At 41.4% G+C, this 70742-nt stretch overlaps 7 protein-coding genes across 8 annotated transcripts; 4 read left to right on the plus strand and 3 right to left on the minus strand.

Moving 5' to 3' along the window:
- Window positions 1-251: 251 nt before the first annotated feature.
- tuba5 (tubulin alpha 5) lies at window positions 252-4237 on the minus strand. Its single transcript, XM_084553850.1, has 5 exons — window positions 4081-4237; window positions 3155-3380; window positions 2323-2471; window positions 818-1498; window positions 252-741 (listed from the first exon to the last, which is right to left on the minus strand). Exons 1-5 carry the CDS (start codon window positions 4081-4083, stop codon window positions 448-450), a joined length of 1353 nt encoding a protein of 450 aa, XP_084409976.1. The 5' UTR covers window positions 4084-4237; the 3' UTR covers window positions 252-447.
- A 94-nt stretch (window positions 4238-4331) lies between these two features.
- klhl12 (kelch-like family member 12) lies at window positions 4332-15102 on the minus strand. The gene is made up of 12 exons (XM_084553849.1): window positions 14578-15102; window positions 13502-13728; window positions 13205-13358; window positions 12475-12692; window positions 11553-11702; window positions 11322-11436; window positions 11132-11238; window positions 10849-11044; window positions 10564-10722; window positions 9978-10076; window positions 9709-9895; window positions 4332-7202 (listed from the first exon to the last, which is right to left on the minus strand). Exons 1-12 carry the CDS (start codon window positions 14633-14635, stop codon window positions 7076-7078), a joined length of 1797 nt encoding a protein of 598 aa, XP_084409975.1. The 5' UTR covers window positions 14636-15102; the 3' UTR covers window positions 4332-7075.
- Window positions 15103-15189: 87 nt separating this feature from the next.
- ptpn1 (protein tyrosine phosphatase non-receptor type 1) lies at window positions 15190-23366 on the plus strand. 2 transcript variants are annotated; one of them, XM_084553851.1, is made up of 10 exons: window positions 15190-15410; window positions 15509-15626; window positions 16213-16303; window positions 17285-17385; window positions 18555-18653; window positions 18739-18876; window positions 18995-19204; window positions 19437-19598; window positions 19708-19868; window positions 21421-23366. In XM_084553851.1, the coding sequence occupies exons 2-10, from the start codon at window positions 15570-15572 to the stop codon at window positions 21716-21718; spliced, it is 1317 nt and encodes a 438-aa protein (XP_084409977.1). In that variant the 5' UTR covers window positions 15190-15410; window positions 15509-15569; the 3' UTR covers window positions 21719-23366. The 2 variants fall into 2 exon arrangements, with proteins under 2 accessions (XP_084409977.1, XP_084409978.1); XM_084553852.1 differs by having other exon boundaries at window positions 15533-15626.
- Window positions 23367-33829: 10463 nt separating this feature from the next.
- On the minus strand, window positions 33830-35613 carry cebpb (CCAAT enhancer binding protein beta). Its single transcript, XM_084552783.1, has one exon. The coding sequence runs from the start codon at window positions 35324-35326 to the stop codon at window positions 34301-34303; it is 1026 nt and encodes a 341-aa protein (XP_084408909.1). The 5' UTR covers window positions 35327-35613; the 3' UTR covers window positions 33830-34300.
- A 2845-nt stretch (window positions 35614-38458) lies between these two features.
- peds1 (plasmanylethanolamine desaturase 1) lies at window positions 38459-43673 on the plus strand. Its single transcript, XM_084553059.1, has 6 exons — window positions 38459-38638; window positions 39424-39543; window positions 39636-39727; window positions 39808-39952; window positions 40068-40280; window positions 40375-43673. Exons 1-6 carry the CDS (start codon window positions 38503-38505, stop codon window positions 40494-40496), a joined length of 828 nt encoding a protein of 275 aa, XP_084409185.1. The 5' UTR covers window positions 38459-38502; the 3' UTR covers window positions 40497-43673.
- A 605-nt stretch (window positions 43674-44278) lies between these two features.
- On the plus strand, window positions 44279-48118 carry LOC311494151 (ubiquitin-conjugating enzyme E2 variant 1-like). The gene is made up of 4 exons (XM_084553060.1): window positions 44279-44324; window positions 45339-45487; window positions 46226-46351; window positions 47091-48118. The coding sequence occupies exons 1-4, from the start codon at window positions 44303-44305 to the stop codon at window positions 47235-47237; spliced, it is 444 nt and encodes a 147-aa protein (XP_084409186.1). The 5' UTR covers window positions 44279-44302; the 3' UTR covers window positions 47238-48118.
- Window positions 48119-55183: 7065 nt separating this feature from the next.
- slc52a3-1 (solute carrier family 52 member 3-1) lies at window positions 55184-58441 on the plus strand (the record flags this gene model as incomplete). Its single annotated transcript, XM_084552770.1, has 3 exons — window positions 55184-56184; window positions 56521-56644; window positions 56917-58441. 3 exons carry the CDS (start codon window positions 55184-55186, stop codon window positions 57127-57129), a joined length of 1338 nt encoding a protein of 445 aa, XP_084408896.1. The 3' UTR covers window positions 57130-58441.
- Between the last annotated feature and the right edge of the window lie 12301 nt (window positions 58442-70742).

Below are 70742 nucleotides of genomic sequence, written 5' to 3' on the forward strand. Positions count from 1 at the left end.
ACTTCTTCTCTTGCTTCCTTTTTTCACCTAAATCAAATACGAAAGACCAGTTTAAAGGGAAGTGTTGCATACTGTAAGTGCTTTTGGGATTTTAATAAGGTCAGCGGAAAAGCTATACTGAACTTCTTATTTCACCAGTAGGCAGTTTGTTTGCATGTTCATATTTAGGTTATGTGGAACACGTAGAGCAGAGAAGTGGTGGTGCAACTACAGTACGTTCGATGGCTGCGCCAGAAAACTGTGACTCTAACAAGTTTCTAATACAAATTTTATTTAAGAGCACAATTCAAATGCAACTCTGATCTCTGCTTCCTTAATCTAAAACTTAGATTATAAAAACATGGCAGAGACAAAGGTAATGACTTTTACTAACTGTAGCTTAGAAGATAAAGATAAAATCAGAGTACAATAACCGTTTTGCTACCACAGCTTAAGCTCTCACAAGATTTAGTACTCTTCGTCATAATTTTCATCATCGGCGCTCATGTGGCCCAGCTCTTCGTAATCTTTTTCCAGACAGGCCAGGTCCTCTCTGGCCTCAGCAAATTCCCCCTCCTCCATACCTTCGCCCACATACCAGTGGACGAACGCCCGCTTAGCGTACATGAGGTCGAACTTGTGGTCGAGACGAGACCAGGCTTCGGCAATGGCAGTCGTGTTGCTCAGCATGCACACAGCCCTCTGGACCTTGGCCAGGTCTCCACCGGGAACCGCGGTTGGAGGTTGGTAATTAATGCCGACCTGATGAGACAGAGAGAGTGATCAGAAAGATGAAATGTCTCAAGCTGTACCCCTCTGCCTTCATATCTTTTCTCACCTTGAAGCCGGTGGGGCACCAGTCAACAAACTGGATGGAACGTCGAGTCTTGATACTTGCAATGGCGGCATTTACATCCTTTGGGACGACATCTCCTCGGTACAGCATGCAGCATGCCATATATTTGCCGTGACGAGGATCACACTTGACCATTTGATTGGTTGGTTCAAAGCAGGCGGTGGTGATCTCAGACACAGTCAGCTGCTCGTGGTAAGCCTTCTCAGCAGAGATGATGGGCGAATAGGTGACCAGAGGGAAGTGGATACGAGGAAAGGGGACCAGGTTGGTCTGGAACTCCATCAGATCCACGTTGAGGGCACCATCGAAACGAAGGGAGGCGGTGATTGAGGAAACGATCTGACCAATCAATCTGTTGAGGTTGATGTAACCAGGACTCTCGATGTCCATGTTGCGATGGCATATGTCGTAGATGGCCTCGTTGTCGACCATGAAGGCGCAGTCGGAGTGCTCTAGGGTGGTGTGGGTGGTCAGGATGGCGTTGTAGGGCTCCACCACAGCGGTGGACACCTGAGGAGCTGGGTAGACGGCAAACTCCAGCTTGGACTTCTTGCCGTAGTCTACAGAGAGACGCTCCATCAGCAGAGAGGTGAAGCCAGAGCCAGTCCCCCCTCCAAAGCTGTGGAAGACGAGGAACCCCTGCAGGCCCGTGCACTGGTCCGTCTGATGAGATGAACACAACGGTCTCCATTGACTCAAAGTAGCTACATATTTCTAAAGTAACAGCCATCCGATGACAATGTGACGACATGTAACTAAGAGGTCATTTCTACCAATGAATCATCACCTGAATCTGTAAATTGAATCAATGAAACCATTCTGGGTCACTCTTACTGTCCTCATAGCACAATTTTAGTCATAGCAGGAGCAGACAGTATTTATTAGGTTTATTTAAACACCACTCAAAGCTAAAAAAACCAAGCTGATAACAAGTTTGCCATATTAAATGGATGACTTCACCAGCAACATCAACAAGCACTTGAGCAAAGCTTCAACTGTGACTTGCTGACGGGCTTGTTGGCCACACTTGGCCATTTTGTAACTTTTGTCGGTCGTAGTGTAAGCACAGTGTTAGTGTAAACACTCCAATCTATACACTGAGACTGGAGACTGGTAGCATTGTTATAAATTGCGTCTTTTCAAGAAAGAAGTCCCCAAATGTCAAACTATTCCTTTAAATGTCTAATCTCCCGCTCCCTGAAATCAAATGCAGTCAGCATGAACACACTTGGGTGTTCCCTGCCAAGACAAGTCAAAATGTCTGCTCTGAAAACAGGCTCTTGTGAAATGAAGACTCAGCATACAAGACTGATCTCTAAACCCAGAACGGAAAGTTAACAGAAAGTTCTCAGCAGTTTTGATCAGTTGTGCATCACTATTCAACCAAATAACTAAAGATTTAGGAAAATTTGCAATTGCAATGTGTTGTATGAAAACCTTTGTTGAACGGGGAAACCTCAAGGTTGTTGTGTTTCATTACTACTGACCATTTTTCGAACCCGCTCCATTACTCCATCAATGATTTCTTTCCCGACAGTGTAATGGCCGCGGGCGTAGTTGTTGGCGGCGTCCTCCTTTCCAGAGATCAGTTGCTCTGGGTGGAAGAGATCTCTGTACTTTCCGACCCTCACTTCATCTGGAAAGAAAGACTTAATTCAGACCTGAAGCTATCACATGTAGACGTACAGGTCATCGTCCAAACCGTTCTAGGCTGTGGTCGTATCTTTAATCTTCTACTCCAACTCACTGTTCTGGTATAATCGTGTTCAATTTTACTATTTTTTTCACAGCTCATTTAAAGGGAATTTAATGTAAAATGATTTTTAATTTAGTGGTGAAGGTGTTAAAATGGGGACTCAAATGTGATACAGGACAGAGGTTATCTGAAAGTCAAAAATATAACTAATACAGGCAATATACATATACACGGTTCCTCTGATTTAATTCTAAAATATGAACTTTATTCATTTTAAACGTGAAGTGGCAGCGAAGATTGAGTTGTGAAAAATGATTTGTCTTCCAGGTTTAAAGCAGCTTCAGTGTAAATTCAAAGGACATATTGGAACAAACTATTCCTCTCTGACTGTTATCCACTGAAGGCTGCAGTCTTCATTTTATTATGTACACACTAAATAAAAGCCGAAGGTGTCACCACTGCACTTGTTGCTTGGATACCAGTGCTCCTATCAGCGGTTACCTGCATGGCGCGGATGGGGATGCGTCACCAGATGAATATAAGCGCACATAATTGGAGGCTGGGTGTAGTAATAGAAACGAGATAAGGAGCGGGGGGACAAACAGTTATACATGACTGCTCACCAACCACTGTAGGCTCCAGGTCTACATATATCGCCCGGGGAACATGGCGCCCAGAGCTCCCTGTATTGAAGAAAGTGTTGAATGGATCTTCACGGCAGTTCCCTTCTGCAGGAACATCCAGGAAGACACCGTCAGGGCCGACGCCGTGCTCGAGGCAGAAGAGCTCCCAGCAGGCGTTCCCTGTCTGGACACCTGCCTGGCCTACATGGATGGAGATACACTCTCTCTGCGAAGGACAAAAAAGTTCAAAACTTAATGATCCAAAAAGAAGTCAAATACAATAGCATATCTCAGTTCTCAAATAAGAAAAATAAACCCATTGTACAACTAGAAATTAAACTGCGCATTTCTAAAGAGCGGATGTTTCTCATTTATCATTATTTTAAGTTCAACACTGATTCAATGTCATAATTAAAGTATAAAAAGAAAATCAAAGTATGTCCTGCCATAGAAGTCTAATGAATAATCCTAGCTCCTTATTGTATTTGAGTTTCACTCCTCCAATTGTTAGGCGTGAACAATGTCTAAACAGGAGAAGCTTATTCCAACACTTGATTATTGCATATTCCAGAGCGCGTGTTTCAACATGCTGAGAATTTCAGCTTGTTTTCCCTGGAGGGGGAACATCCCCTTAGATGATTTTTTGTTGTTGAGTGACATTTGTAAGGCATGTTGGACTAAGGCAAACATGAAAGCTGATGAAAGATGAAATATTCACAGTTAACAAGGCTTCAAGGTAACGATGAAACTATCAGTAGCGAAGAGACTGGAAATCAGTATGGTTAAACTCCTACAACTATTAGATCAAAATACACATAAATACATTTACTGCAGAAAGCTGGGGACATTTGCAGAGAAAGCAACATCCTAGGTATAGATACAATATATGGAAACAAAACTAAATCTTCCCCAATACATCTACTCACCATGTTTCTGCAGTTCTTACAAGTTTCAGGATATTTGAAGTTTATCGTCTGTCCAAAAGGCTCCAGACAGACAGTGTAATTGCTCTGCAGCGTCCCGGGACGAGTAACGAGTCTCCGCCAGCACAGCTCCGTTCTGTCCCGCCCGCTGCCTGCTGCCCTTTATATGTGTCTGACGGTGCTGATTCAGGACTTCGGGAGGAGGGAGTGAGGGAGGGAGGAATGATAACTTTCCTGCATTAAGCCAGTTCCCCCTCAAAATGTTGTTTTAGTCCCTTTTCTGGCTTGTTGTTACCTGCATGTTACAGAAGAAAGAAAAGCAGGTGGATTTATCATCTTGTTCTCATATTTCCCTGACTTGACAGCCCCCCTTGTTATTTCACAACCCTCCCTTAACTACAAGAATATAAAGTACATGAATGATGTGACACGTTATTGTGAATATGTTTATGAGATTATTATACTGGTGCAATAAGCAGCATGTATTCTGCAGCTGTACATAAACAGACTGGATGTTAAGGTCCAAACTTAAAGGTTTGGCCCCTCTGAAGTAGGGGTTGAAAGACTTCAGATTTTTTAAAGTCGGCTAATATGTGGTGAAAGTCGAGTCCACGTCGACTAGTCGATGACGTCACACATAAAAACACGGTAGAAAGCAATGCTTTGCACACAATGAAATCTGTATTTTTCACCTGAATACATACTGCAGCATCTCTCACAAATTAAGCTTCGAAAGTTTATTGAAGCTTGAACACAAACTATACTGTCGGCCGTAGACCAAGTCAACACCATAAACACCATCAGTCTGGTATGTGGCACTCGCTCGGCGTTAGTGTATGCCTTTTCAGATTATGTGCATTACAGTAGTACATTTGTTGTATTTCAGTACTCAGTTACATATTCTGCATGTCACGGTAGTATGGGCGTCATCTTTAGTGAAGTATTTCCACACACTTGATGAACCGCTGCTAGTTCGCCGCAATGACCCACTGGGCTCCTCACCTGTCTTCTCTGAGGCGTCTGTGTTGTTATTGTCACGTGATCGGCGACTAGTCGTCTTCCTGCACAGCAGCAAAGTCGACCAGTCGACTGATCGGTACGACCCCTGCTCTGAAGGGTCACAAAATGAAGTTTGGAGGTCATGATTCGAGTTGAAGATAAAAGTATCAAACACATTTCCTTACCTGAGCCTAAAACAATTATCTTTTATTAAACAGTCAGATAGCCTGAGAGGGAAAATCATTTTCGGTGGAAGTCTCAACTAGTTTAACCAGTTTAATCCTCAGTGAGGTGTTTCTTTGCGTAGAAACTACGGTAGCAGCTGTCAACAAGCATGCTGCGATCAATCTGGACCTCTCCATCGTTTCTGCTGGAGTGTTTTCTGACTGTAACTAAACTAAGCTGGATATTTGTCTTTATTTAGTCATATTTAAATCATGTCTTTATGATAGTACAACGAGTAGAAAGACAGCCTTTCAGCAGAGTTAGGTTGCAAACCAGAGTTTCATCTTGATAGGTGACAAACCTTGCCGCGAGGTGATGTGTTTTGGCAGCATTAATTATTAGTCTGTTGAACGGGAGGTTGCTCTTTTTCTGAAAGCAGCAGGAATGCAGCCGAGTGAATGGTTCAGACAGAATTTCCTCCAACAGAAATGAACTCACTCAATAGCAGGAACAGCTTCTACTGGTTGACACGTGAGCAGTGTTAAATCTGATGTACATGAGTTTGAAAGAACAGAGAAGCAAACAAGACTGAGACGAGATGTGTGAAGCTGCACTGCTTTGGGATTAACTGTTCACTAGCATGCTAACATGCTAGTGAACAGTTAATGGTTAACAATGGTTAGCAGCGGGTTAGCATGTATGTATGTAGTACTTGCTAACTGACAGTGCAGGAAAACAATTTACTCAACTACTGAGTACTAAGGCCGCTTTTTGATTTCCCACATTTAAGGTTTACTATATACACTGTGCAGCCACAACATTAAAACCACTGACTGTTGCCAGACGCCACAGGACAGCCTGGACAACTGTTTTGGAGGCACAAGGAGACCTACACAATATTAGGAAGGTGGTCATAATGTTATGCCTGATTGGTGTATGTCTCTCGGAAGGTGTTAGTATGAACCACAGATCAAATGAGTCCGTTCTCATTGTGTTTATTTACTTTTTCCAGGCAACAGTGATGTTGGGACTTCGTATCCAACATGTACATGTTCATTACGCTGAGGAAGAAAAAAACAAATCACATGCACCTGATACTTTGATGTTTCACTTTTGTCACATTGAGGGACAAAATGATCGACTGGTACATTTCAGTCATTTTCTAAAACAATATTCATCTCTAAATATATCTTCTGAGAGAAACACTTAAGTATTAAACCATCTGTATTAAAGTTATTTCAATCTAAAAGCACTGTTTACAGGAAGATTTACAAAAAGGGGGTGAAATGTTGACCCATCCACGAACTGGCGAATGCCACATGAGTTCACTTGATAACAAGCTAATGTAGTGTAACTACCATCAAAGTCGAATGCGAGGCAACGTGGATGTTCAGTTTGATGTAGGCCAAAGTCATATAAGGCATATAGCAGCAAGTGGAGCCTAAACGTGCTCCATCGTTTTACGCTTTCATATGATGAGTAGAAATATATTGCACTTTGAAGACTGACTGAAAAAATAATCTCACAGGTAACGACAGACACAAGTACCACCGAAGAGTCATGCAAGTGGCGATGGGCTCCTTGGAGGCCTCTTTTGAGGTGAAGTATACCACGGCGAAGCTGAATCTGCACAGTCCAAGTGGCGAAGGCGCAGCACAAACTGCTGCTGTCCTTCTTTTTGTTTTTTTTTGTTGTTGTTTTTTTTTCTGGAGAGTATATATTTGCATACTGGCGAACAAACATCTCCCTTTGTGGTTCAGTTTTAGTGGCATTTTATTAAAGTCTAGCTGCCTGTCCTCCTGCCTGCTCTTCCTCTTGTGGTTCTTGGCAAACATCACTTCTCTCGAAGCACACAGACGCCGGCGTCGCACCGCTGCGTTGCCATTGAAGTAACAACCTCCCAGGAGTCGATAACCGGGTCGTAACATTCGATACTGCTGAGGAGAGAGTTTCCGTCATATCTGGAGAAATGGAGAGGAACTGAGAGTTTGTATCACAACAATAAACAAAGCTCTGTGATACAGAGCTGAATAAAGGCATTGAGCAGAATTACAATACCACACAATGACTACCTCTTACACCACTTCAGCATACTGCAGGTTAAGTCAAAGTGAATTCACATAAATCGGAACTAGTTGTGTCTCACACTAGATCTGTCTTTGTTTATTTGCACTTGAAGACATAAGGTCCAATTTAACAACAACTGTGAGAAAATAAACACTGAAGTGACTCATCTTCAGCTGCCAGTGTCAACTTATCTGAGAATGAAATAAAAGACAAAATATAAATTGCTTCTTAAACATCATAAAATGATGTATTACCTGCGTCAGAGCGTCAGTAATCACCTGTAGGTCCTAAGCCAGTGTCTGGAAGCTAGACTTTATGTTGGCTTTGTCAGTCAGTTAAGTAAGACGACATGAAATGCATTTTGTCTAATACTGTCCTTCAAACGATTTTCACTAATGATTATACTGGAATGGAGGATTAAGGAGGACGCAACAAAGCCAGCGGTGTTAAACAGATGTGGAGGTGTGCGCTGGTGAAGACATGTTGCTTCACGTCCTGGAGAGAAATACAACCCAAGAAGTCTCATTTCAGTAACTAATCTGTGAGTTTGGCTCGTCAGATGCCAAAATACTGCACAGCAGATTATGATACCAAGAAACATGATCCAACACCGCAGCAAAATCGGAACAAATTTGCATCTTGGCTGGACCCTCCTGTGTTTGCACCCCCACTGCTGTAGGCCAATAGATGGGTTATGCGATCTAGCACGGTATGTGTCGACACAGTCTCATTGGTGCAGCTGTTAAAATACTCATGACTGTGTGCCGACTTTTTCCAAATCTAAATTCAACCTCATTGAAAGGGCAGATTTTTAAATGTCATTACAATACTACATCTACATATCACATCAGTGTTATTGATTGTTGAGGAGACAGTCAGGAAAATCCATATTTTATGTAAAAAAAACAAAAACAAATTATCTGTTAGTCAAAGCTCGTGTGAATCTTCATCATGAGACAAAGTCTAAAGTTGCTTCTAAAGTTTATCATTTTTTTCAAACATATGCTGTACTGGTCTGTACTTCTCCAACAGCTCTACGCAGAGCCTGGGGCCTGTTCAGACCTTGTATTAAGAACCGATCCGGGCAATCCGATCGCATGTTCAGACCTTGCATTAACATGCGTCTCCAAATGCATCTCCAGATCCCATCTCAGTTTTGCGCTCTGTATGCAAATAAACCCTAACCTCATCTGGGGAGCAGCAGAATATTTCAACAGCTGCTGTCTCTAATGGAGCTCCACTGCTGCTCCAGAAGTGAGAACGGCGCTGTTTAATGTGCGGCGCAAATGTTAAATTTTATTATTTAACTGACGGTAGTTAGACCTGCACCAAACTCAGATTATAACTCCAACCCTAAAAGCTTCCATATGCCCTGTAATCTCCAGTAACAAAGGTAAATAAAGTCATCAGTGATTCTTAACTTAACCACACACAGCTTCTCATACCTCAACATAACCACATCAATAATTAATCACCTGCTGATACGTTATTTGATGACAGATGTGGACTCATATTAAATACTTTAGTTTATAAATTCTTACTTAGATTTATTTATATTTTAATGAACACCTACTGTACAAGGACAGAGTACTTTAAAAGTCTCTCATTACTAATGACCAAACATCACTTACGGTGCTTTTTCCTTTCCAGCCGATCATTTATAATAACGGTCATGTGTTTTTTTTCCTGAATGAATGAGGCAAAACTCCACTGACCCAGGAGCACCCCTTTTGAGTATAGGCGGTCTTTAACGTGACTCAGGACGCACGGCGTTCACACTACCAAAGGAATGTGGACAAATGCGGACAAATGTGGACACACACGATCCAGAACAAATCCAAATTTGGTCAGAGATCTCTCAAATGCGTTCTCAATGCATCCTGGGGGTGTTCACGCCTGTCTTTCATGTGATCGGATCGCCCAGATCGGATCTTAATGCAAGTTCTGGACAGGCCCTTTTTCAGCGTAAGCATTTATATTTGTGCTGGTGTGTCAGCATCGTTCTGTAATTACGCCAACAAAACTCTGGCTGGCTAGTCAGCTGTGTTGAGTTTCTCTGGACACTTGACACCATGGCGGCTGGAGTTAAAGTTAAGTTATAGTTAAAGTTAATAAATGATAAACAACCAACCCTAGCAGATGGTTTGTATGAGGCAGAAGGAGGGAGAATTTTACGTCTGTGTCCGGTCGCTGAGAGAAGTGAATGAGGGAATGAACTTTCTAACAATCACTGTTCTTCTGGTCTGCGTTGCCACAACCTGTAGTTACATTTCTGACAGAGTGCTAAACTGCAGAGTAGTGGGCTCAGACTCTGCTTTTTTTTTGGCACACAACAAGGAGTGTGATTTTTATAGAGTAGTATTTCTACAAGAGTATGACAGATAGGAAACTCTTTCTCACCCAGCGATGGCGTAGAGTCGTCCTCTGAGGACCGTCGCTCCTACGTAACATCTAGGAGTCGTCATACTGGCTACAGTCGTCCAGTAGTCCGTTCTGATGTTGTAGACCTCAACAGAGTCGAGGTGTGAAACGCCATCGAAACCTCCCACCACATAAATGTGGTCGTTGAGTAAAGCCACACCCGCCCCTGGAAACAGCGTGAAGGAGTCAGACTAACAGTGACGACACAGTCAGCGGCGACATTCCACTGCATGCGTTTTCTTACCTACCTGACCGCTTGGTGGCCATCGGCGTGACGCTGGTCCAGTGGCCTGTGTGTGGGTCATACCGCTCCACCGAGTTCAGGATATTTAGCCCGTCGTATCCACCTGTGAGGGAAGTTTAGAATTGCAATGGTTGGTCGGCTAATAGATCAGTCGAAGCTTAAATATTCTGAGTTCTTACAAATGGAGCTAATCTTGTATTTGATGATGTGAAGATATTCCTTTTTAAACTGAGAGAAGGCTCCTATAGAGAGGGTTTTACTAAGGCCTGTTCATAGTTTCTAATGTTTGTATCTTCAAGTCTGTTTATCTTTTAGAGTTTGTTATCCCCCAAAGAATTTAGTTTTGTCCTGCAGGGGTTCTCTGATGGCAATGTGTACAAAATCATGACAACTGGAAAGGAGTCCAAAGTGTCTTCACTGCAGAACTGGACGATGGTCTGACTCATTTGCCAGACAGCCAAGAATTATTACCGCCTGACAACGAGCTCTTAAAGATAAAGTCTGAAACTTGTTAACAGCTGGAGGACATCATTTAGACTGTTGATAAAGTGACCAGATTGTGAGACAGACTGAAGACTATTTCTCCATACCCAGACAGTATATGAGGCCACTGGCCACCACGAGACCAGCTCCTTCTCTAGCTGTCTGCATATCCCCCAGCATGCTCCACTGGTCGATGTTTGGATCATATCTCTCCATGCTGGTATGACGTCGGCTGCCATCGAAGCCACCGGCAACGTAGATCATGTCTGTCAAGAGTCAAATAACACCACAAGTGTTATGTATAATTTTCTGAGAGAGCAGGAAACTTCACTAGGGATTTCACAGAAAGGGAAAGCTAATAAAGATGTCATCCGGCACAGATGCTCCCTCACCTCCGAGCGTCGTAGCTCCGGCAAGGCCTCGACGAACATTCATGGTGGCGACAGTGTACCAAACGCCGTCCTCGTCTGCTGTGTAGTCCAGGCACTCCACAGAGCTGAGCCTGGACCGGCCGTCGTAACCTCCGATCACATAAACTCGATCGTGGAGAGACACCGTGGCCACGTAACGCCTTTTCCTTGCAATATTCTGTATAAGACATAACTCTCTGCATCAGCAAATCACTGAGAAGAAAAAAAAGGACACAAGGCAACGTTTGTAATATTCAAGACTCACAGGTAAAAAGCTCCATTCTTGAGTTTTGGGATCGTATTTCTCAACGATGTCTATCGGTGACTGCTGGCTGCCAAAGCCACCTATAACCAGCAGCACTTCTTTGGCACCTGACAAGAAAATAGTGGATTACAAAGCTGCGACACAAAAGACATGCATTTAGCCAAATTACAGTTGAGAGCAGGATACCTACCTAATCTGGCTTGTGTGCGTGGGCCCTGCATCTCACTCCTCAGCTCCGGTCTTAAGTGGAATTTCTTGGCCTCATCAACGAGATCTCGACATGGCAGGCTACACCGAATGAGAGGCTGGAACGTGTAAAAACACGCTTAATTACGGTGCGATAAATACTTCAACGGGCGATATTTCATTTGAAGCTCGGCGTATGATTACACAACAACCTGCTGTGTGTCGCCTGGCTCACCTCAGCATCAATGACATCTGTAATGTAGCGAGGGGTAAGCAGCGGCATTCGAACAAACTCCAGCATGTCTGGCAGATATGGCTCTCGCTCTTTTCGGTTGTGTTTGACCCAGTTTAACACCGCTTCAAACACAGGCTCCTCTGAGTCGACCTGCATACAGACGACATACAGAGCGACAAGAATCACAGCGATGAGAGAGAATGCACAAGTTAATTAAAAAAATAGCAATCACTGCAGCTCTGCTAATTCTCCATAAAGGTTTTCCGTCTTTCTTGAAGTGCAAAGACATCACGTGCAACAGTAAAACAACGCAGCCTCCTAAAACTAATGCAAGCCGTCAACTCTCACCTTGGAGATGACGGAGAAAACTTTAAGTGAAGTCAAATTATGCGTGACTGTGACTCACATGTATAGTCTGGTTTTATTTTAAAAATAACAGAAATGACAGGAGGAACAATTTGACAGAATTGATGATCTATAAATCATCATGTGATAATAACTGTGTTTTCACAACGCAAGGCATGTGGTTGGGAAACAGGAATTTCCTGAGCACAAAGGCAAACTTAAATCAGGTCTACTTCTCTGCAATTTCATTGTCAGGCCAATCCGCAAACTAGAGAGAAACTGGGGGGCCACTGCCTGAGATTACAGCAGGTTAGTACTTGCTTCTCTCTTTTCACGCTCAGGTGTTTGAAAGACAACATGTAAGTTGTGAAAGGCAATTCACACGTCAAACCATTTTTCATCCATGGCAACTTGAGACTGAACTCTTTCTTGTAGTGCATGCATTAATACTAATATTAAGAGCAAATATCTCATTACTATATGCAACTTTAAAATCATCATTTAGTTAGTAGTTTAGTTAAAATTCAGTAGCAACCACATACAACATCAGAGGATATAAACCCTCCAGTTTACCTACCTGGATTTCATCGCATTTTATGAGCTTTTCAACTTCAGTCTGGCTGAGCAGCATGAACTCCTCGTGCTGGACCACCTCAGAGAAATGCTTCTGGGAAAAGAGCTCGGCAGCCTGCATCAGGTCAAGGCAATTGTGAGTCTCGGCAAAGTCACGGATACCCAGACAGTTGGAGGGATCGAGCTGACTTTCCAAAAAATCACAGCACGCTCTTTTCACTCCTGAGGAAAACAAAGATATGTTTGTATACAAACCCACATAGATCACTCAAATTTGTCCAAACCCTGATAAGCAGAACAACAATTTTTTTTTCTGTACAAACCTGCAGTCTATAATAATAGTAATACTTGATGATATGCTTAATTACATTAACACAACCAAAACTTGATTAAAAGCTAACAATACAAAGGTGGATTTTTACACACTGTAGGTAGCTGAGCTTCTTAGCAGCTCACCGTAGTGACAGTGTTTGCCACAGGTCTGATAGTCCCCAATTCACTGTCACACCGGTAATTTTAACATGTCCCAAAAGTCAATATTTGGACACAAAACCTTTACTATCTGCAGCAGGCAAGAGACCATATTTAAGCATTTTAAAATAAATTTTAAAAAACTTTCTACAGAAACTAAAGGCTTTCACAGGCCCGTGGACACATTGTCCCTGCAATGACAATGAGACAATGAGACTCAAGCACTTCTCAAACCAATGTACATCAGGCACCCCTAAACTCACCTTTGAGCTGCAACAAACACGCTGCAGGAAGCAGTTCTTGTACGTTTTCCACTGTTACCAGCACAGTCTCTGTGTAGACAAAGTCCAACAAGATCTCCATAGTTGATGCAGTGAGCCCCTGAATGTCCACAAAAGATTTTCCCTTTTCTGCAAGCTGCAGAGTCACAACAACACAAACGTATAATTGAGAGATTATTTATGCACTTGAAGTATTACCCTGCAGTTTAGTAAAGTATAACATGGCCTCAAGACTGGGGGAAAAAACTATTTTGCACGATAAATTGTTGATGTTTGTACCTCACTGGTGAACATGGCACAAAAGTAGTCACTGCAGGCAGCCAAGACAATCCGGTGAGCTGGAAAATCTGTGTTCTCCACCCTCAGAGTGATGTCGCAGAGTGTGTTGCTCTTGCGAAGCGAGTTCATTGCGTTGAGGATGGATTTGGCGTGGGAATTGGTCATGATGTCTTTGGGAGCCATGCTGCCTTGAGAATCTCTCAAGGATCTCAAACTAGTCAAGGAATCTAAAATAAACAGACAGCCTTTGTTAAGATCGACCTTAGGGAATAAAGGCCGCACGCAGTGAGGATAACAACCCTTAACACCATAAAAACTTTCCATTACTGACAAACAGGCATTAGAAGAGTGAGTGTTTGTGTATGTACTGTATTAGACATGCAACAAAAAGTCAATTATATGATTAGTAAGACAGACAGTTAATCAGCATCTGCGCTAACAATCTAAAATAGTTATTTTAACGCATGATTATGAAATACTTTCAGTCAAAACATTTGAAAATGGACACATGGATCTATAGGAGTATATAAAACTGATATTTTCCTTATTTTCTAAACAAGATAAGCAATTAACAGATTAAATCTCCCATCTTGACTGTTATAATATTCAGTTTTTGTTTAAACAGCGTAATAATTCATATTTCAACTGTATGATCGTTTTGGAGGATGTAGTTTGTGGTGCTGTTGAATTGTATTGAGTTAAACACAAAGGTGTTTCTGTTATTTAGCTTAGCCCACTGACTACAAAATGTCAAAACAACAGAAACATGTGTTAGCATTCAATAGTACTAAAATCACTGCCTCCAAAAGGAAAACACAACTGAATCAACAGCTCGTAGTTATTTCACTATAGTACCTAATGATGTGCCAAGTTACTGTATGAATAATACATATTATGATCCACGTGTGATCATTTAAAAAGTCAGAGAAACAAACATCCCACTTTACAGAAGCATTATAATAACTTACAAAAACAAAATACTTCTTGCATGCAGGTTTAATTTTTTTTGTGTAGTAATATTTATTTCCTTTTAATGGCGTATTTCTGCACTGTGGCACATTGCTAATGCAACTTACCGTTAAAAGATCTGATTACTTTTTCCACCACTGGGAGGCAATAACTATAGCTACACATTAGCTAGCAGCAGCAGCAGCAGCAGCCAACGACAGCTGACGGCTAACACCAACGCTACACAACAACAACTAAAGAAAACACAGCTATACAAAGTGAGCTGGTGGCCAGGGGAAGACAACACACGAAGCGACACACACAGAAGAACTTGTCAAGAATTTGTATAATACCTGTCGCAGCAGTAAAGCTGATTCAACACGTCTAGCTAAGTTGCCTTGCTAGCTAACGTTAGTAGCACCAAAGTCCCTTGTCCCAGTTGCTGTCAGTCACACTGTCTGAGGAAAAAACACTCAGCTACAGCTAATCCATGATGACCTCTGCTAGGTCACTCTCTGCGCGGCCTCCGTGAGGACATACACGCCTGAAATGTCAAACTAACGTCATATTATCTCCCGAAGGGGGGCTTTTATCCGGCTACTGTATATCGTTGACTAAGCTGCAGCAGGTCACAGCAGCAGCGACTCCACAGATAGGACGTAAACAGACCATTACGTGAGTTTACGTGCGCGCTCCAGAAACAAGATGCCTTCCGCGCGTCCTCGCTGCTCGGTCTTAACTGCTGCCGTAAGGGATGGTAAAGTGACGATTTTATACCAACAGAGTTATAGTTACGGACGTAGCGGGGGCTTGTAAATTAGATTTTATACTCAGAAGATCTATAGCGGAAAAGTTTCTCTTTATAAAAACACATTTTGCTGTTTTTGAGCCACCCAAGGACGGCAGCGACACCGTGTAGGAGGAGCTAGCAGCGTGTTTCCGCTCTGAGCGGGCCGAGACGGTAATCTATGCAGCCGTACTGAGAATTACTGAACAGCAGAGAACTGTTGGCAGCTACTGAGGGGAAACTGTTTGCCTACGATTTGTTTAACCTACAAGGGGATCTGCGGTTGTCCATATCAGGAGGAGAGAAGAGAGAGCGGCAGCTGGACTGTCAGCAATGGAAGCCGAGTTTCGGGAAATCGATGAAAACGGGAGTTGGAGCGCCATTTATCAGGTAGGACCTCTCGGCAAAACCAAGGTGGAAACGGACCTGTCACGTTTAGGCCAGAAAGTAGCTAATACACAGCGGCTACTAGCAGCAGCAGCATAGATATCATTCCTCCAGATATCGGGTATTGTTCGTGTTTAGTTGAGCCCGAGCTCTTCCTGCTCGGACCTATCCGATGATTGATGCGTCTGCCCGGGGTCTGAAGCCAGCAGCTCATCCCATCCAGGAGCTTTTCAAATGTAATCTGAAAAAAAAATCAAAAACAAAATATATTTTTTTAAAGATTTATTCTCAGTTTATTGCACAAATGTGTTAATTAAACCTCAGTGTTAATCAGCTGATTGTAAAAACATGTGTTTTTGTGTGCTGACATGTGTAACAGCCTCACACACACACACACTCTTTGTGGGCTCTACATTAAGTTCACTGTGTGAGTTTTTCTGCAGAAATAAAAAATAGGAAGGAACAACCCTCCCTTTGATGATTCTTTGAATTCACTTTTAAAGCTTACAGCGGCTACAGATGGACTTCCTTTAATGTGGTGTGAATGTAACACTAATATACGGCTATATTTCTCTTTATTCTGCCACAGGAGATTCGTCACCAGTCCTGTGAACTACCATGCAAGGTTGCCAAACTGCCCGAAAACAAGACCCGGAACCGATACAGAGATGTCAGCCCGTGTAAGTTGGTTTGTGCCAGGATATTAATCTAAACTCGTGAAAGTGTTGGAGTCTTTCCCACAGAGCTGATGGGGTCGGTAATCTATTTCTGCTCAAACATCACACATCTTCAGGCAGCAGCATCAACTCTGCTGAGCCTTTCACAGTTCGTTGAGGATACAAGTGGTTCGTCTTACTGCTGTTTCTCCTCAGGTCCAAGCACTGTAATGATCTGTAGTTATGACATGAAGTTAGTGTTTTACAAGAGGCACAGCACTGCACACTGACATATTAATGCCTCCTAATTTATTACTGTGTACTTACTGATTATGTCGGTGTGATGTGAATGCTGCCTTCTGTGTGACTTGTTAGTGTTGTTTATAAATTTACATTTTTGTGCTTATGATTTATTTACAGGAGTAGCTCAACAGATCATTTTCACCCGTAGTAAATACGGTAAATACCGTACACCAGTTTTAAACCGGCAACACATTCAGACTTAATACCACACTGTCTAAGAAAGGCAGAATCTAGACCTATTGAATTGTTATTATATATCTTTTATGTGATTACTGATCAGCCATACTTGAGGACACTTGGAAAAACTATAAGGCGTACATGTCAGTGTTCAAGATGAATTATTATTTAATAAACGCTATTTTTACCAAACGTCACGATCCACCAGCTGAACTGTGTGGTTTCCTCTTTTTTCACACTGTATAAGCTATGCAAATCATGAAGACCGGGTTGCAAATACTTACCGGTATATACCACCCAGGGTGTTTCTTATTGTGTTTAAACAAGATATGAAATTCAGGAACCTGCAACTGGTTCATGTTGTTCACGTTTAAGCTAGAAGTTTCAAGAAAAGTTGACCTTTTGGTATTAAAGTCAAACGTTGTTTTGTTCACTTGTCTCAGCAGCTGTGTCCGTCTGAGAGTTGCGTTTCTCGTCCCTTGGGCGTTGTGGCATATTTAAAAAAACTCTTTTCTCTCTCCTCAGTTGATCACAGCAGAATATGTCTGCAGCTGGGGACGAACGACTACATTAATGCTAGCCTGATAACAGTAGAAGAGACACAGAGGAACTATATCCTTACTCAGGTGAGTATGGCATTAATTCAGTATGCTATTACACAAATATTTTGTCAACAAAGTCCCACGTGAATTAAACTTTAGGGTCCATAATGGAGACCTTATTCTTTATATTAGACAGCGTGGCAGCACCTTATTTTAAGTTCCTGCCTGCAGCATTTATAATTCAAGAGCTCCACCTTAAACCCTTATAATACTTTTTGTTTATGTGGAGGTGTAGATTTAACTTTATGAACATTGTGGAGCATTCGGTTTGTTGTGCTGTTACAAATGGGGTAGAAGTAATGTACAGGTCAACAATTATAACTGATAAGAAGAGGCTGAAGATACTGAATGACAACGTAGTAAAACATAGTTGTAGTAGTGTGAAATGTCACTTCCCGGAAGAAGTTACAATTGATGACAGGGGTTACAGGCTGTACATTAATAAGCACTAAAAATATTTTAAAATGTCCTCATACACCAATCAGGAACAACATTAAAACCACTGACACAAGAAGTAAATAACATTGACCATCTTGTTCTGCTGGGAAACTTTTGGACCTGGCATTCATGTGGATGTTACTTAGACATGTAGCACCCACCTAGACCAGACCAGGCCCCCCACCCCATAGCAAAAACTGTTTAGGAACAACTGAAAAAACTTGAAAAACAGCACAAGGTGTTGACATAGCCTCTAAATTCAGTAGATCCCAGACTGATCAAGTATCTGTGGGATGCACTGGAACAAGCCTGATCCACAACCCCTCAACCCATAGGACCCAAAGAGCCCCAGTAACAACATTCTGTTATCAGACACCACAGGACACCCTCAGAAGGACCATGTCCATTCTCTGATGAGTCACAACTGTTTTGGAGGCACAAGGGAGAACTACACAATATTACTAAGGTGGTCATGATGTTATGCCTGATCAGTCTATGTCAACACAATGTTATACAGTGAGTTAACATGACCATAATAGATGGTAAGCTAACAGTCGATACTTGTGGTTAACATGTTGGATGAGGGAGATGTAAATATCTGAGTGATGTAAAGTAGTCTTCCACCGCAACGACTGCCATTAATGCTGTTGTCTCTTTTTTTTTTCTTCTTAATCAAAAGTCTTTAAATAGATGCACTCTTCCTAAGATCTTGTGTTATCCCAAGAATATAACCAGCGGTAAACATTCCTCTTTAGGGACCCCTTCCAACAACATGTGGCCATTTCTGGGAGATGGTATGGGAGCAGAGGACCCGTGGCGTCGTGATGCTGAATCGAGTCATAGAGAAGGGATCTGTAAGTGGGGGTAATGTGTGACTGTGTCATCAAGCCTCATTTCATCTTAAATCTGTGTGTAATGTCCACCTTCGTTTGGTTTTAGATTAAATGCGCCCAATACTGGCCACACAGAGAGGAGAGAGATGCCATCTTTTCAGATACCAGTTTCAAGCTTACTCTTGTCTCAGAAGACATTAAATCCTACTACACAGTCCGTCAGCTGGAGTTGGAAAATTTGTCTGTAAGTTGTCTATCTCTTGAGTTTGTTTGTAAAAGTAGACATGTCAATTCTGTCTTCTTTTTTTTTTAAATCATCTTTATGAGGCTATTTTTGTTTTCTTTCTGATCTTCTGCTGCAGACTCAAGAGACACGTGAGATTTTACAGTTTCACTACACCACCTGGCCTGACTTTGGAGTACCAGAGTCTCCTGCCTCCTTCCTTAACTTCCTGTTCAAGGTGCGAGAGTCAGGTTGTCTGAATTCAGACCAGGGACCAGTGGTGGTGCACTGCAGCGCTGGCATCGGACGCTCTGGGACCTTTTGTCTCGTAGACACCTGCCTCTTGTTGGTTTGTACTGAACTCTGCTATTAAGAAATCGTGACATTGACAGAATTTATCTCTCGTAACATTAACAGTGCACAGGAAATTTGCACTTATCTCCAGAAACAAACAGCAGAATAACACTAAATTCATTGATAATCTGTACAAGCAACCAGTAATAAATGGCGTCCCCAGTCTGACTTGTGTTGGTTAAGACACGTAAACCTTACATACTGAATGTTTTTGCTGCTAAATGTAGATGTCCCTCCGTAAGGACCCGTCATCAGTGCGCATTCGGGATGTGCTGCTGGAGATGCGGCGCTATCGAATGGGCTTGATTCAGACTGCCGATCAACTCCGTTTTTCCTACCTGGCTGTCATCGAAGGTGCCAAGTACATCAAGGGGGACACCTCTCTGCAGGTAAGTTCATTTGTTCTTAAGGTGCTTATGTATGCTTTAAGAAAAAACAAAGCATGTGCGGCACAAGATAAGTTGTTTTTGCTGATGGAACTTTGTTTTCTTCCTCAAGGAGTCTTGGAAAGAGCTTTCGAACGAGGAAGATGATCCTCCTGAATTCACCCCTCCTCCTCCTATTCCTCCTCCCAGAGACCCTCACAATGGCAAATTTGAGTCTTCATTTTTCCCTGGAAATGAGGAACTCATTCGACATGTGGCAACCTACAGTCTGGGGTAACGATCTAAACATGTTTGAGTTTAAACGTCACTGTTACGTCACTGTTAAAAATGAGAGGTGATCTGGAAGTGAAGAGTGAAATTTACTGAAGTAACAAGAACTTTAAGATGAGATATTTTGTTGGTTGGACGCTGATGAAAAGAAACCCATCATAGAGCTGAGTCCCAGGTGAAGGTGGCTGATTGAGACAGGACCGCCCCAGACTCTAGACGGAGGTGGTGGTGGGACAGTTAAGCTGACAGAGATTTTAGTTGAGACGCCCTCAACGACCAGAGAAAGGGGAGACGGGAAGGGTGTAACGGCTGACTGAAAGAATGATGGAATTGCAGTGAATTTAAAGAAAAGGTGACTTGGGTCAGAGAATGCAGGCAGACAGATCACTGGACCAGAGTAATTGTGCTGAGAGCTGAGAGCTGAGAATGATGTGATTTTACAGCACGGGATATTGAAAGTGACAAAGAGAATGGAGCAGTGGAAATCTTCCAAATTGACCGTGGAGAGACAGAGCATTTGAACAGATGTTACTGAACTTCAGTCAAACCTTCATTTCAAAATATATTTTCAAAGGATAGGATTAGGTTGCAGTGACTATTTGTACAGCATACTTAACCTTTGATGCGTAAAGCCCTACCTTATTGTTCTTGCGTTGTACCACTTCAGTGCAGGTGACACATGAGGTGTGGAATCTCAATTGGCAGCTGTTCTCTCTCTGGGTTTTCAGTTTCCCCCCATGCCGGTTAGATGAGTTGTCTGTAGTTTTAAATGGTGTTTGTCTTCTTATCAGTCTTGTAAAAGACAGGTGACCTGTTTGAGTTGTACCCAGCCTCCGGGGTTGGCTCTGTCGCCCATCTGCACCAACAAGGATAAGGGGGTTAAACCAGTGGATGGAGGACTTATGGGCTCAAAACTAAGTACACTTCAGACCTGCATAGTTGGTCGTTTGAACCTGACAAGTTCGACTCTTAAATACAGACTTAGTATATGTGTAGTTCATAACATTTTATAATAGTTTATCCTCCTTTACACCTCCTATTTCAAGTTACTGAGTTTGTCTGCTGGCCTCTCCTAGCCTCACTTGACAGTGACAAGATGTAAACATTTAATAAAGAGCTGCAGCAATGAACAAAAATAACACACAAAAAAAAATAATAAGCCACTGTTTTTCAAATGAATCTCTGAACTTGTTCTCAATCTGAACATCCTGTTCAGATTATCCAATTAACAAGAAAATGATCATCAGATTTTCAGGAATTAAAATGACTTCAGGCAGCCCTGTAATCTTTTTTTAGTCTCATGCATTTTAATCAGATGAATTTTGGTGCTCATTTTATCTCTGTTGCTTATTTTTGATTGGTTTGGAAATTTGCTGTGTATGCTATACTTACATACTTACTAGTCAAAGGACTGTGAAGACTTTGTGCCCCTAGCTACTTGTCAAGAGAAATACTTTCATCTTCCAACTGCTTTATCCAGCAGATAAAAGCAACCTGCAACGGTGAGACTTTAAGGCTTTACTCTGATCTACTTACACATTATTTTCTCTTTCAGGTCCTCGCCAGAGACAGAGGTGCGAAGGAGGAACATACCTGCCCCCCCACCACCTTCCGACGATGCTGATGAGCTCGATGGCCAAGTAGGAATCGAAGATCTTGCCTCCAAATCTCCGAACAAATCCCAGCAGCAGCAGCAGCATGAGTCGGAAGAGCCGGAGTTGCCTGAGGCAGCTAAGCAGCCGAAGGAAAAACCTCCTGTGCCGGGGACGTGGTCCCCTCTACTTGCCAACGTGTGCCTGTGCACTGCGCTGGCTCTCAGTGCTTATGCCTGTTATCGAGCCTATTTCCACTGATGTCCGTCTCCTCAGTCCTCCGTTCTTTGCTCCTGTCTCTGTTTCCACTGATGTTTCAAAGTGGACGTGGCTGGCCAATCAGCCTGCTTAGACTCTGCGAGTGAGTGGATTGTGTGGTGTTCAGCAGATTCACTCGTTTTTAATTTTACAAATGCAGTGGGAGCAGTCGGCTGGCTCCTCCTTATCACCCACCTTCTTTCTTTACGTCATCTTGGATGCTCAGGGCCTCAGTTCTTCAGGTGTCACATCATAAACGCGTGTGCCGACATAACTGCAGATTCAACATAGAACACTCATCGCAGTCTGTAGAGGAAAAGCCCCTTTTTTACACGTGTCTCCTCTCTTATTTACCAAATGAAACTTGAATGTGTTCTTCCATTTCATCCCTAATCCCTCATGTGCCAGTTAGATTTTCACCATTTGTTTTGTTTGCTTAAAAACCAACAGACCAGAAATCACAGAACCAGATTTTTGATCAGCCTGACTGAAAATATGCCAGTAGGAGGGAAACTTTCTTTCCATTGTTATTAAAACTCAACAATAAGGTTAAGTACGTGAAAGTAAAAAGGGACGCAAACCTGTGCCCATTAGATAAGATAATGCACGGCACTGAATTGTTATCCAACCTCACTAGTGGCCTGTGTTTGGCTGCTGGTTGAGTGCATACGGTTTGCGTTTTTGTGTGTCTTGTGTATGTGCATTCGAGAGAGTGGTAGTTATTGAAACTTTCTACTCCTGTGCGAGATAAATCTGCTCTGCGAGAATTATTAATGTAACATTTACAGTATGTCAAATGTGAGATGTAGACCAGGTTTCTCTCCTGGTATTTGATTCCCTCTGCGTTTTCTCTCCCTGGTAGCTCAACCGTGACACGGGGGGAAAAAAAACTAAATGGTGCAAAATGAATAGGATATGGTGACATGCCTAGCCTCCATTCAAATAGCAGATTAATATAATATCGTAATCTTTACACTTTGAGATATTTGATGAGGTTATAACGTAACCTGTCTTAAGTTACTGTTTTCAGTCACACTGGACGATAACCTGTTGTAAAGTAACTCACATGCGTGCCAGCTTTAACGAACTGAGACAAAAAGTAGCTAATGCCCAACTCTCTTTGCCAGCAATACTCAATAATGTGTCACCTTTTACTTTGAACAGGGAACCAGGGATTTTAAGTAAACCAAAAAAAAAAACAACACCAGCGCAGGGATGAAAACAATACACTGTAGTGATTATTATCTGTTGTATCATGGCATGGCCCTGAGCTGGCAATATTGTTTTGTATAATTGTTTATTTTTTAGCATGCTGCATTCATGAATCAACAGGTTTGTCCCAAAAAGAGATTAGTTAAGCTGCTAGCATTCGTTTACCTTTGGGACTCGACAAAGTTCAGCACTTTGTCCAACAGCTGTACTTTTCTTCTTTAGAATGTATAAATGTCCTCTCCAAGGACACACTATATATAAAATCAGGAGGATTCAGTGTGCTGAGTTTTTTTGTTCTGCTTTAGCATGGGATTAAATCTCAGCACCTGTGCATTGCACCAGGTTTTCCTGTTTTTCTATACTTAACGCTGAGCTCAAAAACATGTATTTTTTTATTTACATTTGTTGTTTTCTTTTTTTAAATAAAGAAGAAACTGTCTACTGTTGATTTGTTCTGGTTTTTAAGAATAGATTTACATACACGTACAGTTCTATAGTCACATTCGTCCCTACATGAGTTATGTAGTTTAATCAGCTTTATGAAAGATGGCAGCTTCTATCTTTGTGTTTCCATGTGTCTGACTTTCATTTTTCTGAATGAGCCTAAGTTAACATTTGAGCATTTTTCACAGTGAAAGTATATTTTATTTAAAAAACAGCAAGTTAAGTCTACTCCCACATTACAGTTAAAGAGTTAAAAACTTCTCTCTGCAGTTAAAAACTGCTTCACTGTGTTTTAACATGTAACTTAAAGGCAGGTTGCTTCATTCACGTCTAGAAAACCTGCAGGGTTTCTAATCCTAGACGTATTTGGCTGTTTGGTGCAATCTATTACCAATGATAGTTCCTCTTGCCTCTGTGACTGACCTGGTATTAACATCTGTCATACGAGAGAACGGATCTTAAGCAGCTAGCTTAAAATACAAGTGTGAACACAAACGAGACACACTTCAGACCTGAACCCTTAGAGCATATTCAGAAGTGGTCTGGGTCATTGTGGTCATCACACTTTTAGTATCATGTCACTCCTTCGCTGATGTGTTGTTTAGTTGAGAGCAGATGTTTGCACAATATTCAGCCGCGTCACATATGGTGTTGGTGGTGTTTGCATTAAACAGAAGTGGTCATTCGAGACAGTTGTGGAGACACAATTTAATGTCAGGCGTGAAGAGACGTACTTTGACCCTCCACATCTGATCGCCCAGGACGTACGTTAATACTGAGTGTGAACTAATTTAACTTTTAAGAACAGGAGAAATGAGCCTGGACTGATTCTTTGTAAATGCTATTTTATTTATAGTGAGATTTTTAACTCATCAAACAAATGCTCCATTGCCTGAAACCTTAATGGTAGTTTTTAAAACCAAACATTTGTTCTTACAGATGGTTTATGGCCAATATGAAAAAAAAATATATGATAGCTAGGAGTTAATCAACACATTTCTTCTTTTGTATTCTTAATGTTTGCTTTAGATTTCTACTTCATTGCAGAAAATGTGTTTACCATTGGCGTCTACTTCCAGAGTGAAGTGATTTAAAAAGTCCACAGGGTGGCTCTGTGGGACTGTGGTGCTCTCCTGCCTCTGTCATTGAATATGAAGCTCTGGCTTTTTGTTACAACCCACTCTTTCCTGTTTTCTCTATTGTACCCACATTTGCTCATCAATTATGTTGTATTTACACTGGATGGGAGCCAAGAGTATTACTCTTTTGGCAGGACATGCGCTGCCTTCAGATTATAAGGCGATAGTGGGGCAGCATGGCACAAATATTTCTCCCTGTCAGATTCTGTTTGCTTCCATTTGTACGAAAAGTATTTTTCATGAAAATGTGCTCTGCCTTCAAAAAACTGGACTTTAAGTACCAATATTTATTCTGGCCACTCTTAAAGCAGGCAAACACTTTTTTGGACACACACACACGGTTTTAAGGTTGACGTCCCAGTTGTTTTAGCACACATGGCTGAAAAATGAGTGGTGTAGTGTAAAGTCAGTGAACTCTAAAGGAAGGGTGAAGATGTCAGAAACGCATGCATTGATTTAGTAAGCTCCACCACATGGGTGTAGTGCAGATGATTTGGCAACAGTCTTGGCTAGAACTTCCTGTTTGGGAAATTCGAGGCAGGCACTGGTACGTGCTGTACAGGAATGTAACTTAAACAGTGAGTAATAGCACTCCCAACCACCGCTCTCTGACGTCAAGCGAGGCAACAAGATAGGACACGTTGTTGAAGGAAAACTACAATCAAGGTACAACCAGGGGCCGGAAGTCCTCTTAAAGCCACAGTTGTTTCTATTGAACTTATACACCCCGTCTCATCTGACAGAGCTGTCACAAACCACGTCATGATTAATATGTTAAGTACCATTTTAAGCATTTCATATCTATGTATGCCATCTACCAGGCCCACACAGTTCAATGTCTGTAACTTTGGAGAGAAACTGTCAGAGTAGAAAACAAGAGGTTGAAATGTTAAAGGTGCAGTGTGTGTTAACCTATAGTAGCTTCTTACTCAGCCTAACCGTGCACAATGCTGACTCCACAGACACAGTCGACCGAAAAGGATATCAGGCCTGCCCTGCTGACTCCTCCAGCGTGTGTCCTGCGTTTAGTTATTAACCTGGAACTTCCCAATAGCTGGCCAGCTGTGAGGGTGGGTGGGACGCTCGCTGACTGTAAGTCTCTCCCATTGCCTGCAGATCATTTTCACAGGGAGCTGAGCTGGGTTCAGGAAATTCCTGAATGCGAGGAGAGTCAGATCTTTCCAAGTGTGACTCTGCAATGTCTGAGTCACCAAATACAGAAACGTTGTACAATGAATGCTTGATACCACAAGGTGTGAGTGCACCGTCAGGTGCGCCATGTCTCTTCATGCCCTTATCATTTCAAAACTCAAAACTATCCAGGGGGAGTGAATGAAACTTAGCATTCAGTATCGACCAGTGAAGAAAAACAACTCTTACTGTTTTTTTTGTTTTGGTTTGGTTTTTTGTTGCAAAATTTCACAGGGAAATACAGACATTTATTATGATTATCTGACTGCTGTACTTGGTGATAACTTTGCAGAATAGGTTTGAAAAATACACCTACCATATCTGTACTGAAACTAGTCTAATGTCTGGACAGTAAATACAAGCCATAAACAGCAGCTAGTTAACTTAGCTTAGTATAAAGCCTTGAAACTTTGTCCCAGTCTTAAGTAATAAATCTGTCTACCCACAGGTCTGAAGCTCACAGACTGACACGTCATATCTGTGCAATTACACATTGTTACGAGTTAGATTGAAGATTGACAGCACTCTAATGTCTGTACTGTTTGATTTTATAGACATAATGCGTTAATTAGTGATCTATCGAGGCCCCGGAAGAGCCAGGCTAACTCTTCCCCCTTGTTTCATGTTTCCTTTGAAGATTAAACCGGTGATTCACAACTTTTAGAGTTTGTGACCTCTCACTTTCAGAGCTTGGTATTGCTGAGGCCTCTTACAAGCAGTTGTTCTTGGTTTCATTTAAATAGTGGCCCAAGGTGGCGTACAATAGTAAACAACATTTTAAAACAGCACAGATTTGAAATAGTGGAAAAATATTTATCTTGCTTTTTTTCTTCTTTGCGTTTCTTTTAATCATGTCACAACTGCTCCGATTTATCTTGTGACCCTTTGACCGACTGGACTAAACAGCTGTAGTAGTAGTTAAGCTGTAAACTGTGAACTACTACGAACACTTTGAATGCTGACACCACCCACATATAGTCTGAAATAAAAACCTAAACGGCTCCAAGAAAACTCAAACAAATCCAGTGGCCTTTGTTTCAGCTTTGGTTTTTGGACTTTATTCAGATTAAATTCAGTTTATATGGATTTATCTCCTCCCTTCCCTTCTGTCCCAACTACCTCTTTTGTGTCTCTAACTGGCTGGCCTCAAGCAGCTTAAGGTTTCTTCCTGTTAAAAGGGAGATTTTTCTTGCCAACATCTCTTTATTTCTTGTTCTGGATGTTTCAGGCTCCAGATACTGTAAAGTGTCTTGAGACTATTTGGATTATTTACACTATATCTGGATTATTTACACTATATAAACTATTCTTCAATTCAGAAGAAAGTAGCTAAAAGCAGCTGCCTATAGGCATTAATGCATCAGTGTGAATCTAATTGTGTGATGATGTGTGATGATGTAATGGGGGCCACATCTTTGCAAAATAAACAGCATGACTGTTTTCACCTCGAATGGAAAGGCACTGTGTTGTTGTTTTCTTTAAGCTGCAGTGTCTCTGTCAGAGGCTGATGTCTTGGTTATGTCTGTTGAGACATTCACCCGTGAGCAGTTCCTGTTCCTGTTCCTCTCCCCCTGCCTGTTGCTGCTGAGGACCAACCGTCAGATGCACGCATCAATATGACATATAGCTATCGTCTGTAACAGGCTAAGTCCATGCATGTAGGTCATAGCGTAAATACTAAGAGGTTGGAGCTGGTGCTTCCCCCTGGTGCGCTTCAAAGCTCCCGCATCCTTCCTCTTGCTTAACGCAGTGAGGAGTGATGACGCTGAAGACATATGGTCCACATGTAAACAAAGCTGGCTGACCCGCCTGCTTCACCACAATGTCATCACTGTGTTTTTTTGGTTCGTTGCTGATCTTGTCCTCACAACAACAAGGGAAAAAGACAACTTGTTGCAGCCGGTGTGATGATTTTGATTAACTGATGCGCCACTGAATCTGGGGCAGAGGAGCACAAACCTGTCAGTGATTCTGTGATTGCAACAGCAACGTTTAGGAATGAGGCGGTAAGACACGGTGAACGTGAAGGTGGCCACATAGCTCAGCTAGTGTGGGTGGTGATGTTTTCATGGCTGCCACCAGCGTCAATACACACCCTACTTCCTGTTGAGTAATCTGTACATGTTAAAGCCTACACATCACTACTACTATTATATGAAGATGCTGTCTGTGATTTCACTGAGCACTGTAGCTCACACACACAAAAAGTGATGTTTCATTTTTAAAATATTTTCCCTCCAGGCTGTTCCATGCAGTCACAAGATGAGAGATCTTCCCACAGCTTTATCTCCCCATTAAATGCACAACTGTGTTTTCATAATACAAATTAAATGTAATCTAACTTTAACCTTTTTAACAGCAGCATTTTTTATTTTTTTTTTTTGCTCCTATAGATGGAAAATGTTCACATTTACTTTCTTTACTGAATAAAAGCAGAAGTAGCGTTATACCATTAGAATACAGTTAGAATGAGTGTTTCTTAAATGTGTACATTACAGCAAAGACGGTGACAAACTTTCACTTCCATAATATGGGCAATATTCGACGCCTGGCTGTCAGAATAAAACGGGATGTTTTATTTTCTATTGACCAGCGTGTCGAGTCTAGTAATCTAGGAAAGTTTTGGAGGAGAGCTTTGAGGAACAGTGCAATGGGCTGAACTTTCAATATTGATAGAAACTTCTGCACCTCGAAAGACGAGCCGGATATCTTTCCCTTTATTTTACTTTTTAATTCCTGCTTAGTGAACCACACGCAGAGTTACAAGCATAAACTTGTCTATTAGTGTATCACAGTTAAACAACCGTTTAACAAGACGCTTATTCATTAAAAGAGCTTATTCATAATTCTGGTGAATACTGATTGGCAGATGACGCTTCCTTCAAGTGCCATCTTTTGTTCAGTGGTGGAAAGTAAATGAATAAATCTATAGCTGAATGTTTGTACTATTTTAGGTTAGTAAGAGTATTTATTTATTTTTTTAGCATTTACCCTTAAAAGTTAGCCCTACTCTGCTATATTTCAGAGGGAAATATAAGATTTACTCAGTTACAGTCATTTAACAGAAGTACTTTTACTCCTGAAAACAGGATTAAACCACCTAAGAGTTACGTCATGCTAGATGCGTTCTTATTATTCGTGAAATACATGTAACACTGTTAAAGTGGATATTTCTTAGCTACATTTTCCAGATATATTTCATTATTCATGTATTTTTCTGTGTTAATGCAGAATTATTTACTGTAAGTGGGTGTTTGTGTCTGCTCTCTAGTATTGCTTCGTTTAACTAAACTACATGAGTGTGCCTTGCCTTGCTAAAGATCATCCTCAGCGGCCTTGTTTTTTTTTGTTTTTTTTGATTAATCTCATTGAATCTTTTTTCTTTCTTTTTTTTTCTTTTTTCTTTTTTTAATTCTTATAAATTAGAGGCACCTGAACAAGTTTGAAACCTGCACCAACATTTGATACAGCTTTAACTAACAACCCCCCCGTCAGGCTTAATATTTATATTGTTAATATGTATAATGTTTACATTGGTTCTTTAATGATACATCATTACATTCCTGCTAATCACTCTGCAATACTGCAATATTATATTGAAATAAGCTCTCCTCAGACACAAACGTTGCTCTAATACTTAAGGCAACGTCCGTTTTGCAAGGATACCCTGTTGTTACACAAGATCTGGGCAATGATACTTGCTGTGTAGTGACCGCAAGTCACTTCTGCACGTCAATTTTGCGTTTTCACAGTCATCTACAGCAAAATAGCAGAAGTGAACAAAATGTTGAAATCTTGGTTCACTTCAAGACAGATCATGTTCTGGTTCGTTTACCGTAGCTCAGGCCGCCTGGCTTCCCGTTACAAGCCATGGTCCGGATATCCGGTGTCCCTTTCACTTGGGGGAGGAACTGCAATTAATAAAGCAAAATCACTGTGTTAAAGTCACCCAAACTTACAAATCATCTATAATTACCAGTTCTTATTGTGGCTAACAAGATCACACATGTTTGACTACTTTTGATTGATTATATCAGTATTTACGGAGCACCTTTTGCCTTTGGTTTTATGTTGGTCACTCATCGTTTGTCCAAAAAGTCTTTAAACTAAGTATCTGAGTCTATAATAAGGATAAATTAATGTCTCAAACTACAACCACAAATATAAATACTCTTTCAAAGATGTACTGCTAAATGATGCTAAAATTATTTTAGCATTATTTAAGATCATGACATATGTGATCAACATTTACAAAATCAAAGATTACAGCTCCTGTAAAATGCAAGAAAGAAAATCACAACTGGCCACCAGTTTATACAAATTGAAACCAGTAAGTTGACTCCCAGTGTGCTATTAATCACTAAAGAGTGGTTAGAGTGCAACGCGGTTCATAGGTAACCAACAATGTTTTATAAGTCTTAGCTGATCTGAGATATTTAACAGGGAAATAAAAGCATAAAAAGGTATCAAAATAAAAAACAAAAAGGGACTCAGAGGAGAGCTCTGGGGTACTCCATAGCTCATAAAATAATCTGTTTAAACTTTATGAGGTAAAGTGTAAACATACCGAAAGGAGGTGTCTGAAATATGTTATGACTTAAAGGATGACTATTGATATTCTGCAGTTATAAATTAATCACACTCACTATGTGATATGTTAATATTTATCTGTGCTATACAGCTTTGTTGTTAAATTAAAGCATCAATGAGCCACACGTGTACCATTCTGCTGTTACTGATCTACATTCATTCATTCATTCATTCATTCATTCATCTTCTGTAACCGCGTGTCCTCTCGAGGGTCGCGGGGGGAATGGAGCCTATCCCAGCTGTCATTGGTCGAGAGGTGGGGTATACCCTGGACAGGTCGCCAGTCTATTGCAGGACTAACACAGTGAGACAGACAACCACACTCACACCTACGGCCATTTTAGAATCACCAGTTAACCTAATGAGCATGTCTTTGGACATGCAAACACAGGGAGAACACGCCAACTCCACACAGAAAGGCCCCAGTCGGCCGATGGATTTGAACCCAGAACCTTCTTGCTGTGAGGCGTCGGTGCTAACCACCTGCCCTACTGATCTACAGCTGAAAACAGTTCTTCAGTTTACTATTCACAACTAGTTGAGTGAGTTTTTTCTAGACACTACAGTGCCCAACTTCTTTTTTAGGAAAATTAGTTTTTTTTTTCAATGTAAAAAAGAAAAGAAAAAAAAAAGACATATTTGTGACCAGTTTTTATAGATTTATGACTTTAAAACCAACAAACCTGGATTTGACTCTAGTTACTTTTAACATTTTGTGCCTTTATGTGATAATTCACTCGTGGAGAGACAGAAGGGAAGCAAGAATGCAACAAAGACTACAGGATAGAACTGAACCTGAGCTGCTAAAGCTTCGGTTTATGTGACAGATAAAAGTCAGAAATGTATAAAGAGACAGACAAACATAACACCATTTGGCAAAATAGAACAATTTCAAAACAAATTCAAATTTTATCTAAATTTTTAGAAAGTAGTCATTACCTTGTCATCACTGCTGCAGTGTGTACACATTATGCATTTCATAACCGGATGATCATGATGGTGATATAAATCAACTACCATAGCCAGTTGTGTCTGTTAAACCAACAACTGCTCAATCTTGTTCTGCGACAATAAGGTCTGCAAATAAAAAACATCCATTATTGATAAATCCGCAGATTCTTTTTTTTTCTCTTCATTTTAATAAAACGCCAGAAAACCGTAAAGAAAATACCCATTATAACTTCTGACAGGCCAAGATAAATATTGAAATGTCTTGTTTTGTCTGAGAAAACCCCAAACATATTCAGTTCACTGTAACGTGCGAGTGAGACGTGCACCAAATGTTCATCTGAGAGCCAAGATGGAGACAATATTTAAAAATGTTAGCTTAAAATGAATTCAAATGCTTATTTAATTATAAGAATAGCTTAAATGATTGCATAATTGTTACAGATCTATTTTACTTATCTATGAATTATTAGTTTGTCTGTGAAGATGAAACAAAACCCATCAAACTTTTGAACTACACCGCCAATATACCATCTGAAGGTGGTGGTATTTAATGTAATGTATCAAATGTAAATCATTAACAAATGTCAGCTGAGACACTGTCAAGGTAAAACTGAGCTTCAAAACTGAGCATAATTAAATGATCATTATTATTAAAAGTGTTAATAAAACCAGGGTGTGACTCCAGCATCCGTCCTTTTTGATTCGTGTGGGAAACACAGTGTTTTACAACAGTGTAAGAAAAGTCTTTTGAGGAACAAATAACTGCTAACATATTAGCATGACTCACAGGAAGGAAAAAAATTCTTTCATTTCACAACAACTGTTACAGAGTGGACAATGGGATGACAGGTGTGTGTGTGCGAGAGTGTTTGTATTGCTTTGGAGGGGTTGTGATGCAACAAGGAGTTTACGGACTGACACTGCCCATTGACGGTAAAATGAGGAAAGGGGGCCGGGCTAAACTCTGAAGAAAGGAGGTCATCCTGTGTGGGAATTTCCCTCTCTCCTGTCAGCATGTGAGCCAGGAGCAGGAAAAGGCTGCGTGGGGCTCCAATAGGAAACGAGGGGTCATCGAAGAAAGAATGCTTAGAATGTTTAAATGAATATGGGCCAACGCTGGCAGCGATGGCGAGCTCGGCGAGAGCAGGAGCTGTGCCGAAGAAGTCAAAACAATGGAGGGCTCTTCTTTTAACTTATTTATTAAATCTACTTACAAAATCTTCCACAGAGAACAAATGTTTGTGCCTAGTAAGGCATCAAGCCAAGCCACAAATACTTTACAGCTATTGTACTGTACATGGAGGATAACAATGTCTTATTTAAATGTGGGTGTAGCATTCTTCAAGTGGGGATGTGTTGGAAAGGGAGGATATTGCACAACTTTTAAAAGCTAAACTGTTCATCATGAGTGTGTTGAAATATCTAAAATGTCATCCCTCGCTGAACAAAACAACATCTCACAATTCTCCTGCTTCTTTCAGAGAGTGAAACGTGACTTTTCACTGCTAATATAGCGAAATGTGTACATTTTTTGAGTCAATATTTTCTAAGACGTGAGCGCTGGAAAGCATTTTACTCTCTGAATTGTCACGGATCCCCAACAGTTCCCTCCCTGGTTCTTTTCCGTTATCTCCTCCGTCTGGGGTTTGCTTTTCTTGTGACAGATACGTTTCATTCTGTGCACACAGTGAAATGGCGTCTGAGGGCTTGGTAAATTCCACCACAAACCATTTGTCAGCTTATCATGTCTGGTGTACACTCCCATTTCTAACTTCTACATTTTCTGCAGAGAGCCGTTTGCACAAAACAAGGTTTGCTAAGGGTTTAAGGGTTACACATAGCTTGTCTACATTCGCTCTCGGACATGTCTCGGCTGTTTGGGAGCATGACCTGAGGTAGTGTGAGGAGGTTAGTTGCTGATTAATCTCCATGCAACCTTGAACCCCTCTCTGGGCCAGTGGACCCAGCAGACTATTGACAGAGCCGTGTGCTAAAGATAAAGCTAACATCTCTATGCTGCGTGCAAGTCTCTTTTTTTTTGCTGCTCTCAGCAGTATCATTTCAGCATAAAGTGGTTGGATTTATTTCAGGATTCGAGGACTTTGAGTCGAATCATTAAGTAAACAGACAAAAATGGCTCTGCTGCTAGGTGGAGTCTGTGCAGACTCATGGAAAACAGTATCTCACACATTAATCGTGTAATATTCTTTATGTGTGGAGGTTTGATGCTATTTCTGCTTTGTATATGAACAGATGATTAAAGTAAACTGTAATAACAGAGATTAGAGAAAATGTTCAAATGTTTGTCCCATTCCTGGTGACATCTAGATGTATAAAATTTACCCCATCTTCAAAAAGAAGCTACAGTGTGTTTGTGTCTTTTTAAATTTTACCACACTGGCCTGAATATAAAGACTCCAAATTTGCCTTACTGTCGAGCGGATTTCTTATCTGCAGCATGCTGTAACCTAAAAACATGGCATTACAAGGTCTATCATGAGTGTGTATTAGGCATAACGCCCATGTCTGTCTGTCTGAGTCTTCGCCTGCTTCAAAAAGGACAGAAAAGAAGATATTACAAATGAAATTGTTTAAACAAAGTATAAATCTTTTTAATTCAATAAAATATCAAGTACAATTAAAGCATTTCACCTTTTAATATTAAATAATTAGACTTATTTCATTCATTGCCAATACTATTACAAAGAGTTGCATCATTTCACTGCAGCACAACTCTTCCCTTGACAACCACTGCTCCAGATACACAAAAATGTAGAAATTCACTCGCATGTATGTAAAACCTGCACAGAAATACTGCATAACACCAAAAAATTACATCTGAGAATAAAGCTACGGTGGCATGTGAAGAGTCGTGAATGATTGCGCAATCCATGCAACCCACTTCTCCAGTCCCATTCAAAGTGTCCTTGTAAACTGGTGGTCGCTGTCTTCAGCTGTTAAGCGTACCGTGTTTCAGCACAGTGGATCAGGCTCTAAAGTCCATCAATGATTAGACGAGCAGCCCAGAGAAAGGTGCGGGGTCCCCGGGTGGAGATTTCTAACACTGCCCGGTGGCGGAGAGCAGGTTGCGCAGGGTGGCCAGCTCTCTGGACAGCTGCTCCACACGCTTTTGTAAACGATCGTTCTCTGCGGCCAGTTCCAGCACTTTATGTTGAGTCTCCAAGTTGCGCATTTTGGCTTTGTCCCTGCTCTTCCTCACGGCGAGGTTGTTCCTCTCCCGCCGCTGCCTGTACTCTTCACTGTCCTTGTCCAGGCGCTTCTTTGACTTCCCGCTTGACATTTTGCCACCGTGAGACGGTGACCTGCTTTTACCTGACGGAGCAGGTGTGCCGGGCGGGCTGGAGCAAGTTGAAGACGCAGTGGAGATGTTGCCAAGACTGCCGCTGGTGGACTGGTAATGAAGGTAGGACCTCATGTCAAAGCCATTCGACCCGTTCTCCATCTTTGCGTCTTCTTGACTGTCGTCTCTCTCAGCAGCAGCAGCAGCAGCAACAGCAGCTCTGTAGCGGTTCCCGACGAGTTCAGGGCTGAGCACACTATCCACTCGGGTCTCCTGCAGCTCAGTGTAACCCAGCGCGTAGGACTCCCTGGGGTCCCTCAAGTTGTCGCACTGACTCGCCTCCAGCTCGTTCAGCAACGAGTAGTTCTTGTAGTTCTGTAAAGATGTAACTCTTTTGATCTTGTTCTCTGCGAGGAAATCTGAGAAAACGTCCCCCTGCTGCTGCTGCTGCGTCTGCGCCACCAGCTGCGGGCAGTGCAAAGCTGAATCCAGGTAAACGCTGAAGTCTATCGCTCTCTCCCGCTCTTCAATGCCCAGCTCCGTCATCGAGTCGCCGAGCCTCCAGTATGAGCCGCCGCCGATGGGACTGATAATGCTGTCTCTGTTGTGGATAGCAAAGCTGCCCTCGTCGTAGAAGCCGGCCACTTCCATGGATCTTAACACCCGCCGGATTGCAGGAGCATGGAGGGCTGAGAGGAGCCGCCCTGAGTGGTTTGGGTTCAGTTGCCTCTGTTGTGAAATGTGTCGAGTTGAAACCTCCTGAGTCACTGTCCGTGACAACATGCAGTTGAACTACTTTGAAGAGGCTGTGCTCATAGTTGGGGAGGAATTGACAGATCTTCCTGTCTCGGGGGGGTTTTATTTAGTTGGAGGGGCGGGGTTTAGCAGGGCAGGTGTGACGCGCGGAGTTGCGCGGAGCTACGCGGAGCCAACAGGACAACCTGCCCTGCTTTGAGAGGACCTGAGAATAAAAAAATACCAACTTCATCTTTTTTCTTTTTTTTTTTTCTTCCTGTGTGTGTCTCATTGTCACAGATGATGCAAAGTTTGAGCAGCGTCTTAAATAAGTTTGGGTGTGATCACAGTGGTTTTCATTTATTTATCATAAAATGAAACTAAAACGCAAATAAAAAGCGAAAATACACACCATCCTCAACAGTGCCATAACAAAACTGAAGTCACCACAGTGCGGTGTACGCATTCATTCACGCACCCCACAGTCACGTAGCTATTGACAGCTCGAAAATAACGGAAAAATCCCACTCAGTGGCAACGTGTTTTTTATTTCTTTTCATGCGTAATCGTCTCATAACAACGATGCTCCTGAAAGCAGCTGTGGATACATCTCCACTCAGCTGTTCCCGCCACAGACTAGTTAAAACCGGTCTGTGTGTGCAAGATGATGCATTTACTCCAATTGTGTATAAGGGTCAGGGTGGGTGATGTGTGAAGTGTAAACGTGCGTCCTCGATTAAATGAATTCCTATAAACGTGTATGCATGTTTGTTTTCTCGGAAGTCTACATTTAAAATAAATAGTCACTAAATAAACGCTCAGGTGCCAATACTCAGTGTCGGTGACACATATAAACCCACAATTGTTCTCATGAGCCATAGAGGCTCCTTATAACTCTCTCGTTACATAATTTATGATCTCAACTGAATCATTTGATCTGATTTATTGTGAGGTCAATGTAACTTCAGTCACAGCTCACACATTTGCCTTTACAAGCTATCTTTCTCGATACTGATAAGGAAACCTGAGATGCTCAGTGTACGGACAAGCTGAATAAAAGTTTACAATACAGATGACAAACATTTTCCATTACGTCGTGCTGCCGCCTTGTGGTGAGATGCAAGATTACTCGAAGAGTCAATAAATGTTTAGGGCTGGTGTATTTCTCCATAAACTGTGTCACTGGTGTGCAGCCAAAAGCACTGTCTGGTATTTAAAACATCTCTTACATTTCCCAGAAAGATACGCCCACACACAAACATTTGTATCCCCTCTGTGATCCATTAGACTCTGTGACTGGGAAATACTGCGTGTTTCTTTATTGTTAACTGCTTTTTACCAAAAAATGCTGACTTCCTAGATAAGACACACACAAAGCCAGACTTACATGTTCCGAGGTCAGTGGGAAGTCAGTGGTGCACGTCATCAGTTGCCTCCAGCTTTTTAATCAAATGACACACATCAGCTTCATTATATACACATACAACTCCTGAAATAACATCATCTGATCCTGGTTTGCGCGTGACGTGCTACAGTTGATTCCGTGACGTATTGGTGCAAATTCCCAAACACATTTGCAATCAATTAGAAAAAATGTCTGTGAAGATTTTCTGCTTTTTAAAAATGTAAAAAAGTGTCTGTGAGAAACCTTGAACAAGTCCATCTGCCTTTGTCCCAGCTTTGATGCCTTAATACTAAATAAAAACTACTTTGCGAGTGAATTCATTTCTAATGCTGTTTCACTATAAACTGAACATTATAAGTCATGAAGTTAAGATTTAGTTCAGGACTGAGAATGGACATGGGCCTTCTGAGGGTGTCCTGTGGGGTCTGGCAACAGACAGTTGTTAGTGGGGGCCTTTGGGTCCTTTGGGTTGAGGGGAGGGGCCTCTGTAGATCATCCCACAGATACTCGATCAGTTTGGGATCTAGTGAATTTAGAGTCCAGGTCAACACCCTGTGCTGTTCTTGTTTTTTTTTTTGGAGTTTTTGTTCCTAAACCTTTTTATGCGTGTGTCTGTGTCAGGCTGCATCCTGCTGGGGATGGCTGCTGTCGTCAAGTAGTGTCATTGCTATGGGTGATTTAGCACAATGCTGCTTGAATAATAAACTTTTTAAGTGGCTCCCATTCCAAAACAGCCAGACTAAAAAATATCAACATTCAGCGATGAGTCTTGTTACAAACTGTTTAGACCCAAAGGAGTTGACCTCATCGTCATAGAGTCATTCTAGGTTTAGAGGAAGGGAAAACTTAAATACACAGTGTAGTTCTAGTATCTTGGAAACAAACTGTCTTGTGAAACAACTTTAGTATACTGAGAATCAGTAGCGTTGTAAAGGGAAAAGGTTCACACATTAAATTCTGGTGTTTTTTTTCTTTTGTTTACTCCACTTTTTTTCAAAAAAACATTCTCACTTTATTTTTATTGCAAATAATGCTTGCATGAATATATTCGAGCACTGTAATAACTTGAAATGCTCACATTTTACTTGAACATGTTATTTTTTGCTGCTTTATACTCAGTGACTTATGATAGAACACTGTGCTTAATATGTAGGCGGTGCCTTAATTTATTTTATTCGCATTTTACTGCTAATACTATAGGTTCAGCCTAGTTGCAAATTAGTATTTTAATATTGACAGTTTTAATATAAAAAAGTTATTAAAATGTGGTGGAGCAGAGGTTTGTGTTTATGTAAAGTTTGCTAACACTAGCTAACAGTATTTAGCCATTATTAGCCACTACTCACACCACACTGAAATAAGTTTGCAGCAGAAAAACAGTAACTGTGTGTTTTGTTTGGGCTGAGACTGTGTTTTTAAGTTATGAAAGTGTCTCTGTGCTAATGTTACTACGCCTCACCTGGCCAACTGTCTTTCGAAGCTGTCGGGTGACAGAACCTCACGGCTGACAGATGTCGCCTTAACACCTGTTCCGGTTTTTTAAGTGTACCTCCTCCAGCAGAGGGCTAAGAGCAGAGCGGGCACCAGACTGCACGGGTGGGGTCAGGAAATACGTTCTTCCCCCCACACAACCTCGCTCCCCATTGGCCACTAGGCCGCCTGTGGAACATTGTCTCGTACGCTGATTGGCTGCTGCGCTCAACGGCTTGCGCCCGATTGGTCGAAGCCGTTACGCTGTCTGTGGGCTGAGAAGTTGATGATTCCGTTGGTTCCTGGCTACGAGTCGCGATATTGAAGGGGCCGGGCCCACAGCGGAGAAATGGCGAGTATGGTGACCGAGGACGGGTGCGGAGTGGAAACACGGACCCCGGAGCAGCAGGGACCGGGCCGGGGCGCGGTCAGATGGGGCCCACAACACGCCGGTGCCCGAGAACTCGCTAATTTGTACTCGCCAGGTGAGTGGATTCTCTCAGCAGCTCCGTTTTATAACCCCCACCCCCCGCTTCAAGAATCCATAAGTGGCGTGACATAACGACAGTCGTTATGTAGTTAGCAGAAAACTGAAACAAAACTACTCAATAAACAAACAAAGAGCAGCGGATCGTGTGCTGTGGTTAAATGGCAGCGAACAATGAGCGATAGTTAGTGGGGTTTGTTACAGCCACAATGCTGTTGTTACACAATAGGAATCATGTGAGATTGGTTGGTTTTGAGTCTCTGTGTTGCTCTGACATTTCCAGCACCAGGCAGAGGTTAGAAGAACCCCCTCTTCCTGCTTGAGGCTCCGGAGCCTCATGTGGCCGAGGAGCCGCTGTTGACCTTTCATAACAGTGTCTCTGTGTCAGGCAGCTCTGAGACATTAAAGTGCTCTTAATTGTTCTGATATCTCAAACATTCATACTAAGTTGAAAGTGAGTGGCATTCACGCCCATTGTACAAATACTCGATGCCTTTTAAACAGCTCCTCATATCATCCCAGAACTTCATATAACTTTGTGATCAGACCTTTGCCAGGTTGGAGTGTGCTGAGTCTGAAGAATGTGACACGTATTTCAGGCCCGGCTCCTCATTTAACAAGCCAAGAGCAGAGGAATGCTGCTTGATGAATAACCCTGACTAGTTTACTAACCTTTGGACCTTTTTATTTTGGATCATAGGATGTCATATCAAGTTCACACGCAGAGGACTGGACTGATGATCTAATCATCTACATCTATCCTTATGCTTTTCTTTCCTTAAGGCAAACGATGTCAAGAATGGATAAGTGTCCTCCTCTGCTTCTCTCTCATGGCCTTCAATTTCTTTCACCTTCTTGCCAATTTCCACCTGGGACATTTGTGGTTCATCCTGATAGGCATTGGTAAGTACGAAATCAGAAATAATATAAGGTCCTGATGCGGTGTTATCGGTGTTTGTCTCTCTTAACGATTGTCTCCACAAACTCATGTGCAGCGGCAGGAATACTCACTGCAGACTTTGCGTCAGGATTTGTTCACTGGGGGGCTGACACGTGGGGATCTGTGGATGTACCCATCTTTGGAAAGGTACCAGAGACAAAATAATAATTTGCCATTTGAAAGGGAATATTTGACCCAATTTACCATTTTCTTGATCCGTCCCGCAGGCCTTTATACGTCCATTCAGAGAGCACCACATCGACCCTACAGCCATCACCCGTCATGACTTCATAGAGACCAACGGGGACAACTGCATGCTGACCATAATCCCGCTTGCAAACATGGCCTTCAACTTTCTCACCCTCTCCCCCGGTGAGTTTTGTATCAACAATAATAATCTGATCCGACCTGTTCCTTCCAAAATATTCCTGCACACAGGAAGCAACCACAAACAATCAGCTATCCCTCTGTTTTCTTGTAATTTTAGCGGAGATCTACCATAACTACCCGTGGTACTGCTACTTGTTTGCACTGGCCATCTTTGTGACGCTCACCAACCAGATTCACAAGTGGTCGCACACTTACTTCGGCCTGCCTCGCTGGGTTGTGCTCCTGCAGGACTGCCACATCATCCTCCCCCGCAAGCACCACCGCGTCCACCACGTCTCCCCTCATGAGACGTACTTCTGCATCACAACGGGTATGTTTTAAAGTCCTGAAATGAAATCATGAAGTCTTAAATTTTTCAGGGTTTCAAGTAAAGTTTTTTTTTTTTTGCTTGTTTGTTTTTGCAGGCTGGCTGAATTACCCTCTGGAGAAGCTTGGTTTCTGGAGATACCTGGAGGATCTCATCCAGGGTGTGACGGGAGAAAAGCCCAGGTCAGACGACCTGAAATGGGCTCAAAAAGTGAAGTAACACTGCAGGCTAATTTCACCCTACCTCAGAAGACGCTGGCTCCGTCCAGGCTTCTCATCCCCTTTTCTTGATGCCATAGCTTTAAGTCTTGCACATTTTTTGTTTTTGGAAAAACGGAGGGCTTTGTTGGTGGAAGTTTTCATTACTCACTCGTGGAGATAATCTTTTCAACCTGCAATACATCTTTGTATCTCTATAACACAACCCATCACTTTTTTAAGGCTTTTGCTAAAGAAAGTGCAGTCGCTTACATTTGAAAGCACTTCCTGAGGAGATTAAACGATTCCTCTCTCATCAGAATATTCTATACTTGAAGGAATAAACACTCACTTTTTTTCTCTCCTTCAGAGCCACAACTTTGTCCCCTGGGAAAATTGATTAATCATGTTATATTTAGCACTGCTTTATTTTCGTGGATCAGTCTTTGCACCTCCACCTTATCAAGCATCTATTCAATGTGCAAGTGATAAAATTAGATTTAGGATTTCTGGATATTTTACCAATGTTGATAGCTAAAGAACAAACTGATTGATTACTGTTACATTTGCTGTCTACCTGCACATTTGGGTTCAGCTCTGCACAGTTGCGATACATTTTATTTTAGAGAGAGCCGATGACGAGATGTGCTCAAAAATTAGCGTCATAGACTGCAGCCATATTTAATATTTAAACATGGCTTTGACATTGACTCCATTAAAAAGAAAACAGTCGCCAAGATGCTAAAGACAACAATTATTATTAATAATCTTTGTTTATTTTGGACGTGATCAGGGCATTGAAACACTTATTTTCAAGCGGATTAATTTGATTAATGTGTAACTTGTCAGCATTGATTGTAGGCCAGTAGAAAATCTGTGCAAACATGCCGAACATTGGTCTTGTTGGATTATGGTGTGGCTCTTGTCTTTTTGACGACCACGTGTCCTCTAAGAAAAGCACTTTTAGTTTTCACTGCCGGTAGACGAGCAGTTTTGCAGGAAAGCGACACATACAGTTTTATCGAGCTGCCTTACAACACACACCGCAGATGCAGTACTTTACTGTTTTATTTCTTTTGCCTCAGTTGCAGCGCTTTGTGGTGTTGCCGTGGTAATTCTGTCATTCTCTGGTTTGTCTCTCAGTTAATTTATGTGCCAGCTGTGTGCAACCTTGTTTTCACTCCTTGCATCTTGACGGCCTTTTTTTATTATGAGAAGGAGCTGTAACATGAGCGTAACATTCCCGACGAGTAACGCTGCGACTGCCCACCTTATTGGTAGCAGTGACGAGCCGACTTGGTGATGTTTCAAGGGCTTCAGTGAAGGCTGGCGGTCCAGGAATTTCTCCTACAGCTGAGATTGATTGGTTGAAAGTTTTTTTTTAACGCTTTAGCCAGTAATTTGTAAATGTGTTGTACAGCAAATAACTATGCAGTGTAATAAGAGGCCCTTAACTATATGTCTTATCTAATTAGGTGAAAATGCCTTTCTTTTTCTAATAGTTTACACATATTTGAGTAGGAAAACTGGAGTTGAAAAATTGAGCTACTTAATAAACTGCATGACGAAATTACATTAACCCGTTAAGATCGTCACTTAATGCAGGCGTAAGAATGCGTGCATGCGTAGAGCATGACGGCTTGTACAAGCAATACACTGGGTCACCAGCTTTTCCTTTGAGTTTGTGTAAAGCAGACACTGAGCAGGGAGGTCTGTGCTTGCTCCAAATTAACTCTACTGCTTTCTAAAGATGACCCCAAACTTTGACCAAATGGTCCCAGGTTTGAACCACCAAAATATTACCTTCATTCCAAGGCAATCCCGGCAAGGGTTTTCAGGTTTTAAATGGGAGAAGCTAACCTTGCCTTTTCGGTCAGATTAACCAGGTTAAAGGCTTCTGGTGTTTCAGTCAAAGTAGACAGTTTGTTGATAGTTAAATTTTCAGCCAAAGTTATGCTTTATCTTACGTGATATTCCAATTTTCGAATCCTTCATACTTGATTATATACATTCATTCACCATAGGTCAAGAGCAGGAGTACACTGCAGATTGCATAGTGCTTGTAGAGTGTAGTGAGAAGCAGTTTTGTGTGCGCTTGGTAGTATAATATAGATAAACGGACAGTGAAATGTGTGATCACGTCAAGTTTAAGGACTGAGTCCTACTCATGTAGTTCTTCGCGGTCAGTGTTAGGCAATGTATTGTTGATGCACTCAGAAAACTGCAGCCAGAAGACACATTTGAACTTTGACACTCTTTTTTTTCTCTAAATTTTGCCGTTGACTCTCCTGGATGTTTTTAAATTTTAAGGGTGTTTTGTGCTTTTGCAAATCAGTGAAATGAAATAATAGCTACTGACAATGTTTGGAAATACTGGACGTGACACCACAATTAATTTGAAGGTTCACAAAACTGGCATCATTCTATTTAAAGTGTGTACTGAGGTCAGAGTGAACCAAACCATTATAACCTTTGCTTGGAGACAGGCTTGCTATAACTGTCGTAGTGTAGTCTGGTTGTGAGTATAGACCTAAACTACTTATTCCCCAAGATTGTGTTTAATGACAGTAGTAGTTCTAACAATAAAAACACCCCGTTCATGATGTTATGACCATTATTATAATATAAAAAATTTCATTTATATCAGATGTTTTGGCCAAAGTAGTCAAATTTCTTTAATTGCATTATGAGGTCTGTCGTAGCTATAAAATCACAGTTAAATTGGCTTCTTGTTATTAAGGTAGAATTTGTTATAGAGCCATGTTCGGTTTTTCTGCTTGGAGATGATGAGCTTTCCTCAGTGCATTTGAAGTCTGTGACGATGTGTGATTAAGTAAATACACTCCCACTGGGGTAAAAACAAAAATTGGTAAGCGGCGTGGGCAAGTGTTGGTATGTTTTACATACTGTGTTGAAATCACTCTTGTATCAGTCCTTGGACTTTTTATTGAATTGCCTTATACCCTCTTGAATTGATTTACTGTAAATCTTGCCAATGATGTGGGAAAGCAGCTCACTGACTGACTTTAAATCGCCCTTCATTTGAGTCTCACCACATCTGAGGCAAGACCCACATGGATGTTGTTGTTGGTGATGGAGTTTTAGATATCAGAATAATGCCTTGATGCCTTTTTGTTGTCTTCCGCTTGGGAGGCTTACAATGTATATATTAAACTGTATTTATAAATAAACTAATAAACAGCTTTCTCTGTTGTTCTTCCTTTTATTTACTTTAGCATAACTGTGTTGAAATACTATATTTGGCTGCACATTTTATGTGTTAGCTTTGTCTTTATCTGCCTCTATAATCTCGCTCTCTGCCACTTTAGCAAAAGCAAAGATGTAAGTAATAAAACTGATTAACTGTCATAGCTATTAGAAACAATTCTTATTTACCACCATGACTAGTCAATAGATTTGCTTTGAAAAGGTAGATTAATAATTGATTAATGAGCTGGCACATGTTTGGAACCCAGTCCTTGTTTTGGGTTGTTAACATTTGCAGCATTTAACACTTGTCATGTATCTTTACACTTATCACATCACTAATGTAGCTGTTGGCACACACCCCATGCTTATTTTTAAGTATAAACAGTTATCTGTTTCAGAAAACACTTAAACTTGACGTATCGATTCTCCACACACTTTAATATGTTTGAGACATTACTGATCTCATCCGCTGCACTCAGTTATCCTCGGTTCAATTTCCAAATAGCCACATAAATTATCTAACAACAAAGGAAGTGCTGCTTTGCGTTTCTGCCACGCGCACGCACCGCTCACCACAATGGCAAAAGTACGTGCGCGTCCCCGCTTTATAGCGACAAGATGGCGGTCGCCGCCGGATCAGGTAAATGATTGAGATATATTAGCAACAACGAGAAGCTGTCGTTGAATAATGTTTTCGGATCATTTTTATCGTGTAGCTGTTTAGATTCCAAACGAGGCTGATTTTCTACTAATGTAGCTGCTGTGCGAAAAAATACAAGCTAATGTGACGCTCGAGATGCTTTAGAGAATGAATAGGAAGCGATGCTAATAGCTAAGCTAACGTAAGTTAAGTTAGATGAAATGACAACGAGAAGCCGCGTAACTGCTAATAAAGCAAATCCATGCAGTTTAACGGGCGTTAAGCCATTATTACCAGCCACATGTATATAGTATATGGCATAACTGGCTGTTTTTATTTGAGAATGTAATTTAGGATGGTGTCTGGCGCTGACGCTGGGGAGCCACAACACCTCTCCACCCTAACGGACGACGTTAGCTTATTTTCGACATTGAGATTATTAGATGAAGCTTGAAACGGACGTGTTACTAACAGGCTCCTTGGCGTTACTTTAATGCGATCAACAAATGTTGGTTCACCCGCATCCAGCCTTCCCGTGTGGCTGCTCAACGTCAACAATGACTGTACGGTTTCTGAGATGCTGCCAGCTAATCTAGAAGACATGATCTGTGCGGAGTCTCAGTGAGGGCTCAGGAGATGCCGGTGAGCTAAACTGCTGCACCAGCTGGCCGTGTGACTGTTTATTTTGAGTCTCCTTTAACGGTGCAGCCCCATCGTGTCTCACCGCAGAGGCCAAGTGATGCAGCATCGACGAAGCCAGATGCCAAGTCAGAGGACATGGCTAACACCTGCCATTAGCTGAAGCTAAAGAGAACTGCTCAATTAAGGCGTTCCTTACTTTGCTGTCCCGTTGTGTCTGAATGAGTCATAGGTTTATAACTGCAAGTCACTGCTCTGGCATAGGCGTTTAGAATCTGACAGCTTTGTAAATATTGATGGTACCTAAATCCACATGTCCTGTTGGAGGTGTGCATGTATGAGCATGACAGATTTGCTGTGTTTGTCCACAAACAGGCGTTAAAGTTCCTCGCAATTTCCGGCTCCTGGAAGAGCTGGAAGAAGGTCAGAAAGGTGTTGGAGATGGGACAGTGAGCTGGGGTCTGGAGGATGACGAGGACATGACCTTAACACGGTGGAGGGGAGTGATCCTTGGGCCTCCGAGGGTCAGTGCTTCCTTTTAGTAACACTTCACCGAGAACTGTGCAATAAGCATTTCAGGGGCCAAGCAAAGGGGTTAACCAACTCAGGTTTGATCTGTGTTGCCTCCTGTGCATAAACCAGAATGTTGTGAATGCACATGTTCTGAAAGGGAAGACACAGAAGCATTATCTACCACACTAGTTGTACTCTGCCATGACTGAATGCTTTAGCTAAGTAAACGAAATCTCAACACGGATACAAAGGGAAGTTATGCATGACGCCACATTAACTGCACAAATGTGTTTGTGGCAACACAATAAAACAAGATTGTAAAGGTAAAACATCCCTTTATGAGACTGCAGCTAAGGATTATTTAAACTACTGATTAATCTCTGCATTGTGATTTGATCTCATAGTTATTTTAACAATGAAATGTCAGAACAGCTATGAAACAGTTTCAATCATTTTTCAATGTCTGCACTTTTATTAAGAGTAAGATGAGAGGCTCGGTTTGTTCAAGTGCAACACATGCAAAAAGGATATTTATAACTAGAAGACACTGCAGTACCTCAGGGACAATTTTCAGAGGACTGTGGACTTTACCATCTGCTAGATTACTTCTGACTCAGCTAAAAATGCAGTTACATTTTACCTGTACGTGGATTATTTTCTAGCATATAGTTCATATTGGATTCTTGAGTACACTGAACATTTGCTCATGCCTAGTGCTGTCCTCTCTCCCGACATTTCTCCGTCCACAGACGAGCTACGAAAACAGGATGTACAATCTGAAGGTTGAATGTGGGCCAGGATACCCAGAGTCACCACCGTTTGTCAGATTTGTGACCAAGATAAACTTGAATGGCGTGCACACCTCCAACGGTGTGGTATGTACATCTTATTTTTTACATTTTCTTTAGCCTAATTTCCGAAATTGATTGTGTTGAATGTTTGTGAATTCAGCACGAACTGTGTTAACAAATTAGATCGGCATGTATGAAAAACATTCATGGTGCGCACAATGAAAGGAGCACATTTATTGCATGACTGTCGTGTCTGTCCTGTAGGCTGGTCAGTCCAGATAAGCATGTTCCTGTTCTTATGCACGAATATTTCGACAGCTAATGCAACCCTTGTGGTGCAAGATATTAATCAATGTAATGTACTGTACGATATTCAACTACGTGCTATTAGATATGTCTAGGATTAACACAAGCAGTTGAGACTAAAACATTTGAATAAATGGACACTTTTTCCCAACTTAGATGTGGTCCAAGAAACCATTGTAGTAGATTGGTATCAGTCAAACTTGAACATGTCGGCGAACCTGATGGCACATTTTTTCCAGGAAGTCTGTGGAACATTTTTGTTGATTTTTCTTTCCGGGTGACTGCACAGCTGTCAGTAGCTCAAATGTTGCCCCGCCCACTCATCTACTGTTCTAGTTGTTCGAACGCCGCAGATTGAAGCAGAAGTAAACTCTTTCAAAACCAGTTGGAGATGGAGAACAATACTAGCCAATTATCTTAACATGTTGGTGCTTTATTTTTTAAGTAAAAGCTGAGATGATTGTAGTTGTGATCTACACAGGCTGTTGTCAAAAACGCCTACATCTTCCTCCTGCAGGTTGACATGCATGCAGTGACTGCTCTGGCCAAGTGGCAGAACTCCTACAGCATCCGGATGGTGCTGCTGGAGCTGCGACGGCTCATGACATGCAAGGAGAACATGAAGCTTCCTCAGCCGCCTGAGGGCCAGATCTACACCAACTGAGCCCCTGCTACTTTTGCCTCCATCTTTTTCTCCTCGTTCCCCGACTCCCCCTCTCTCCCCATTTTGCTTTCATCCGTTTATCCCCGTCCTCCACCATGTGTCATTCCACTAGCAACACCTTGGCTGAGCACACACACACACAGCACTCAAGTATACAACAGCAAATACACACACACATACAAACACACCTGCACACACACACACACTTACTGAGCGTTCATCATAGTCATTCCAGGCCCCTCCCTCTCCCATCACTGGAGCTCTGGTTGGACTCGAGTCCACACCAGATACGATCATTCGAATACTGTACATCTTACTAAACTTTTTTTTTTATTATTATTATTTGTTAAAAAACGCAGATTGTACAATAACATAAATAATCTTATTGAGTGTATCTCTTTGTGTGTTGCCTTTTTGTATCGTTGAAAGCGGCCACTTAAGATAGTGCCACATAGCTCAGTAGACGTGTGGTAACATATGAAACACTGAATCCAAAACACATTTGATCTGACATTAAGTTTGTTTCGACGTGTGGCCAGGTGAAACATTTTCTCCAGTGTGTTCTGACGTGGGCTTTCACAGGTGGAGGTATTAGCCACACACGGCTTATTTTTGTTCTCCTGTGTAAGAATTGTCCAATGTGAACATTGTGTATCTATGCCACGGTGTCTGATCTTAATATGCATAGTAGCCTAGTGAGCATATCTACTGTAGGTGTGCAGTTAAACCGTGCTTGAAAGTAGAAGTGAAATCAGCTACCTCTTGGGGTCCTGTGTAACGTCGGAGCAGCCCTCTGACTTGTGAAACTGTCTTTGCTACTTCATGTGACGGATTGTTTTACTTTTTCCACTTCTTTCATAAACGATAATTCATGCTTTTCATGCATCTGTGTTGTTGTAGATCACTGCGTGTTCATGGGTTGCAGGTTTTTATGCAGCGTTTCGACACAGTCGCTTATTTAAATCACTGCTGCTCTTGAATGAGCCGAAACCATGTAGATGTAATTAATTTATGAGGTTATAATCTAAACACCATGAGCTTGGCAGAATATTTGGCTCTACTTTAGAAGGTGAGTCTTGCATATGGACGTGTAACAATATGACATAAAATAGAAACCGCAAAGAATATTTGCAATTTCTCCCCTAAATATTTTAATTTGATAAGTATATTAAGGTTAAACTTACAACTAATGAAGCAGATTTTGTCCATGCCAACCTGAAGAGTCCCTTAAAGCCCTCAAAGCCTCACCAGTTTCTGCCCATACTCTGCATTATCAGTCTGTTCCTCCATCTGCCATCAAACTGAATCCATTAAGATCCATGCATTCTGCCTCATGCTAGGATGGTTTGACATTTTAGGTAACACCTCAACTTTCTTGCCGAAGAGTGAACCAAGAAGACCAATGCCGCTCATGGATATTAAAAACTAGAGACAGCTTTTGGTTTTAGCTAAAAGTCAATTCAAGAAATTAACCAGAAATATCTAAACATCCTTGCCCAGTACAATGTAAATAAATGAGCAAAAGAACACCTCTAGATCTATAATTGTACACTAATCAGGCATAACATTATGACCACTGACAGGAGAAGTAAATAACATTGACCATCTTGTGACAATTCAGTGTTCTGCTGGGAAACTTTTCAACCTGGCATTCATGTGGATGTTACTTAGACATGTACCACCCACCTAGACCAGACCAGGCACCCCCACCCCATAGCAATGACACTCCTTGATGGCAGCAGTCATCCCCAGCAGGATGCAGCCTGACACAGACACACACACAAAAACGGTTTAGGAACAACTCAGAAAACATGAAAAACAGCACAAGGTGTTGACCTAGCCTCCAAATTCACTAGATCCTAAATTGATCCAAGTATCTGTGGGATGATCCACAGAGGCCCCTCCCCTCAACCCATAGGACCCAAAGGCCCCCACTAACAACATTCTGCTACCAGACACCACAGGACACCCTCAGAAGGCCCATGTCCATTCTCTGATGAGTCACAACTGCTGTGGAGACCTACACAATATTAGTCATAATGTTATGCTTGATCGGTGTAAACCAATTATGCAGATTTCCCCAAATGTCTCTGAAGGTTTCACCTCTAGTTTAGCATTAAATAATGCTAGTTTCTGTTGCTAGTTCAAACTTAATTTGTGAAATGTTACCACTTAAAGAAATGACAGTTCATTTAAGTTTTAATCTGCTGAAAGTTTACGGTATAGGCTTCAAGTTTCAATAACAGATGAAGCTGTAAACATATTAGCACACGGTCACCCTTTTTACATCTCCAGTAGTTAAGGGGCAACATGATTTATTTGGAATCCTATTTCCGATCTCTTCACGTTAATATTTTGGTCTCTGCTGACACAAGTGAAACCATTTATTGGGCAGGAAACAGAATTAGTTAAGATGTTAGTGATCACACTGAACTGAGATGTTTCAGATTCGAGGTCAGTGGTTTCCAAGCTGCAGGTCTGGACTCTCCAAGAGATCACGAGAAATCTGAGAGGTCATGAGATGCTTTCGTTTTTAGTCAGAGAAAAATCCCTATTTTAATACTATTTAAAACACACTAACTCATGAACACCATTGAAAACGGATGCTTTCAAACATAACAGCACTGCACTAAATTCAGTTTATGTTGAAACAGTGTCAGGAAGGTGGTCATTCTGTTAAACTGGATAGAGTTAGTTACAACACTGACCACAAACTAATCCACAAAAGTGCAAAACATTAAATCATAAATAGAAAACTTTAGAGGAGTGCAGAGGTTTGCCTCTTTGCAAATCAAGGAACACATTGATTGACTTTGACGTCTTTAGTGGGTCTCAATTAAGTAAAAAAGACTTTAACAGCAAACAATACTAAACAAGCTCAAGGTAAACATTTGCAATACAAAATCAATATCCTACAAAATGTCTGACATCACTATTAGTCTTTATCTTGCTATTAGTCCATTATACCATATGATTATAATAACACAAGGGACTGGGCTTTTAATTACATTTAATTTATTGACTAGAATCATATGTTATTTTGTAGTTTGTGAAATAAACACTGATCAAAAGTTATGTGTGCAGCACATGACTACGTGTCTCAAAGTCAAACGTGACTTATAACATAAAAACAGATGAAATCAGAAATTTACAGACATAAATGTTGTTTTGTAATCAATAAAATTACCACCAAGTTCAGCGTGTGTACATTAAAACCTTAGTACTTTTATATATCATCGGAAATTTGGTACTTGTGGGAAAGGAAAATGGGGAGTAGGAAAGGTAAAAATGTCATTTGTCTTATGCCATTAACCAAAAATAATGTGAAAGCAGAAAGCATTTAAACTATTCAGCTCCACTCAGCTCCAGTTTGGTCATGAACATCCCTGATTAATTCTTCACCGTTCATCTGCACTCAGTTTCAATGCTACACATATAAAGCATTTATGTTCGCAAATTACACACTCCATGCCCGGATAGTTGCATAAACCTCTATTTATGGCGGCCCAGGTAATATTTTATGATCTGTTTGGACAGCAACACCTCAGGCCTGCATCAAAATACATTTAATTGTAGGAATGTGTACACATGATAACGACTGTCCACTTCTGCTCTGAGTCCTATCATTCACTCTGATTTACTGCTAACAACTGTTTAACATATTTGCTTGGTATTTTATTTGATGCCATATTTTTAGCACTTTATAAAGTGCTGACCGTGATGTGTGGTGTAAATACATGTCATTGATTTGTGCTGATGTTACAAAATGACTTTAGTTTTTTTTGGGGGGGGGGATTTAAAACTGGGTATTGGAAAAAACAGACGGAGCAAAAATAGCAAATGTTTATCTAAAAAAAATAAATAAAAAATTCAGCCTCAAGCAAAATTAAAGTTGAAAGCAGAACCGAGAACAACATACGAGGTGTGAGAACGTAAAAAAAGGAAACAGGGCCACCTGCTTGTTTGACCACATAATGCAAACTACAGCACAAGGCTGATGTGACCTCTTAGGTCAGCCTGTTTAAAGCGCTGTTCATGGTGGTTGATGGTGAAAGGCCACATCAGCTCACAGATATTCATACAGACCTTTGTTGGTTTAGAAACAGCATCATATTTCTATACTAACAGGAAGTGTTAACAGATATGCATTACTGCATGTTTAACCATATCCTTCTTCTTTTAGCCACTTTACGTGCTCAGTATGTTTATTAGAAATGATTTCAAGAGATTACTACTTAATACTTTTAAAGATATATTAGTGGCCTCTCACCCATATATAGACTTGACCTTTTATCTGTTTCAGAGGCTAAAAACTAAAAGCGACCTCAGGGCTCCAGACCAACCACCCTGAAGAAATTACCCAAGTCACAAACGCCTTGCTCTAACTTTAACTTATTATAATTTCTTACTACTACTGAAACTGGTTTTGTCTTCTATTTTTATTGCTGCTTTGTACTTGTTGAGTTTTAAACAGTGCTTCACAATTATTATTGTTTCCGTAAGTATTATTATTGTTGAGCAAGTTCCAAATGTGAAATGTCGCTGGTGCAAATCAAACTTCACAAATATATTTGTAAATGGTTGAGCGGATGACCACTAAGCTGTTTTAACCCCGTCCACACATTTATGCATTACATGTTTGGAGAACAGAGTCCAGCAACAGCACAGAACAGCAGTGTAATCGTCAGTCAGCTCTAAACTTGGGTCAAAACTGATGAAATCTATTTTTACAGAAGTTTACGTTCAGCAGATGACTAAACCGACTCGCTGTGTAATCCCATGACCTTTGCTCTAGTGCCATCACGAGGTTCACATCTGTAGTTTTGACTAAAATACCTCAACAACTAATGTATGTACTGGCACGAAATTCCCCCTCAGGACGATTTGTAGCTGCTCAAGGCGCCATCATCAGGTCAATATATTGTTTTATAACAAAATAACCTGTAAAACCTCTGACAATACCATCAACCTCAGCTGTACCTTGTGTATTAGATAAACCTGGTAAAAGTCTGTAAAACATCAACTTGTTCACATTTAGTTAACAGCTGTGACTAAGCAAAGCCTCGCAGAGTCACTGGTGTGGCCGCAGCAGCGGACAAAAGTCATGGAAATGGGATCCATGTGACAGTGAGTAAGCATGCTCCGTACCAGGACGTGACAGGACAAAAAAGTTTTCTGTGACTTCTCCTTCTTTGATTGGATTTACCTCTATTTATTTTTTAATCAGGTCATGTGAAAAACTCCTCCTTAGAAAATCCCTGTTGGCATGAAAAACTAATAGGCGCAATAGCTCATCTGGTTGAGGCTATTTAGCAGCATGGTGTCCCCCCCCCCCCATCACCCCATTACTTCCTGTCTCCCTTCACTTAAGACTAGATCTAAGTAGGCACAAAAATACTCCAAAAAATACTCCAAACCAACCAAACAAAAAATTCTGATCTGCAAATATGACATGGTTTGACGTAAATTACGACACTATAAAACTGTATTAGTGAGTTGAACTTCATGCAGCTCCATTTTCCATGAGGGCACTGGTGTTTTATTACGAATAAGGAAGAAGAAGTGGCTCCTTCCACAGAGTTATTTTGCAACAGTTGCACAAGACTACAGCCGACCTCACTGTAACACTGCAACTTCCACATGAAGCCAGTCGAGGGCGATGTAGACTAAAGAATTCACTATTACATGTGATTAGGTCAGTGTGACATTTGCCTCAGGAGAACTGTGAATGTTTCACTTCATAGCTGGGATTAACAAGCCAAAAATGATTACTTCAGCATGTTTTATTTTACTGCTATGTTTGATCTCAAGGACACCTTAAAATTATCCAAGGCCAACTTGACCTAAATAAGACTAGCTGGCAGTGGAGAAAGGGGAGTGCGTTCAGACACTGCCCCCTGTTATCCAGCAGATCCTTGGAGCTGCAGTGGACTCTGACCTACCCAGCAGCCAGGCGAGTCCCAGCAGTGTGTGTGTGTGTGTGTGTGTGTGTGTGTGCAGCCAGAGCAGCCAGGAGGTCTGTCACTAACCTCTACATAAGATGACAACAAGCTGTACTCAGCGCCTCAGAGGACTCAAGAAGAAACTTGTGAGTATATTCTTGTGTCAGAAAAGTAGGCTATATTCTTGGGGGCTCAGTAAGTGAGTAACTCTAAACATTTTGTTATGAATGCATGTTCTTATGAATGCCACACATTCTTTATATCTTCTTTATATGAACTGATTACAGAGTTTAAAGTTTAACATTGTTTTTGTCAAGACTTCTCTGTGACAGTTTCCCGAAATCTGAATGAATACAAGACATTTCCTGACCTGTTTAGTCCCTCATCATGAGATCAGTGTGAAAGCAACAAGTGGGCAGGCAGAGGGAGAGAGGGAGAGACAGAGAGATATTGTTGGCTGGATTCCTCAACCACATGTGAACGGGATGTGAAAGTTGCATCCACTGCTTTAAACACCAGAACTAAAGTTGGTTTGTAACTTGTCCTCGACTCTCTTTGTTACATTAAAGCACACAAAGCAGTTAAAGTGATAAGTAACTCAGCTAAGATCTGCTCAGCTAGTTATGAAGCAGGGCATTAGATTAAATAGTCAAGTATTAAATTAGCTTAAACCCCACCAGCTACAGCAGTTACATTTTTGCTCAGACTTGAATTCACCATAATAGTAAATAAAATACAGCAATATTTAACAACTATATGAGACTTTTTGATTCTTCAGCATTTTAAACTGTCGTATTAATACTTCAACTCAAAAAATATTTAAAATCAAGCCTCACCTGCAGAAAACTGCAGAAGTGAACGTAAATAACAACAAATAATAAGTCTCACAAATGCTTGATGTATTAGTTGGTGTGACATCGGCACAAATGAAAGACACAATAACCTCTTCAACCTCAGTCAGCAGGGTATATATATTATATATGGTGTAATCCTTAATAAATGCTAACACATAATATTAGCTGCTGAACATTTATATGTAATGGAGCACTTTTACATTGTCATACTGCCACTATAAAAAAGAAGTACTTTCTCCAGCGAGTCTGAACTGATTCAATCACAATCCGTCTCAGACTCATGTGATCTGAGATGAACCAGTCAGCCTCACTGCGGTGTTTAATATTTCTCTGCTTCCAACGTTCAGCAGACACCTATATCTACAGCAGCTTTCAATAAAACGGACAGTTATGTTGCATTTATAGATACTGTCAGTTCTTTTTGGTTGTTGGTTGGCAGGTTTTGAGGCCATTATTTCAGTATTATAACATTCATTTGAGTATTATAAAAGTATCGATGGCTTACAAGACATAAAGACATAATCACCTAACAGTTCCTGCATAGAGTGGATATTTGTCCTCACATGGATTTTATCTGTTATGGCAAGTGTAATTAAAAAATTAGAGAGTCTTCATAGCTACTTGTCTCATTCATGAGGGTAATAGTATTTGAATCTATTTTTCAATCTAAATATTAGATTAGATTACATTAGATTCAAATTTATTGTCATTACACATGTACAGGTAGAGAGCAATGAAATGCAGTTTGGCATCTAACCAGAAGTCCAATAGGCAGTAAGTGCACGTGGCATAAATAGTATAGTGTATGGTACAGGTTGTTAAATATGGAGGAAAGTTCAAATATGCTGCGATCTAATCTTATAATGATGTTTTTAGATGTAATCAGTCATACTGGGCAGCTTGTTAAGATAAATAATGTGCAGTGCATGAGGTCCACTCCTCCTTTTCCAACAAGTATGTAAGGAATTTCTACTCACAGAACTTAGCTAATTTAATTTAAAGTTTATTAGCAGTAAGAAGTCTGAGTTCTATTCATTTGAAGTCTATCTTGAAGTAATTCATTAGCATTTATTTTTTTAACTATGTTAACTTATGCATTCCTCCAGATTTGACACACAGCAGAGGTGGAACTGTTTCTCCAGACTGCAGCATGGCTCTGCTCGTCCACATGCTGGCCTGCGCCTTTGGCCTTGGCTCTTGGGTGGCAGTGAACGGTCTGTGGGTGGAGCTGCCGCTCATCGTCAACACGCTCCCTGAAGGCTGGGATCTCCCCTCCTACCTGACAGTCATCATCCAGCTGGCCAACCTGGGACCTCTGCTGGTCACCCTCATGCACAAAATGCGCCCGGGTTATCTGAACGAGCGTGCTGTCATTTACTGCATCCTCTCCATAGGTGTGGTCTCCTGCATCCTTCTCGCCTTCTTCTGGAACAAGACTACGATCGTGGCCGGGGCATGGCATAGCACGGCCTTCTTCATCATCACCTTCTTCCTCTCTCTGGTGGACTGCACCTCCTCAGTTACCTTCCTCCCTTTCATGATGCAGCTTCCGGCCAAATACGTCACCTCATATTTTATTGGAGAAGGGCTAAGTGGTTTCATTCCCGGTGTAGTCGCTCTGGCACAAGGCGTGGGCATCGCCAAATGTGTCAACTCCTCTCAGACTGCAGGAAACCACACAGATGAGAGCGTGTGGTCATTACACACCGAGTATCTTCCTCCAAACTTTTCCACTGAGGTGTTTTTCTTTTTGCTGGCAGCCATGATGTGCATAAGCTTGGCTGCTTTTGTTGCACTGAACAAGCTTCCTCGGGTGTTCGAGCTGTCCAGGGAAAACCTTATGTCGGATACTGTGGCGTCTATCAGCTCCGGCCTGGATAACCCAGGAGCAGAGACCGACGGAGGGGCAATGAAAACCCAGGGCGAGGAGGCAGGCCAGAGCAAGCCTCAGCTGGAAGAACAGTCCGTGTACCAGCCGACCTTCATCTACTTTCTGGTGGTGTTGGTTAATGCTGCCACCAACGGCCTGCTGCCCTCTGTGCAGACATACTCCTGTATGCCATATGGGAACCTGGCCTATCACCTCTCTGCAGCTCTGGCATCAGTGGCCAACCCAGTTGCCTGCACTATAGCTATGTTCTTCCAGAATAGGTAAATGAAACAATACAACACAAATCAACAGGTTTTACTGACAGATTTCTCCTGCCCATACTGGAGTACCAGATTCCCCCCTCGTGTTTCTTGTATAAGTGAAGGGAAATAAAATAAAATGTACAGAGATGATTTGAACTGAACTTCGGAAGCTTAAAAAGTCTCTTTACGGCATATATGAACAGCAAGAGTGATTACAACAATAGCTGTTTTAGTGTAAATATATATATGTAAATCAAATTCTCCCTTTTTAAAACAGAGTTTGTCTTTTACCATTTATTCACAAGTGATTCCTAGAAATAAGTAAACTGTGGCTGATAACTCTTTTGTGTCCAGGTCACTGGTTTTTCTTGGCGTGCTGACAGCGTTGGGGACAGGGTTCGGCAGCTATAACATGGCCATGGCAGCCATGAGCCCGTGTCCTTTGCTTCAAGGGTCTGTGGTGGGAGAGGCGATCATTGTGAGTGAAACACGAACCTGTTGTGTAAGAGGCATAGAAATAACAGCTGCTTTATCAGGAAAACACTCGTGGCAAAGTTCAATTCCTCCATTAGAAATTACGTGAAGGCTGTACTCTGCTCACTCTCATATCTGATGATGAGGTGACGTAGCTGCACTGTTAGTGTCAGATCCTGATTATTTTTTTTTTTTTTAGATCTAATGGATACTTTTTTTCCCAGGTTATCATTGAAAGCTGCTGCTGAGTCCATGCTCTTCTTTTGTCCTCAACAGGTGCTCTCATGGCTCTTCTTCACTGGGACGCTGTCTTATGTCAAAGTCATGGTGGGTGTCATCCTGAGAGACCGGAGCCACAGTGCCCTGGTCTGGTGCGGAGCTGCAGCACAGATGGGCTCACTGGTCGGCTCCGTCACCATGTTCCCACTGGTTAACGTCTACCATCTGTTTAAGTCAGGAGACTTCTGCAACACTTCATGTCCTTCATGACAGTCCATTTGAGGACCACAGTGCAGAAGAGGAGCTGGAGACGCTCAGTGACATTTTGGGACGTATCCTAATTAATCTCACGCTGAGAGTTAGATGATAGGTCGATATCACTCTGAAGAAAATTGAAGATAGAGCCAGCATGTGCTTGCCTCAGCTTAAAGACTGAAAACACAGAGAAACAGATAGTCTGTCTCTGTCTGAAGCACAACGCTCTGCCAACCAGCCTCTCTAATGCTAAAAATAACTAGATGCTGTATGTGTTTAATCTGAGGGCAAACTGAAACATAAGAGGAGGCTGTGCATTGAGGGACGCTACATGCTGAAATGATTTCTTGAAAGCCACCAACTCTGAACTTTGAAAATAACACTTAATAATCAAACAATTAACCAATAGGTTATATATATATATATATTAGTGAACAGATTCCGTTTTCTTTAACTTTGGACAGAGCTGGGTTGACTGCATCTATCTCTGTCTTGTCTTTACACTAAGCTAAGTTAAGCTAACAAATTACTAGCTTCAATTTACAAACATAAGACTGGCATCAATCTTTTTATTTTTTGGGATTTATTTTTTTGTTGACTTTTGATTTTTAAGCCATGTCTATACATCAAAACTTTGTCCTTGTTTGTACGATTTCATACACAACTTTAAAAATATTAAATCTAATAAGTTCAACTGTGAGATACAGCTGATGTACACTGCCTGGCCAAAAAGGTCGCCACCTGGATTTAACTAAGCAAATAGGTACAAGCCTCCTATTGGATAATTACTGTCTATTACTATCTTTCAGCTGGCAACAAGTTATTTAACCCCAACTGATGCAATGAGTAGCTTCTCATTTCTTAAACAACCATGTGTAAAGACACATCCTGTGGTCGTGGAAAAGATGTTAGTCTGTTTGAGAAGGGTCAAATCATTGGCATGCATCAAGCAGAGAAAACATCTAAGGAGACTGAAGAAACTACTAAAACTGGGTTAAGAACTGTCCAACGTATTATTAAAAACTGGAAAGATAGTGGGGAACCAGTGTATCAGGCTAAGAAGAGAGGCAGATGAAGTGATGCACCCATCATGTCGAGTGCCTACTGTACAAGCCTGTGGGGGCAGTGCTATGATCTGGGGTTGCTGCAGTTGGTCAGGTCTAGGTTCAGCAACATTATGTGCCCAAAGAATGAGGTCAGCTGACTACCTGAATATACTGAATGACCAGGTTATTCCATCAACGGATTTTTTCTTCCCTGATGGCACGGGCATATTCCAAGATTACAACGCCAGGATTCATTGGGCTCAAATTGTGAGAGAGTGGTTCAGGAAGCATAAGACATCATTTTCACACATGGATTGGCCACCACAGAGTCCAGACCTTAACCCCATTGAGAATCTTTGGGATGTGCTGGAGATGGCTTCGCTCAGTGGTCAGACTCTCCCATCATCAATACAAGAACTTGGTGAAAAACGAATGCAACACTGGACGAAAATAAATCTTGCGACACTGCAGAAGATTAACGGAACAATGCCACAGTGAATGCGTGCTGTAATCAAAGCTAAGGCGGTCCAAAGAAATATTAGAGCGTGCAACTTTTTTTTTTTTGCATGTAGTCTATGTACTGATCAAAAGGTGAATGGCACTAGTCATCAAACTGTCATCTTTGGCCACTAGATGGAGCAAGCACACTTTGAAACCAGTTCACAAAAACCAAGCACTCAGTGTCCACACAAATCCTTCAACATCTACTGTTTACATGAGAAGAAGAGGGGGTTAAAATAGATTTTTTAACTGAAAGCTAAAGACTAGAGGTGGATATTTATGCACCTTTTTATATGAGATGTTTCCCCTTTAAAATCATCCATGTAGATAACTAATAAAAACAGGTTGTTGGTGCATGTTATTACTGTGATGGAGGGGGTGTTGCGACTGGGCAGCTATATATAGAATTATACAACCAGCTCCAGCTCAGGAACAATCAGCGGGATGGCCAAGATGGAAATAGAGTCTGAAATCAAATTTAGTTTTTCTCCAATTAATGATCTCACGTCGCCTCGGATTAGCCTTGATTGTTTCTCACCCTTAGTTTGGGAACCACAGGACTTAAATATCTTAAAAAGATCTTAAAGCAGCTTACACGCTGTTGCAACCGTATTAAAAAATGGGCAATGTCATGTGTTTTTCTGCAGAAGGACTACTTCTACTTAGATTTTCTTTACTTGGACTTAAGTACTGTATATTGCTTCATCCAGCACCATCCAATAATTTTCTGTCACCAGCCCCTGAAAACATACCATTACATAGTCCAGAAGATGGTTTTATTTTTAATTAAAGTCACTATTATAACCCTTTAACATTACCTTCACAAAAGGTATTGTTATAGTTCTCTTATAATGTATTGTTCATATGATTCATGTGTGGTTCTTTCAACATCTCTCCTGCTCTCTCATTATTAAACACCAAATGAAAATGGTGATGGCGAACAAAAAAAAAGAGATAACAGGAGATAAACAGCCATGAGAAACCAGACAGACTATGATCCCATAATACGTCTGGACCAGGCCTGTATCATCCCTATCTCAGATGCTGCTGCACATCCTCTGAGGAGGATAGAAGGATGCTGGTCATCCATGGGAACCGGAGAGTGGTTTTCCCGTCAGCAGCTGTTCCTCCTCTCTGCCCCCCATGCCCTTCAGAAGGAGAGGTTCCCCAGCCCGGGTCTGAAGGGAAGCACAGGGAGGAGGAGGAGGAGGAGGAAGGGGGAGAGGAGAAGGAGGAGGGCTCTAATTACTGACGCTCAGGAGGGGCCGATAGCTGTTGCTCCCGCCGCTGGTCACTTGGGAGCTTCCCTGACCCCGACACTGAGTAAAAACAAAAAGATAAGGAAGGGAAAATGGGGCCACAATTAGCCCTATGTAGCCTCCAGGGCCCAGGATCAGTGGAGGAGAAGCACAGATGGGACTTTCTCACTTGGATTTGCTGAATCTACATTGCAGTACGTGTAAAGCTGCGCAGAAATCACTGCAGTCAGTGGATGATGCAGATCGGAAGGATGGCTTTGTATAAATTCTTAATCACCTCAAACACCACGTTAGATTTATTATTTTTATCTTGAAATAAAATAAACTGAGGGTGGTCGTAAAGAAATTGCGTTACCATGCAGACTGCATGTTAATGCCGTTCTCCGGTTGTTAACATGACCTTGAATACTTGTATGTAATCAAAAGGATTTTCTCTATGCTTCATTAGCTAAATTCCTTGATTGGCTCTGGGCTTTTGTGTCGAGACAAAACAAAGCAGCAAAGAAAAGTGTATCATTTTCCTGCGAGTGTCAGATGGTCCCATCGCTCCTCCAGCTGGTCAGGAGGGGCTGTGGCCACCTGGATGCTGAGTCCTGGTCCTGTGAGATCCTGCAGTCTCCTCTGCCATGTGAAGACTCCACTTACTACGCCACTGAGAAGTCCATCTGCTCAGGTCGGCACCTCCCAAAGAGTGGCCCCCTCCCCAACCCCCGGCTCCCCTCCCTCCAGCCAGCTACTGTGCCTCTCAACTAAATGAGCAGCGTGTCAAATGGAAGGAGGATTTGCCCTTCCTTTAACGGGATAAGAGAATGAATTCACGGCAACAAGATGCAATGAATGGATGAACCCACCTGCACTCCTGCAGCCTGGCTGCTGAATTAACAGATATATCACCTGTGTCTGACTTACAGCATCTTCCTGTTCTGAGGCACAAACGCAGGGTTCACCGCACGTTAGCCTTTGACAGAACACTATGTAAAAGCACAACCTTGCAGAAACAATCTTAACTGTTGTTTTATGTCCAAAATTACAACAACAATGCTCATGAAGTGGGGAAATTTGCTCGGGAGTAACCGGCAGCTGACAAATTTTGGCAGCTGCTGTTCAGGTGAACAGCTTGTGGGTAAACCAATTGCTGATGCACGCAGACAGGCTCATCTCACAGCCTCTCTCCCATCAATTTCCACACATACTCCGTTTAATAAATGCCGTCCATTTATTTTAAAATTGGATGTGATAGCCCTATGTCACTTCGCCGTCGTGTCTCGGAGCAGACAGCGATGCACACAGGCCCACTCCTCGTTTTCTATCAGCAGGTATTGATGTTGCTTTAATGAAGTGCCTAGCACTCCACCCTAGGAAGAGACAAGTCTGTCAGCATATGTAAATGCTTCCTGCCTGTCATTGTTGTGGAGGGTTCAGCATGGGTCAGCATAGATTCCCCTTCTGGGAGCCCTTTGTTCTGGGGCCCGACTGTGCCACATGAGGGGACCAATTACAGAGCTGCACAGCAGGACGGGGGTGCAAACTTGTTACCCTGCTGTAGTGAGCTAATTATTAGCTCCTCACTGTGGGTAGTACAGAACCAGTGCATCATGCATGGGTAACAAAAGCAGGCTGGTCTCTATGCATAATGCTTGTCATGAGATGTTTCTCTTCTGCGAGTTGGTTTATATTGAAAGAACCATCATCACAGTTTGGCAAAAGGTCATCCTAATTTTCTAGCCATAAATAGCTACTGAGCTACTTAATTCCCTGCGGAGCTCCGGTGCATTGTCAATGCAAAGGCAATTTACAGGCTACGGGCTGCCAAACACATAACCTTGATTTGGTGTCAAGAAATGATTTATGAAAATGTATCCTGCTCTCTCTGTCCCGAGTGAGACCCGACTGGACCCGGAGTGTTGACACAAAGCCCATATGGCTGCGCAGACACACACTCACCGGGTTATTATCATTCATATCATAACATCTCAATGGGCTTCGGTTCCCAGTTCCTGATGAGATACTGGCAGGCTGTTTCTCATCAAGGCGTGCAAAAAAAAATCTGCCAGGTTTTCACTGAGCAGCAAAATGTTTCAGCTGACATGCAAAATAATTCTCAGTTCCAGTGAGCGCAGATGTACGTCAGTAACACTGTCAGCAGAAATGTGTAAAACACACCTGGGCAGTAAGAGCGTCATCACGTGTGTTTTGAAGGGTAAAGGGTATATTTTAGGAAAAAACACACCTCTTGATGCATTTATATACCCTTCTCTTCTTGCTATTAGCCCCCTCCCCTTACGTTCAACCCATTCATCTCCTTCACCCTACCCCCAGTGACCAGTCTAGCCCAGCTGCTAGGGGCTACCAGTCCCCCTCCGTGTGTGGGGCAAGTCAAGTGGAAAATGGCTGCCACTGAGAGAGCCCACTTTAGAGAGCCATCATCCTTTGAAGGGGCATGATGGCCTTTGACAGCCACAGTGTTAACATGGAGCCCACACGAACACGGCACTGCTATTATCGTGTTTACTAAAGCAAAAGGAGAAGAGAGGGGATCAAGGGGAGACGGTGTTGGTTGATGTTTGAATCCAGTGGTGGCGGGGAGCTCATCTGAGCAACGCCACAGAGGCATTGTGGGGAAACATGACATGGGATCACTCACAGGCAGGTGGAGATTGTGTTTCAACACGTCAGTCGAGCTTTTAGGGAACAGGTCGTTCCGTGCCTCCTGTGTTCTTCTCTGGGAATAGAGCGACTATTATCGAATCAGGGTTAGACAATGCAGCCAAGAAAAACAAAACTCCTGCACTCACACTTGTTTCTTCTTATTTGCTTTGGCAAAAAATAAAAAAAATATATGATTCTCAAAACACTGTGTGTAATCCTCTAAGGTACAGTTCAGTTCAATAATTAATGTGCTTCTTCTTTGAATGATCCAAAAAAAACAAAAACGTGTATTTTAATGGGAAATAACAGAGATGGTGTTCCTCAGATAAGAAAAAGAGTTTGACATGTTTATTATTTTATGAGGAATCCTTAATCACATGATTTTGTATCGAGACTTGTATTCAGTTTTTGTTATGTCTTGCTTTTTCTAACATGCCATAACATGTCATAAAAGGTTATTGGTGAGTAGAAACCTGTGAACAAACTATGAGCTTATTCTGTATGCTGTAGGGCATGTCGAACTCTATCAATAAGAAATTATGTTTCTTCATCTGACAAATTATTTAACTGTCCTGATACAAACCTTCACATTTTTGTGAACGTTACATTGGCACGCCATTACTTTCTTAGTTGGTTTTAGTGAATTTGTGAGCAAACAGGTGCTTACCGTCTCCTTTGTGCTCTATTTTTGGTCACTACCAACTCCTCGGGGAAATAAGTGGCTTTTTATCGCTCCAGTACATTCACAAGCTAATGACTAACTGTGTCTGTCAGCTGATCGGTACAAGCAGATGCTGTACAATGATCATTTAGAGCTTTTTTTTTTTTTCCCTATGAGAATGAACCAAAACAGTAAAGTTGAGCCAGGCAGCGACTAACGGTAAAACTTTGTAAAGCTGACAGCAGCAGCAGATGTTGCAGATGCAGTTGCAACGCTACAAGTGACATAGTTTTAAGCATTTTTCATTATAAAAACGTATTATCAAATATGGATTAGAGAAATCCCAAATGGCCACCTTCTGACAACACTCCCTAGTGACTGCAATACTCATGACAGGAACAAAGAAGGTGACGTGGCTGTTGCCCACAAGGGCCACACAGGGAGGAGGCTGGGGTGGAAGTGTGGGTCAACAAAACATTGGACTTCAACATGTTTCAAACATATTTTTTTACAATAATTGCAACCACAGTTCTTCCATATCCATGCCTAAACATAACCAGTTTTTTTTTTTTTTTTTTTGCTTCAACACAAGCGGGAACTATTGATCCAGTATTACACAACATTAAATATAAGATTATGGAATATCAGGTTAGAGGACTTTTTTGGTCAATTTGTCTGCGATGATGCAAACATTAACCAATGCATTTACTTTTGACACAAGTATTTCGAGTGAGTGACTGGTGGCTTTTGCAGGACAAGTGAAGAATACAACATGTTTTTGTTGTTTCAGAAAATGTGCATGACCAAATGAGGAACAGTAATACGCTCATTAGCTGATGCAGCGTGCTCTAATCCACCTTTGACCTCATGCAATGTGTGCAGCCCAATTTATGGATGCAGGTTGGATCAGCGGCAGATAAAAGCTGAAATCATTTCATCCGGCTCTGCTCTACCTGGCTCGGCTCCAACACCGGCTCACTGCTGATGCAGGGCTGTAACTCGACCAAGCCGCTCACACAGCTCCGGCACATGTTGCTGGAGGACACACGTGGAGCTTTGAATGAGCAACAGTGATTTTAACTGCAACAAATGGTCGAGGTATGTCATTATCCAGATTTTTGGTGAGAGGATCATTACCTGCCACAGATGCCACTGTTGTTTTGTGTCTCCATTTGTCCCGAGGCAAGCAAACCCCGATACTTGAAAAGAGCAGGAGGTGCCTTTGTGTAGATGCACACCTGATCTTAGCAATCAATTGGCAGCTCTACCCTCGCATGAGTCTCTCAGGCTTTGCCTCAAGGCCGTCCATCTGTTGCTGTGAGGAAGTGCGGCTGTGGGTGAATGTGCCTGTGTACAGGTCGGCCTCTGACTGAGCGCACGTGAGTGTTGGGTGTGGGAGGTTGCAGAAAATATGTGATTTGTGGTTTTGCTCCTGTTGACATCTCGGCTCCCAGAGGTGTAGCTCTCTCACTCTCGCTGCAGTCATGAAACTGATATTTAAAGCTGAAAGAGGTGACAAACAAATGTGGCAAGATGCTCAGTGTGTAATTAACACAAGCAGAGGTAGTATTAGAGAGCTGGGGGGGAGCACTTAGATCTGTACATTCTAATAAAATGAGCACATTGCGGCTTTTATTTGCCCTCACACCAGATGTAAAGATATACCTGGAGCGAATAAAAAGTGAGGTAAAAAGGACAAAAAGATTCTAACTGTAACAACTGTTGTATTTTCTGCTGAGTCCGCTTTAAATGGCTGTGCCTGAGCCTTTTTATGGAGCCGGTGAATGCCTTCAGCGTTAAATACTCTTGTATGCGATCGAGAGTGAAAATACATTTTCTCCGGAGGGTCTTGTTTTACTGAAATTCAACTGAAGAACAATGTAAATGATCGTGACAGAAAGACGTCCTTGAATACATGAGATTTTGAACGCTCCGCCTGCTCATCGCTCAGCATGAAGCATAGTGACAGTGAGAGGAGGTTAGGAAAAGCCACCGCAGCTTATAATTCAGACACCTGCACCCCTGGAAACAAATCACAAAGCTAAAAAGAAAGAAATATAGCTATGTTGTCATTTTGAGAACATAACACCTACAGTGTATTTATACTGATATTTTCTTACTTGATATATTCTGCAGAAGATCAAGGTTTTTAAGATGAAGTTTTCTTTCCCACTACTGAACAACACGCATTGGTAAAAAGTGGTTTAAGTAATTAACTTCTACCTGACTACGCAGATTCAGATTATTAACACAACATATGTATTACTAAACATGTGAAGTATGTCAAATCAGCCCAAACTTCACCTGAAGCATCAATAAAAAGACAAGTACAGACGGAGCTGCACACGTGTGCACGTGAGGGGCCGCAATGACACGTCAGTGCAATCAAAAGTGTTGATTACGTAAATGCGTAGATTTGCATGGACTATGTTGCTGCATCACAGTGTTGAAGATTATTCCCTATTATGGCCGTATTATTGTTTTTAAACAACAAGATGCGTGTGTTGTAACAATGAAACGGCCCACCGCAGCAGCACAACCATTATGGACGAGCACCTCAACAGTAAACATGTGGCAGTTTTCCAGCTTCAAAGCGACAAGACAGAAGTGGCATAATCTGGATTATTACAGTGAGTTTTGCCTGATTGTTGGTCGCTGTGGCCTTCTGTTGTGCTTCAGACAACAACAAAGACCCAGTAAGAGCAGGAGCTAATGGCTATTATCGCAGAAAATAATCAGATGAATTGAAAATTGAAAAAAGAAACTATAGATTAATCCACTAATCAACAAAGTAATCAATGGATCAATCAATTTACGATTCTTATTAAATTAGCAGCATTAAATTGTTTTATTAGTACATAAATTCGGAGGACTTTTTCCACCAATGACTCTGTAGTTATCAAGTATTTAATAAAAATGCTTTGACATAATGTTTTTGCCTTGTTTAATACTGTACTACAGTATATACCATTGGGAAACTAGTACAGCAGTATTAGTATTTTATTTGTACACAATACATTCAACAAAACTAGACCGTAAATGAGTCATTTCAGTTCTGTTGTATTATATTTTAAATGTTAAAGGGACTGGATTGAGCTTCCTTTGACACGAAATGGATTTTAAACTGACCTATCAAATAAACACATAAAAGCATAACTTCTTTTTGTCCTAAGCATGTTAAGCTCAGTGGTAGAAACGTTTCCTTTGATTTTCACAGGTCATAACATATCTGGCCTATGCATTTCAGTGAAGGATCTCTGCCTCCAAAGAACTCATGGGAATATGATTCTTGATACCACTGACCTTGTAAGTATTGAACCTTCCTGATAGATCTGCGATACATAAGCCGATCCAGGGCTGCTCTGTGTTGAGTCGGGTCATATCTGATGTACATAATATATAAGAAATAGATGAATAATTAATACCTAACAGAGAGGGAGCATGTGTTAAACTGTTGCTGTGTTCTGTGCCGTTTCCTTTATTTACTGGGATGTAATAAAAATATTAAATTTGTGGCGTACTTACATCTGTTGAGTGTTAACTAGCGTAGGTTTTTAAAGCTTTAATGATTATGATTACCTCATACAGATTATTGATCTCTCCCCTTTCTTGCACTGCTCAATAAGTAGAGTAGCTGATGATGAAAAACAGCAACGTGCCATGTGTATACTGGTGCTTTCTCTCCACTTTAACATGATTTAGTTTGGGATTTGGCGCGGGAGAGAATGTCATATGCTAAGTTAACCTCTGCATGCCTCAGTGGCACGCTGCCAGTTATGAAAGGACACCAGCATAGTCACACTCTCTCTGATGACGACACCTGGCAGAGTCCCCAGCCGTTAAAACAACTCGAGCCGCTGCTGGATGTATCCGATGGTGTGAGTGCACTCAATAAATCTGCGAGGGTCTGATTCTGACTCCCACACACGTCGCCATTCGGTGTCCTTGAAAGCAGCTAATGCCGTATCAGTTCAGGAAACACAAGATCTATCCGCTCTGCCACCAGTCAATGAGTCACAGAAAGCACCTTTAATTGCATGGATGGTGGACGATGTCCATTTCATGAATGTATTGAGTAAAATACTCACAGATCATTTCAAACTGGCCCTCAGAGCTTGTCTTTTCATTGGCGAGAGTATTGTGAGGACAGCCAACAATTCCATTGAGAAATTAGCAGGGTCCCCTGTGCTTTCCTTTCCTTTAATGAATAATTCAGCTGTCAGGGTGAAAGCAGGGCGAAGAGACCTTGTCGCTGACGACTGACTCAGCACTCAGTGGCCTGAGGGTGACACGAAAACCTGAGCATTGCATCCTGTGCCCTTCATAACAGGTTGTTGTGTTACAGTATGTCTCCTGTGCTGGCCGTCACATCATCATCATCCAAACACAGAGGAGGACGGGAAGCTTGGCTTCATCAGGCTACATAAAAGTTATGTAGCTCAAGATAGTTTGTTGTTAAAGCATTTGTAGCCACCGTGTGTGGTGGAGGAAGTGCTGAGGATGAAGTAAAAGTACTTACAGCACACTGTAAAAATACTTTCTTAAGAGGTGTAGACTCAGGATGGTGTGGCAACAAGAGATCTTTAAACGTTAGTGGAAAGTTGAACTGGTAAATAAAGTTTTTGACACCAAGTTGAACTAATCTGAACTGTGAGGCGACTGAGGTGATGACCAATCAGAGTAACTAACACGTTTTGTTCCTTCCTCCAAACTCACCATGCTGATAGAAAGTTTGGAGCAATGGGTCAACCCAGATGGAACGGCATCTTTGACGTAACTTCTTTAAGAATAGAGAGAAGTGATGACAAGAAGAACTAGCTCCATTCATACACTAATAATATTGCCATGTTCTGCTTGTTGTACTTGTAAACATTTGAAATATAAAAGAGGATCACCCAGACAACCAGAGCCACGAACATCCACTCGCAACCAACTGTGGAGACGCGGCTTTAGAAGTAAAAGTCCTCAAAGTATGTATGAATATTACAGTCAGAAAAATACCCTTATAAATATGGGGTTGCTCTCTGCTCTGTCCTCTCATATTTGTGTTATTCAACACTCTTAGTAGCCACTTTGGTGATAAACTAATTTCACATTGACAGTAAATGCAGTCAACTTTGCTTGCTTCCTGATTTCCTAAGCAAAAGTCATTATCACAGAAGATGTGATAAAAATGAGTGGTGATGATAAGAGCAGTCATAGTTAAAGTACTAAAAGGTGAACATTTCTTCTGTAGATAGTTTGAGTGGGTCTAATTGTACATGTATTGCATGTGACTGTAAACAATTTTGTTAGCAACAGATTTCCTGATGAATTTTGTTTGAACAAACAAACTGAAATCATGAAGTTTTAGCCATATTTGCATGAAAAAAACTCTACGAGTGAGTCTCAAAATAGTTTCCAAATAACTTTTACCTAACGATACAAACCTTTTCTGCAGCATAGACCCAATTAGAAAAGAAGTTGTTTACTGCATTCTGCCATTAATTATCGTACATAGTGCTCAGTATAATTTAGCTACCTCAATGCTAGCGTGACTGAAGTTATTTCAACTGCACCTTCATTATTTATCTGCTAACGACTCAGAAATCTATGTTGATTAGTTTTACAAGTTTACATTAAACTATAATGTTAATCATGGTAAACACTTTACCTGCAACACATTAGTATTTTGGCATTGTTGCCATAAATATGTTAACATGATGTGTTAGCATGATGATGTGCTGCACATGAACTGTGTGGAAGATCAGTCAGGCACTGACCCATCTTGGCCAAGCCTGACTCCACCTAACTCAAAGAGACCACGCTCTTAATTATACATAACTTTAAGCCTTGATATAATTTAAACATTTTCATTTGAAAACAAAATGAAGCCTGCTTTTCAGCTGTAAAGTTGGACATTTTTATATGAAGGTCTAAGTTTTTAGCGATGTGTTGGCTTTATTTTACCTCTGGTGCAGGTGAACAGAAATGCTTGTACAGCTGTAAACTCTCGATTTTTCCACATATGCAGAAAAAAAAAGACAATGGTCAACCCATACTATTTTCCACACAGCTCCTTATAAACTCACCCAGCTAATATTTTATAACACCAGTCTTTCTTCTAAGTGTATTTTGTCCTTTCCAGGTTTTCTGTTGACTGCATGATGCCTGTGGCTGTCTGCTGCATTCACAGCCAGTGGAGGAGGAAGACATTTCTGCACATTTACAAAAGATGATTCTACATCCAGGGCACACAACCCCCCTGGGGCCTGTGCCTTCGCCTCCTATGGACCACAGAGCTCCAAGCAAACATCTGTTTTGCTCTGGAAACAACCTTTGATCTCAGAATGAAGACTCGCTCTCAGATTAATGAAGAAAGGGATCATTACAAACGCAGAGAGCAAAACTGTTTTTCTGCTATAAGTGATCAGGCGTACAAGTGTGAGGTTAAGGATGATTCATTTCTTCAGCCTCTGCTCAGACCCAACCCAGGGTGTCCAAAAATATTATATTATGAAGTAAAATATTCCAGAGTACAAGCGTCTGTGAATCTATTAAACCTGGATATACCGCCAGGGGCAAGAACTGTTTACATGTATGCAGATTTACTGGTGGAAACAGCTATTTTTCTATATATCCATTTAACTGTTACATAATATTTTCTTCAGGGTTAATTAAAAAGAAGCAGCTCTTGTATTATTATTAAAAAAAAGAAGAAGAAAAAAAAAAAGAAGCAGCTCTAAGGCCAAAAGCAACTGAAGTGACCTTCACAGAAAATACTGAAACTTACTGAGGTATCTGTGGTAATGTTTTATTTCCCAATAAGGAGGTTTAAATGCTCCAGGAATTAAAATATGCAATGACTAAAAACAGAAATCTGGAGGTTTTTGACCTTTGAGTTTTAACTCCCCACAGGTTTTTATATTTCAGAGAAAATACATAGGAAAAGACAATGCATAGTGTAACAGTCTTATATAGCAGATTCAAAATAAGGAAAATTAGCATAGTGATATTATGATATTATTATTATAATTAAAAGATGTTGTGATTCAGTTACATTTGTCATTTCACGCTATGTCATTTGATGGGTAAAACTCACATCTGTAGCATTGACACTTTACTGCTGTACAGTATATGTGAGTATTTAACACAACATAATACAATGTGTGCCTTACAAATGTTATCATTTATTGTGTTGTCCCTCATTGTCCACCTCATGATCTCATAACAGAGGTAAATGGCATGCAGGTGGAAGCAATCCAGCCCCTTCTCTGACAATGCCTCTGTCACTTCTTACATTACAGAGTCTGAAGATGCTCCAAATCAACTTGATCTGTTTTTATTAGTTACAGTAGCAACAGAGAGGAAATCCAGGGAAAGAGAGCGGGGGCAGTGACAGGTAATAAAGATCTGGTTGGCCAAAGTGGAATCAAACTGGGGAACTGCAAATGAAACATTAAATGTATTTATTTATATTTTATATTTATTTGTAAAGTGTCCTATTCATCGGCAACCAGTCTTTTACTGGTT

This window comes from Chelon labrosus (genome assembly GCF_963514085.1).
Source record: "Chelon labrosus genome assembly, chromosome: 10".
Taxonomy (NCBI): Eukaryota; Metazoa; Chordata; class Actinopteri; order Mugiliformes; family Mugilidae; genus Chelon; species Chelon labrosus.

Coding starts and splice junctions, on each gene's coding strand:
- tuba5 (XM_084553850.1), bottom strand. Junction 1,499..2,322: donor TGGAGCGGGTTCGAAAAATG/GTCAGTAGTAAT, acceptor TCATCTCATCAG/ACGGACCAGTGCACGGGCCT. Junction 742..817: donor GGTGCCCCACCGGCTTCAAG/GTGAGAAAAGAT, acceptor CTGTCTCATCAG/GTCGGCATTAATTACCAACC.
- klhl12 (XM_084553849.1), bottom strand. CDS start 14,635: ATGTGTAGCTATAGTTATTGCCTCCCAGTGGTGGAAAAAGTAATCAGA. Junction 11,045..11,131: donor AAGAATGGAGCTTTTTACCT/GTGAGTCTTGAA, acceptor TGTCTTATACAG/AATATTGCAAGGAAAAGGCG. Junction 10,077..10,563: donor TGGCCTCATATACTGTCTGG/GTATGGAGAAAT, acceptor CTTCCCTCACAG/GTGGATACGACGGGCTAAAT.
- ptpn1 (XM_084553851.1), top strand. CDS start 15,570: ATGGAAGCCGAGTTTCGGGAAATCGATGAAAACGGGAGTTGGAGCGCC. Junction 16,304..17,284: donor ATACAGAGATGTCAGCCCGT/GTAAGTTGGTTT, acceptor CTCTCTCCTCAG/TTGATCACAGCAGAATATGT. Junction 19,205..19,436: donor TAGACACCTGCCTCTTGTTG/GTTTGTACTGAA, acceptor TGCTAAATGTAG/ATGTCCCTCCGTAAGGACCC.
- cebpb (XM_084552783.1), bottom strand. CDS start 35,326: ATGTTGTCACGGACAGTGACTCAGGAGGTTTCAACTCGACACATTTCA.
- peds1 (XM_084553059.1), top strand. CDS start 38,503: ATGGCGAGTATGGTGACCGAGGACGGGTGCGGAGTGGAAACACGGACC. Junction 39,728..39,807: donor ATGTACCCATCTTTGGAAAG/GTACCAGAGACA, acceptor TCCGTCCCGCAG/GCCTTTATACGTCCATTCAG. Junction 39,953..40,067: donor CTTTCTCACCCTCTCCCCCG/GTGAGTTTTGTA, acceptor TTGTAATTTTAG/CGGAGATCTACCATAACTAC.
- LOC311494151 (XM_084553060.1), top strand. CDS start 44,303: ATGGCGGTCGCCGCCGGATCAG. Junction 44,325..45,338: donor GGCGGTCGCCGCCGGATCAG/GTAAATGATTGA, acceptor GTCCACAAACAG/GCGTTAAAGTTCCTCGCAAT. Junction 46,352..47,090: donor TGCACACCTCCAACGGTGTG/GTATGTACATCT, acceptor TTCCTCCTGCAG/GTTGACATGCATGCAGTGAC.